The following is a 72,089-nucleotide window of genomic DNA, read 5'->3' as shown; positions in this document are numbered from 1 at the left end:
AGTAAGTACACACATGCAGCAGTAAAGACAACTTCATTTGCACTCCCACACCTCACACAGAAGCTGTAACCACCGAGAACCCCAATATCATCTTTTCACCCTAAAGGCTAAGCTGATGTAGTGACATAATGCAACAGTATCTATCTCCTTCAGGGTGATTATTAAGACAACTGCTGCTTTCTTTTCTGGTTCCTGATCTTTTCTGGTAATAGTAGAAACATCTTGACAAAATATCTGGGAAAATCCAACATCTGAAGTAACAGAATAAATGTGAGGTTCTTGATGGTGTAAGCATTATTCATCAGAAAACCATACAGATTCCTCATTAGCAGTTACAACTTTCAGTTTGAGACATCACAGAATAGAGGAAGCTGCCGGAGCAGCATAGAGAGACCTCCGCTGCTTTTACTTCAATCATGTATTTTTCAGTTTCCTCTAATTGCAACATTTTTTTTAATCTGATGCATCTCCACAGCCACTATTTGGTGGTGTCATCAGTTTCAGCTTCAAGAGTTCATAAATATTATCAGAGTTCACATCCCACATAGACATCACATTCTCAAAAGTGATTTGCTGTGATACAAAACTCACTTTAAAGTTCGGTCTCTTTTCTAAGAAACATTACAGATAGCTTTAAAAATTCTCTTACTGTGTTCTGAAATAAAAATATAATTTCATAGTCCCATTAAAAAAAAAAAACAAAAATTTTCAGATACTGTAACATTATAAAAAACAAATTCAAAAAAGTAAATGTTTATACTAAGCAGGTCTTTTTCAGACACAAAAGCTGTTGTGCTCATACCAGTGCTAGCAATTCAAGAACACTAAAGTGCATTCTCAAATCACCCTAAATAATGCCACAAGAACCAGCATAGTTTATGATTCCAGCAATTTAAGAAATCATGAAAGAAAAATAACTGACCAAAAAAAAAAAAAAAAATCTTTTTTCTTGCCTTAAACTCACCACCCCACTGAGAAGATCAGTATTTGACTTCTAACATGCAATTAAAACAATGTTAAAATTCTCTTCAGTGTTTCTGCAGCATTTGTTTCACTGATTGGTGTCAGTTGAGGTAAAATTTTAGTCTTTATTTTGTAGGATTTTGCAGTGACTAGCAGATGCTTGGCTATTGTCTCAAGCAAGTGGAAACTAAGGAGTGAAGACAACCATATCACAAACAAATGTTTGTTAGAATAGTCACGTAATGTGAGTATTCAGTACACTTCCTCATTCTGCATTTCTAAGATCTTGAAATAGGGCCCTAAAATTTATGAAGACTTCAATTTTATCAAGTATCTTAAGTTCCAAAGCTTAAGACAACAAGTATTGAAGTTGATGATCACACATTATGCACCCTAACAATTCACTGCCTGTAGCACATGCTTCCTAGCCATAAAGTCAAGTGAAAGTGTGAATTTCTCCTGTTAGAAAGCATTTTTGTTAGTGCAATTCAGTTTCTTACCACTATTTTGTGGTTACATAACAGAATAAAAGTCAAAACTTTGAAGAAGGCTACCGCAACTCTCAGCCTTGGCTGAGACCAAGAAATAGACCAACCTGCCAACTCCAGAGAGGCACCCAGGGCTCAGTGACACCTCCCTTGGTCCTGCCCCCCGGTATTCCCACTGGGCAGTTACTGGACCTCACCTGAGCAGAACCTGCCACTTATGGAAAACTGGGACAGACCCTGGCTTGGTTTTGTAACTTGGAAAAAAGTCTTCTTGGAACTGAGTCATCCAAGCTCATTTCACCTGTCCTGAACTGTTTCTGAAGCAAGGTCTCCAGAGGTGGGAGGTTGTGAATTAACATACGTATTCCAAAACTTGGTACATTCCTTGCTTTTTCTTCTGCTTCTGTCTTTCTAAGAACTGTTTATACTCATTTGTCTGAGGAATTTGGTTTTTAAAGTGTTTGGCAACCAAACAGGAAAATAAAATATATAAGGATTTGTCTATCAAAGTATTTATTATCTTAGAGTTTTAAAGGAAACAAAGCCTAATGATGGTACCTTGAATTTATTCTCTCCTTCATAGCATAGAACATATCAAGAAAGACAAGATAGCAGTAATTGTTTATCATACTGTCTTAATGCAGGTCTAAAGATACAAAGAAAACTCAAAGAAATAATTTCATGATAGCTGTTTAAAAAAGAACTATATGTAGGTTACTTCTTCGTTAGAGGAAACACTAATACCTCTCTTCCGGATTAACTTGAAAGCACATGAAAGGCCCTTGCTGAACTAGTTTCAAGAGTTTCACCAGACCTTGATTCAAATATTCCAAGATCAGTAGGAGTATCTGACTGACAGAATCTGGATTTTGATGAGATACCTGCCAAAGACACATGTACAATGTCCAGCGATCATGAACACATCCTGTTCCAGTTGGGCTTTTGTTATTTACACCCTGCTGGACATGTAGTCATCAGACTGCTAAATGTCACCATGATTCAGGTAGCCACACCACATGGTGATGAACTTTTGCAGGGCTCTTACATACATTGTAATGAAGTCCTTCTTCGACACACGTCAGGTGATAAGTTATTGTGGTTGAAGCGTCTCTCATCCAAAAGTTTGCTCCAGTCACTGAGTTACTCATGACAAAAACATTGTAAAATTACACACACCGTAGCTGCCACAGTGGTCTCAATGTTGCAATATGTATGTATATGTGTGTGTGCATATATATATATCCTTTGCATTATTCTGCAGTGTTACTCAAGGCTTCTAAGCAGGAGCTCCTGCTGAATTGTGTGGTGACAGGATTTGCTATCACAATCAATTATATATTCCACCAAAAAGGCAATCCAATTATCCCCCAGCTCCCAACTATGCCAAGTACAAGAGCTTATGAGGCCACACAGTCAGCTAGACAAGGGAACTGATCCAGCTTAAAACTGACTTACCAAAGAAAATATTTAGTCCTTAGTTGGGTGACCACATGGTCACATGTCAATTAGAACAGCAGGGAAGAGTCTTCCTTCAAGAACAAGGATTTATGTTGTCTTAACATCATCATTACAATTCACACCTATGGATTATTTTCAGTTTTCACTTCTCATAATACAGCCCATATTTTTATAGAGACTGCATAGCTCATTCCTAACTATCCAGCTTTAGAACTCTGCATTTGTCTGTACTGACTAAAATTCATACGTAGTTTTGTTCGCAGGGGATGAGGTCACAGAGTAACCCAAACCAGGTCTTGACCTGCCACCGTGACAATTTTTATCTCATCTTTAGATACGAGTGATGATTTTATATCTATCATTCACATGTGAAAATGCAGGGAGTCAGGCCTCCTACCACTCCCACACAAACATGGTAAAACCACTCCCATTTAAATGATGATGCCCCATTAACAACTACTTTTTGATATCTGTCAATTAACTAGCACTTAATCCATCTAAGATGGGCTTTGCTGATATTGTAGAGTGTTAATTTTTTATCAGAATGTCACACGGTAGTAAGTCAAATACTGTACAAAAGTCTAAGTCTATTATATCTACATCCACAATAAAGCCCACCATTTTATCACCACAGTTTTACAACCTGGGTTTCAAAAGCTGCTAAATTATTTTCTATTTTTTAACATTCCATGTTTAAGTTTTCAACCTTGAATAAGTAACTGAAAAAATGGAAATTAAATAATTTACCAGTTTCAGATTCTAACCAGTAAATTGCTGTGAATTTGTAACTGCACTATCATTTTCATTGTACTACATTGGCCATTTAGGTGAATGATAACCCAGGAGACAGCACCATGCAGGGCTAGCAAACAAGTAAATCATTTAGATTGCACACTGCTTTCAGCTGAAAAAGGGGCAGTAAATCTGTCCTGCCATTGCCTTCTCTTTTGTTGAATTTTCAGGATGGTGCAGTCTTTTCAATGAAACAAATAAAAAAATTCTACACATTTAATTTATTGTCTGGGTTTTGCGCATAATGAGTAAGGCTGACCAATACAAGTCAATGCGCTAGAAGAATAGGTTTAGTCACTTAAGATCGTGCCAGATATAACATGCAGCTGGTTTTAAGCGTATGAAAATTCTGGTTACGCCATGGCACCATCTAATGGCTTTGGGTTTAACTGCAAGAACTCCAAGTAAGCAGCTCTAAGCGGAGGCAGTACGAAGTGTCCTTACATCATTATTTTGGTCACCTACCTCTCTCTCTATCATAGACATAAAAAGGAAAAAAAAAAAAAAAGAGAGCATGTAAGTTTAAAATATAAAGTTGGACTAGCAACTTACTTACATGGTAGTAGCAACTGCAACCTATTTTCAAACCGTGGCTGAATATTTTAGTTCCAAGATAAGTATTTTAACACAAACAAAATCTAGGTATACAGCACTGCCTTGCTGTCTATACACATAAATAACATAATACTGTATTTTCAGAGCTTGTAACTTACTTTTGGATTATTTTTCCCAATAAAAAGTACCCCTTGATTTTCTGTTGTTTTGCACAGCATAATATTACATTTCTTTGAAATGTATGCTCAGAAAGACAGAACTTTGTACAATTAATTGGCAACTTCTGTTTTGATTTTCTTTGTCAGCAAGTTAGTGGTAGGTAAGAGACAACCAAAACTCTTGGATTGCATTCCCATCTGCTGGTGACTTACTGTATCGTACTCAGCAGTTTGCTAGTTTTCCTGCATGAAAATTGTTTCCAAGTATGGCAAGTCTAATATTAAAATTCCTTGTAAGGAGGCCAAAGATTTATTAATCTTCTGAGTATATTAAACCAAAAACATGCATTGCCATGAGAAGAATTAGTCCTGTAGAAATTCCCCAGTAAGAGATGCAATGGCCAACATTTATACGGAAATCTTCACTTGAATATTAAGTGTAGTTTAAGAACAAATGACTGCCACTGAGATGTTAACAAAAAGCAAGTTGTATATATGAGACTTATAAGTGAAAGGCTCCATAACTTTACCATCCCATCCATTTCATTCACCACAGTTAAAACACAGTTTAAGCCTAGGAAAAGGGTGGCTGAACAGGCTGCCCAGAGACACTGTGTAGTCTCCACTCTTGGAGATATTCCAAACCCAACCAGACAGCCCTGGGCATCCTGCTGCAGCTGCCCTGGCTCTGAGCAGGGTTGGCCAGGCTGTTGTCCAGAGGTTCCTTCCTACCTCAGCCATCCTGTGCTTCTCTAATTCCCTTAAATGTTTTGGTTTGGGTTTTTTTTTGCTGCTTTTGAAACAAAACCCAAAATCTCAACATAGAATTACATTGTGTTCATCTCCAAATCTTGTGCTTATCCTCCAGATCTCCTAAGATTTAGAAAAGTTCCCTCTCTTGTAAATATTTAGGATAATATCTGAGGCTAGCCAAGGAGTGAACAACTGGAAAGACTTAATAGTCAATCTGGAACTAACTCAATGGTTCCAGAGACAAACAGTAGAATTTGGTCACACCTGGCATTATCCACAGTACACAGATTTTTTCATCTATAAAAATAGCACTATGAATAAAAACAGCAAACATTTAAAGTCAGATCTACACAGTATTCAACTGTTCTCACATATTGAAAATAATTTTTATTTAAGTTCTACAAAATGGGAAAACAATTTTTGAAAAAAAAAAGTGAATAAAAATACAAAATCAAGGGACAAACAGACCTGATTAATACACACATTCTAGAGCTTCTCTTTTTATCCTTTAGAGAGATACATTGAAAAGATGCCCTTGCTACTTTTTTCTCCATACGGACTTTCTCGTGTTCGACTCATGAACAGATAATCAGTTATTTTTGTGATTACTGCTGGCTTGGAGACTATTCATGTCACTAATACAAAAGCATTTGCTGACTCAGCTATAATTTGGTTGTTCCCTTTTATGATCACAGCGTAAATCTGTTCAGAATTGCAGCTTGTTCTGAATTGTGTTCTAGGCAGCAGGATGGGTGTGAATACATATGCTTTGGCAAAGCCTAAAGCACCATGATAATGCATTTTTATTAGATCCCTCTCATAAAACTGGATCCCAAATACCGTTTTGAGGCCTATTCTTCAGGGATGCAAAAATGCATTTGTCCAGCTCCCAGAAAACTGAGGTATGGATAGGGAGCCACTGTTCCTCCTGTCCAACTCTTTGAACAGTTATGATCACAGTCACTTGGACAGTGTTATAGTGAATACCTCAATATGCACAGAAAAAATAATCTGTTAGGAGGTAGCCTGAAATATACTATTATTAATTGTAAGAGTAGATACATTATTCAAACATAAAACATTTTTAAGAAACAACCACAAAAAAGTTTTGTGTACTAGAATTACCTACCTGTGGAATAAAACAAACATAAAATAGTTAATACTCAATAACAGAATCATATGTTATAACTTTGCATTTATATAATATATTTAAGAGGTCTGTTCCAGCTACAGATTCTTACAATGGGAATACAAAACCCCATGGCAAAACCGAAATCTAAACCTAGTCATAGTTCTTGCTTACAAGGATAGTTGTAAAAACAAGAAACAGAAACAACAGCCTGAGGCACTGACAAGAAGTTCTTTCCAGCCAGAAACCCCGCACACATCAGGTAAGCTACTGCACAAGGTGAGCAGTGATACATTTACCATTGGTTATACAAACATGTAACCAAAGACTACCATAGGATATATGTATCAGGGAAACTAAGTGAAAAGAAAGTGGAAGAAACAGATTGACACTTCACACAGAAGAATATCAAAGAATCAAGGGCAGCAGTTTAAGAATCACACTGAAACAAAGGCACATAAGAGAGAGCACGCCACAGTAAGATTTTTTTGAGAAATGAGTTGTGTTATTTAACTGTGATAAGAAACAGTCTGGTTAAAGCATGGAAGAAAGCACAGAGCCTACTGAGAGAAGTTGCCTTTCATTAGTCTTTATGCTTACAGTTTAATACATTCCAAATCAATTATCTCACAATATATTTTAAAATGTTCATATCAATTTTTGCCCTTGATAATTTTATCATACCCTTTGTGTAAAAAACAAACAAACAAACAAAAACAAACAAACAACTACAGCTAAAATGGCACTGTGTTATATATTTTTCAAGCTGCAACCTCTGTATGTAGGGATTCCACTGCTTGACAACTATTCAAAAATCTCAGAGCTTCTATACTGCTTATTATAGTATCAAGTCCTACATAAGCAGAGATGTAGCAAAAGAAAGTACTGTTTTCCTGCATTTTAACTTCACTCCCCTAAGCCCTATGGCTTTGTTCAATAAAGCTAAATCACGGTGAGAAACTTACCGTTCCTCTTTAAACTAACCTCCCACAGATCAAGTTATTTTTTTTCCTCCGTGAAAACAGCAACACTGTGGCCACTGGCCATTCACTGTACACTGCTTTTTAGACTTGTGTCTCCACAGAGCATCCCAGTGCTGCAGGTCGTGGGATAGCGTGGGATATCCTGGTGGGATAGCGTGGGCAGCTCAACACTTCAGCACGATGGAGTTGCCACAGGTTGCAGCTTAAGTACACTAATAAAACAGCATGAGAAAAAGCATATCGTGTTTGTCATTGAGAGGCTGCCTTTTAGTCCCTCTGAGATGAGGAACACTAATACCTACAAGAAAAGATCTACTGTTAGAGGCTTAGCTCCCTCTTTTTAGCTGTCTTTTCTTAAAATGTTAAGTACTGTGTCTGGGTTCTTTTGAACTCAAGACTGCAAAGAGAAAAACTGTCCCAGCTTCTTCTGTCTACCTGATATTAGTATGTTTAACCTTTACATACCTTTCCCTTCCCAAATCACAGATACAGAACATGATAAAAAATGGTGCCATTTAACAACCTGATAGGAAACTAAGCAACTGAAGGGGTTATTACCACACAGTTGCATTGTAGTGATATCCTGAAGCTACAAAAATGTGTTATGGTAGAAATATTGAACGAAACCTGTGAGATTAGCAAGAGAGTCTCAGATTTGAAGGAATGCAAATAGAATTTCTTTCTCTGTACTACATACACCCCAAATAGTCTATTATTGTCAGTTCTTATTTCTCTGATCTTGTATATCTGAGATGGAATGCAGGTTACAAAAACAGAGCACAGTAGAGGAACAGTGTGAAAACAGCAGTGGGAGAAAAGCAACAGTCACAAAAGAATTTCAGCTATCTTTGGTCATCTTAGAGAAAGAGGATGGTAAATCACATACCAGTCCCTAACAAAAATGCTTAAGTAGTAATTATTTGTATTAGAAAAAAGGACACAATTCTACTGAAGTCATGCAAGAAAAACAAGGCTGATGATAAACTTGTTTTCAGAATGCTTAAAGTTAGTGCACACAGTAATGAGTAAGTGCATAAACAAACACATATTTTTTGTATGAGAGGAAATAAAAATGTTCAGCAATGGCTAGCGTATCTGGCTAGCATTGAAACAAGAGAAAAAGATTCACCATCTCATACACATAGGATGAAAACAGAATTCAGATCCAGACTCAGTTGCATTATAGACTCCTGTTCAGTGGAAATATTTGTAGAGATGTATCCGTTATGCTGACTTTGAAACATGCCTTTAATTAAATAGTTCCTTTGCCTTTCATTCATTCATCAGGCTTGATAGCAAAGAACAGACCTTTCAACAAAAAGCACACTTTCCTTTCCCTCTGGCTGTATTTTACAGCACAGTAACCCCACTGCTGATCCCATATGCTTTCTCTAGGGTACTGGCTGTGCTACCTTGGCTGACTGACTTGTTTTTCTATGTGCTCTCTCCCCACAAAGCTCTCCAGATCAACACCTTCTTCCTGGTCTCATGATAACAATGTTATATAAGTCATTCCGATCCTCTACAATCAATATATTCTCCAGCTGACATTTGGCTATGCTGTTTGTCTCTCTATCATGCAGGCTGAACATCTTCCATTATAAAAGGTAACTCAGTGGAAGTACTTTATACATGATTCTCTGTATTTTCTCTCCATAATGATTTACTCTGAGACTCTGCTAAGCTAAAGATCAGTTCAGACTACACATGCACTACCAGCTGAAAATAGTTGCTCTGATTTTTCTTTCTATGAAGGAAAGGATCAGATTAACATTAAGGTTCTGACACTATACTTCAACAAATGTGAGTGTATCAGCATCAAATGTAGATGAATGGTTTGAAATTGATGCTGAACTGGAACTATAATTTATTATATACCAGTTTTGAGTTATATGAACCAATTAAGCATTTTCAGTTATTAGTCTCTTTACGGCAGAATTGAGTTTTAGTTCAACTGCTTCAGATAGTCAGAGGCCCATACACATGCCAAACTCCTACTTTTCTATACCAGGTGGCTGCCCTGCAGGGCAGCAAGCAGAGACTGTCAGATGCCAGCACAGCCATGCTTTACCATAAGTCTTCACAGTTCAAGCACCATTTCTTCAGTGTATCTGTTTTGACCTGGACTAGGCTAATTTAAGTGGCTTTAACATAGGTTAATACTACAATAAATATAACAAACCCAAAAGACTTGTAGAAACTATCAAAACTCAGTTGCCTATGAATAAAATACAAAATAAGGCACCAAGTGTATTTGCTGCTTATCAACTTCAGGTTCTTATGACTCATCTCAAATGCCTAATTTTCAGACAGTTGATATAACATTCAAGAAAGTGATTACATGGAATTAAATCATTTTAGAGTAGTTTTGAATTGCACATCTACGAAGAGTATACAAAGTTTTGTCTTGAAGTCTCATAAAAGAAACAAAAATCTTGGGAGAAAGGCTGACATGTATTTGTAAATAAATAACCTGTGACTGTTAGCTAAAAAAAAAAATTTTATAAGAGAAAAAAATAGGGTACAAATGCTGGCAAGATCATAACTCTAGACTTATTTTCAGTAGTGTCTCATGGCACACAAGACACTTTTAACAAAACAGAGCTACTATATTTTAGTTTCATTTCTATAGTTCTTAGCAGAATTCTAAAGACAGTGCAACAATCAGCACAGAAGACTCTCATCCATTTTTGTTGAGCAGCCCAGAGCCCCCCTGAACAGACAGCTCTTTCACCCTGTGTTTTAATCCCTCAGGAATGTATGAAAAAAATATAATCTTCTATGTAATGTATATATAAAAGTAAGTTGGATATATTATAATGGTGTCCACTTAAGATGATTCTGCACTTCTTCACCTCTAAATTTTCCACTAAACCTACTCTGGCATTATAAGCAAAGCTGAAGGGGGCAGATAAAGCAGGGGAGAGAAGCATAAAGAAGGCCATACCATTAACTCAGATATAATGAAAAGTCACTTATGGCTCTTTAAACTGTTCTTAAAATTCATGGAAACTTTGCTTATGTGAAGTTTCACTCCTACACAGTCTTCTCTGAGTTATACTTCAGTGGAATTTCTTCTGTGATCAGCAGCTCTAATAATCAGGCACTTACAGAAAGGTTCCGCTCTACTTGTGCTGGGATGATTACGTAGATGCCCGACAGCCCATGTACGGATGACTGTATGCATGTAATACTGGAAAGGGGTGGGAGATTATTAATCTATTTTCTATAACCTTTTTGTCCTTTCGCTCCCAGTGGGACAATTTTGCAGGGGCATAATGCAAGGTTTGTAGACCCCATTATATGAGTCTGGAAGAAGCTAATGGGCTGTTGGGGCCCTAATCATCCTCTCCCAGGGGTGAACAACAGACTTCAAAGGAGGAACAAAAAAGGAAGAACCGTGCTTAATTAGTGCTTAGCAAAGAAGAGGAGCAGACTTGGGGAAAGACACAAAGATAACTGCTCCCTGTCAGAGTCCCTTGGTAGAGAGGTAGGCCTGGCAAAAGATGTTCGCTTCTTTGGCTGCCAACACTCAACTTAAGCTTGCCTGAGTCACAGCAGCATGGACATTTTTCAGACGTTAGTCATTCACAGAATGGAACAAAGAATCTGCTGTCAGCACAATCCAGAAGCAAAACCAAAGAGGAACTGTTCTGTATGTTTAGGTCTAATTTTACATACAGCAAAGGTAAGAGAGGTTGCATATATGTTAAGCAGAAGGCTACATCTTTTCACTCCTTCAGATGTCCATGGGCTGGTGGAGCAGCGGGAGGAGCAGGAGCCAGCACAGGTAGAGCTGCAGGTTCTGTACCTGGGGACGCTCTCCATAGTCCCGGGTGCACTCGTTGCCTGGCAAATGTCAGAGAGCAGTGACAACTCAGGAGGCATTTTCATTAATTAACTGCACGTTGTAAAGGGCTTTTAAACACTAACTTTATAGAACTTTTGTGCTTTTTACTATAAAAGGCATAAAAAAACTCGGGTTTGTCATGGCAGGTGTTTTTTAGGTTTTTTCCTTTCTTACTTTCACCTAAGAAATATCAGAAACTAAATCTGGTCTTCAGTGACTTGCCTGTGAGAGCTGGGCAGTAGCTGAGAAGAGGATGATGTTCTAAGACAAATATATGTTCATAATCAGCTCATAAATAAATAATAAGGGACAGACGAACAAAACCCGCATTTCTCTTACAAAATTAACACTTCACAAAATTGTAACCACACAGATACCTCATCTGACTCTTCACACGTTTTCATCATGTTGCTCAAAACAGTAAACTTTGAAAAATAATTTAGGAAAAAGGTAACCAAGTTTTAATAGATACAGGAAAAACTATCTGCATCTTAACTGTTCTTAGCAGAAAGAGATTATGAGAAAATATTGTTTCAGAAGAAACCTGTAATAAACAATTTCACTATCAAAACAGCTAGATATTTTCAGCTTAAATGTTTTATGTATCCATGTGTATAAATGCATATATGGAAATAAAAATATTGTCATCTTTTTGTTACTGTCAATTTTAATTACTCTCAATTTCATTTTTTCTCTGTCCAACTGCATATAAGATCAAGTTGAGATAACTAGCTACACTGATATTAACAGAATATACCATTTGTGTATAGAGACTCAACATGAACATTTTCTCTTAGAAAACTTTAAATTTTTTGCTCACATCTTGCTGTGTTGGAAACAAAGTAGACTGATTTCTCATAATACCCAGGAGAGTACAAGGCATCAACAGCTGAGAAAAGGGACAGAGAAGCTTTGGAGACATTAAAATAACAGAACTTAAGATGCTTAAGAACAGCATCTATACATACTGCTTCACATCCTGTATTACGAAACCTACTCACGTCTAGAGGATACCACTTTGTTTTCAAAGACCAAATGAAGTGCACAGTCAGATTTATTATACGCTTCAGAAAAAGAGATATGGTCTCTGAATAAGGAATCCATGCTCAAATGCACAGCAAAACGAATGTACAATTTTCTTACTTCACATTATTCATAAGGAGTATTATAGACGTACACAAACCTTTCTACGCAGGTTAATAGAAAATTAACTCTATTCCAACCAAAAGCAGGACAAAGATATGCATCTCCCATTTGGTTAAACAATTCAGATCAACGCAAAATATCTTTTAACAACTTTTTGGTTGCCTGTTATTTCGGATTATAAATGCTATAAGACTGTTGGAAATTTTTCTTTCATTAAAAATATATTTAAATGCATTTAGACGATCTATTCAAATGCTAGACATGCTAGATCTATAGTCTGCATAACGACTCCTAAAATGCAACAATAAACAAAAGTGTTGTAAAGAATCCTTATCGTGCAGTTCACTTGATGCCATAGCCCACTTATAAATAACAAAAGGTCCACTAACTCTAACAGAACCCACCAGAATACTGCTGTTTCACAGCTTTCAACCCTAAATCCTATCCAAAAATCTGGGATAACAATCATTGCAGGTTGCCCTTAAAAAGAACAAACCCAGTCTCCAGCTCTAGAGCTAAGGAATCTTCAGCCATATCACAGCTCAAGTGCCCCTCTCTCATACAAATTACTGCCGCCTGGAAAAATGAGATCTTTCAGGTATCAAGTTCAAAATACTCAGAATATTTAGTCCAATAGCTCTCTGTGTTACATTTCACTACAAGTTAGAGAGAACAAAGGGAATAAAAGGCACCAATGGCTCCTGTTGCTGTATGAGTATAATCTCACGTAACTAAATGCAACTGAGTAACAAATTGGCAGCCACACAACATTTTTTTTTCCAGAGGAAATTATTCAGCTGTCTTTTTTGGTTGCTTTCTCCACATAATGAGTATTTCTCAGGCTTCTCTGAGTTGAAGTTCAGTCCATTAGCAATCCTCCAAATCTCCCTATAATTCAGAGAACTGTTAATCTGTTAGTCTGGTTGGCTAACATAAAGGCATAAATATGAACAACACTTTACTGGGGATATTATAACGCTTACCCCTTGATTTCTCTCGTTACTAACCTATGCATACAGAAACCGGGCGGGGGGAGTGCTAGAGGTGGTTTTACATTATGCACACTGCAAGTTTTGAGAACACGTATGAAACTGTTCAGTAGAACTCTGTGTGATTTCTCAGAAGAAAATAAAAAAAAAAAATTAAAAAAGTAACTGCTCCAAAAGTTTTCCCTTCCCAAGGAACAGCAGTGAGCTGGGATGGGACAGCAGCAGGGCAGCACAAGGGGAACAGCAGATGCTCAATATCTACGGGAAAGAACCACTATGCTGTGGTTAGTACAGCACCCACATCACCCACAAACTGACTGGGATGAAAGAAATATGAAGACTGCAGGTATTGCCATCTACTCACAATGTCATAACATTACTCCTATGCATGACACTTCCCAGACACAATAATCCCACTAACCCGCCATTACCAACCAGCATGGAAAAGCCCTACACAGTTCTACAATCACCCATGCAAAGCAGCACATGCAAGTGTCTGTCACTGCTTCCCTCCACTGATGTTCACATCTTTCATTTTTGCTTTTACTCCATCACAAATCTTAATGAAATATCTTCAATGTAATCCTCAGATTCTAGCAACCACGCTCTATCTGCTTCACACTACTCAATAGTCTTTTGTGATCTTACTTCCCTATCACCATACAGTTACCGGAAAGTCGAGAAAGTGAGTTGAAATGCAACTTTCCAAGTGATAAAAATGAGAACAGCAATTAGGGAACTCCTTCTGTGCCACTGTAATTACTACTGAAGCTGGGTCAACACAAGTAAAATGAAAATGGGCTGTTGAGGGACATCATATATAACATAAATGGCTGTTCAAAGTGTGAAAGATGACAACAGTTTACTAGAATGCATGTGGTCTGAAGGCATGCACATTGGCTCTACCATTTGGGCAAAAATATTTGTGTGTGTGTCAGTTTCCACTGCTGCAAAAACAACAGCACTTACAAATTTATCTTGCAAAGGCTCCTGAGAATTTAGTGACAAGTGATATTATTAGACAACAGTAGTACAGACACCAGATGCATCATTTTGTGAAGGTTAACATTTACTTCAGAAGCACTGTATTGTACACACAGACCAATAAACAAAGATGCGAAATATTACTCTAACACTTCCTCATTGTGTGCCAGAAGCCACCTCCCCTCCACATTCAAAGTAACTGATATTTCCCAAGTATAACTGTAATTCTTAATTATTAAATGATGACTTAGCACACCTGCCTTTTAAGCACAGAACACTTTATTTACAAAGGTGGTTTCAAAGAAATGGTAAATGCAGAAGAGTGTGAAGAACAACACTAAGCAAACAGTCAAAAAGCTTTCTGATGATGAATAACCACCTTTGAAGTGGTCTACTTCAATATTTCTATTTCTGGAATTTCAAGAATGAACTCTACAAGCAGCCAGACTACACATTTCTATTCAGTGGCAATAAAAGTCAGCTAATTTGGTACCAAGTACAACGGGAGATTATTGTTTATTTATGGTCTTTATCTCACAGTTAAGGGAAAATCTGCCAAATTCTACAAGTTATTTCCTCATTGAAGGGATTTTTAGAAATAAAGAGTGACGGTGTCAGTATGCAGTCCTCTAATTTTCTTCCATTGAAATGAAAATGTCATCTTTGGAAAACACACTTCACTACTGAATGTATTCATTAGCCTTTTGCATTTGATCTTAATTTGATGACAGAGGCATTAAATGGATATCATGTTATACTGACTGCAGTTTTGATAATGGGTTCATTCGTTTCTTGTAGTAAGAAAAGGTCCTTGTATTAAAGAGCTTAAAACTCTCAAATATCATCTCAAAAGGTGATTAATTAAGCATTAGCTAAAAAAAATCCTGTCACATTCCTTTTAAGTTTTTTCCCTAAACAGTAATCAAAACACATTTGCGTGTTGCAACGCTGTTGGGTGTCGCCTGAAAAATCACAGTGCATAAGCTACAAAGCAAGCTTTTTCACAATAAACACAGAGCTGTGCACAAATTATAATGATGTCCTCCTAATCCCTGAAGCAGAGAGTAGAGCCAGATGTATCTTCAAAATGATCCAGAGCTGCTGCTACTTTTTTTTTTTTAAATACTGCAGTGCTATGGGCATAAACTTCTGTCATTGCATCACTCCAGGCAGTGGGTCTCTAAATGCACATGCTTTTATCCTGTGAATATAGGTGAGAGGATCCTTTCCCCCAAACCAATGCCTGTTTTCCAGTCTTCAAAATAATGGCTGGCACGGTTATTCAATGCATCTTTACTAAAGTAACAGCAAACCATAGGCATTGAACTGAATCTTAAAGTAATTTTAAATTAAATTAATATGGTCGACAGAATTTTGCTTAAGATATTGCTGATGTCTAAGGAAATTTTAAGGTAAAAAACTCGTTAGAAAGAAAACAGAAGTAAATTCTGTCTTGCAATGCATGATTCAGGACACATGACTGAAGTCACCAAGAGGTGACTGTAATACTTTACACACCATCATTGGTTTCTTTCATGTCAACAAGCAGAGGAAGTTGAATTTTTATCTAAATTCCTGTCTCTCAAATGTCCTTCCTCACTTTTAAGAAACTACAGCTCCAAGATGGTGTTGCCACTATCAGGTATCAGGCAATACCATCATGTAGAGCTACCTACCTCCGTAGATATTCCAGCACCTGATTAGCCTGGAAAAAGCCCCAACACACAAATAGCTTTAGCATGTGCTTGTAGGAACAGTAAGGTTTCATGGCAGAATAGGATTTGGAACCCATAGTTGAATAGAACTACAGAATCTGAAAGCCATCTGCACCCAGGCAATCAGACAGAGTTCAAACAGAACACCCGCACACTTAGCCTGTGAAGAATTGCGAAGCATCACACAGATTCAAGCTTCTCATTTCTGCTTTGGGATTAAAGCCAAACAGCAAATACAAATAACTTGAGTATAATTAAGTACAAGAGCTTTTTTAAAAACAGAAAATGAATCCTTTCCTGAATAATGGACTATAACTTCATATTTAAAAATCATATTTAATTTTCAAATGTTTCCTGAACTTCATATTGAGTCTGATACCAACAGACATTCAAAACAAGTTTAAAACTAACTAAAAAAAAAAATATATATATATATATATATGAAATGCATAACAACTCCAAAGGAGAATTCCACAATATAAGTGGAATACCCACAGAACTTTTTTCTTTTCCCCCACATAAACAGAGACCTATGATTAAAGTCTGAGCTACCATGGTTTTGATGCATACAAGTATGCATTACACACACAGTCTCAGCAGGCACTCATTATGCAGCCACAGCAAAGAAAAAGTAAATGCCTCCCTGAACAAGGAGAAAGGAGAATTTTCACTAGTTCTGTCAAAAGACAACTATAACTTCAATAGAAAGGGAATTATTGCATACTCCTTTTTTTTTATCTGTGATTTGGGATAAAATTATTTACGCATAATCAGTACTTATAACGGTACCTCAGATAAAATTGTTTCTGGAATCTGTAAGCCTCAAGAATTCTTTGCCATTCAAAGAGTAACTACACAAGTATATAAGATTAACTAGGTAATGTAAAACCTGAGTAAATGATTAATTTAGGTTAAGCCAGAAACAACCACCTGCCCGTTAATATTTTGGGGGTAAATGATATATGTTCAGTTACTCCAGACACACAGTCACTGAAAGCTAGAATTAATCCAGGAGACATGGTCTAGTTCTTTATAGTATTTTTGTTCTACAGAGGATGTAAATTAACCCATCAGTTTCAGATACCGTAAATAATGTAAATTATGTCAATATGTACACTTGAAAGAAAGTTACTTTTCCATTATGTCCTCCATTCCTTCTCCAAATCCCACTGCACACCTATCTTTAAGATGTTGTCCCAGTCACACAGAATACAGACTACTTGCTTCATGTATACTGCTGCATTCGAAATAGTGGTGTTTGCTTCATTCACCTTATATGAGATATGGAAAACTTAGCATGCCAACAGCTACCAAGATAACCAAGCTAAACATGGCTTTTGTGTGACCACAGCTATCCCAAAAACTTCTACTTGTGTTATCCCATTATGTGAATGTCGGTTTGGGAAGGAAATCTGAATGATCTGAATGAGAAACAGTTTTTCCTGTCTCATGGCAATCAAGATTTCACTTCCCACTTCACATTGCAACAATTCCCATCCCCCCTCCAAAAGCACAGATGAAGCTAACCTCCTTGTAGAATATCTAGCAACATATTAGATAGTTTAGCAATAGATCAGGACATTCAAGTGATGTGAGAAATAGATAAATAAATAAAGCCTCTAATTCAAAACTATATCAATCATTTTTTAAAAAACCCACATAATTTCCAGCAGTGAAAATTTGGGAATTTGCTGCGAGAGCAGAAAAATAGATGACTGCCACAGCACCCACTCAAGTCACATCACAGGAATGAACCCGGAGCTGCTACACTCCTTCTATGCAACTCACTCTGCTTGAGCATATTCCCCCATCTTGTAAATAAACAAATATTGACAAGTTACTACTGAAGGTTTTCAGAAAATATTACTCCCTTTTGTAATGTCATTCAGTTGAACACTTCAATTTAGTGATTTCCCACTCCATTTATATTTTGAAAGTGTATTTTCAAAGAGTTGAACCTCCCTCATTTAAACCAGACATCTCATTCTTGACAAAAACACCCCTTACCAGCCTACAAAGAGTTCTAGGTTTGAGAACAATTGTCCAACAATAGTTGGACAATTCCTGATCAACACAACCGGATTTATCTAGCACTTCAAGGTCTTGCATCATTTGAAAGCAGGACAATTAGTAAGAATATAAAAAGGGCTTATTCTTTCACAAGGAACTAAGAAGAAAACCAACATTTGACACCTTCAAGGAATTAGTTTTAAAAGCACACTATAGTGACTTACTATGGTAAAGACATCATACTTCAGTATCTACATGCAGTCCCTATTCATAGAAATGAATGTTGTTTATCTATACCTGAGAGAAGAATTTATTTTTAAGAAGATTACATATTTAAACTAATGAGGCATGTAATGTATGTCAAGGACAAATTGTACAGATTTTTTTTTACTAGTTCTTATGCTATTTGTAGCAGTTTTCACACATTCTTAAATTAGTCTGTGGGCATTTTAAAGGTTAAAGAACAATGAACTTTGAGAACATAATAATGAAGTTTAATGTGAAGAACAACATAAATCATATGCTGGACATGGTGACATTTCAATTTTGCCAGAGGCAAGGCAAAAAGCATTAAAAACAACTGCATTAAATGGAAACTTGTTATGCTAAAAGTAAAGGTAAGAAAAAAATAGCAAGACTAAAGCCAAGACTGAAAATTACACATTTATTAGAGGTGTTTTTTGCAATGTCTCTCCTGTTCAGTCTTTACAACCTAAGGAGTCAAAGACAAAGGGAGCAGTGACTGGAAAGACGCATTTAACAATGAAGCAAACAACTGCAAACTTCGGAGGGCTATTGTGAAAGTGCGCATGTGGAAGAGCAAATGCTGCCCAGCACACCAGCAATGTCCTCTACACTTATTATTATGCACTGACTGTTCCATAAATTCTTCACTTCCATCTTAACACTACTAGAGGCTCGTAGGTGGGACTAAGAAAAATACTCCCTTAGAAAAATAGCAGCTGAAATTGCACTACTGTGTCATTGAGGCAATTTTTGTTATGAAACTCCCACTCTTAAGTTTTAGACTGGTACATGGCCCATCCATGTGAAAGGGATCCTAAAAATTGTGGGTTTGGTACAGTCTGGTACCATAGGTGTCAAAACTTATGCAAAGTACATGCTCTAAACTTGGGCAGTGAGCCAAGCATTTAAATAACTTCACTCTTAGGATAAAATTTTTAACAGATGCAGCTGGTTAGAAAATATCTAGCGTATCTCTCTCCCTTCTAGCTGCCTTTGCAGTGGTTGAAAATTTACCACTTCGTTGCTAACAGTAGTTGCATAGCCACTGTTGGACATAACGTCTAAGGCAAAACCAAGCCATCAGAATTATAGGCTTTTTGTTGACTGTTGTTGATGGCTTTAATTTTCTGTTGAACAGCAAACCCAAGTCTTCCGCTTATTAAGAACATAAGTGCAGAATTATTTCCAGCTACTACTGATCCTTCTTGTTAAATATGCACTCCTTTCTGCACCTTTCCTAGTGCTGTAGTAACTGTGCTACTATTGTGGAAAACAGTGAGTTGGAAAGAACTTTGGAGGTCACTTAGTCTGAACACCCTGCTCCGAACAGGGCCAGCTCAGCACCCATCCAGCCAAGCTTTGAGTAACTCAGAACCCGCACTCCGGACAACCTATTCTAGTGCTGGAGTTGCCTGTTGTGAAGGTTTCAGGTTTTTCACCAGGTTTAATAAGAAACCTTCCTTGTTGCAACTTGTGATGTTTTGTTCTTTTGTGTTCTTATAACAAACAACCAGAAGCATTGTCTACCTTCTCAGATTCTTCCACATGTGAGAAATCAATGAAGAGTTCATGATTCACAGCCTCTAATGGATAAAATTTCATCCAACCTCCTGAAAACATATACTTGAGCAGATGCATTTATAGAAACATTACTGTTATAAACCACAGATGAATAGTCTATATGTTTAAGTTTTCATTAGATAAAAACTTCAGATCAACTGTTGAAATGTACTGAATGTTAAAACCGTAGTGTATTTTATCACATTCTTGCAGGAAGTTTGGCCACAACCTAGCAAAATACTATGGCATGCACACAGTCTTGAGCACTTGAGTAGTTCCACTGATCTTCAAAGGGATTATTCACATACTTAAGTACTTTATTAAATGTTGTGACAGATCAGTCACAGTCTAGGTCACAGTTTTAGTATAAACTTGGGCCTCATTTATACAGCAATATAACATCTGAAGATTTTTTTTCAGACTATACAGCACCTAGAGTCCAGTATAAAGGCAAGGAATATTCTTCCAAACGGTGATATGTTCTACTAGTTCTTCAGCATTATGGATATGAAACATATATGTATTTTTATCACATTGTAACTGTAGTAATTTGATTATATGAGAGCATATATATTTTATATATATAGATATATAGAGAGAGAGAGCGCGGGAGCTTGGTCATTCAGACTATTTGCAAGAATAAATCGAGAAAAACTTTGGCTCATTATTTGTAAACACATTCAGTACATACTGCAGACAGCGCCAAAATACTGAATATTCTAAAGTAAATCTATCCTAGCTCTGTAATAAAATTTTAAGTTTCTAAGCAGCTAAGGACTGTCAAATGGAAAGAGCACAATAAAATTATTAGTTTGTTGCAAGGTGATTAAATTTACATAAAGACTGTGGCTTTGATTAAATGCTGAGGGGGGAGGTTCTAATACTGTAAAACACAGAATCACCCAAGTCTCACATCTGACTGTCAGTTTTTTACTTCATGCTTACAGATTCAGCTACAGCAGTATAAAACCTGGGGACTTTCTGAAGACCGAAAATATGGAATAGCTGTAAACCTAAGTAGCTTTAGAAGTGTATTTTTTTGGTCCATTTTTTATGTGGCTTGCTCAAACAACATAATCAACATCAACATTATCTACAGGCAAAATTCCTAGAACTGAAAGATTTATTCCATGGTTCACATATTCTTCATTAAAATGATGGAGGCTTTCTCATAAATCATGTTTCTCAAAGAATTTCGGTTTACAAATTCCAGGAGAACTCTTTAAGTCAGTAAAAAGAAGTCAGCGGAACACAACATAAGAAAAATACACCAAAAATATGTGGAATATAGAATACTAAGAAATCAAGGTAACGGCAGTTTCTGTCTCACAGCACTCAACATATTTTCGCCCAAGCAACTTTGCAGTTTACCTGCAATAATGTTGTCCTATTTCCTGAAACTGTTTGCAAGTACTCACCTTGGAAATATAAGACAATGCAGCTACAAGTAAAAATATGCGGTTATTTTTAAATATCACAATAAAATAATTATTATCAAAATAAGGGCTCCGAAAATCCTGTTTTGATTAAACACAGCAAAAACCTCTAAATAATTTCACTCAAGTAGGAGAAAAATGTTTAAGAGTATTGAAATGCCTTAACAAATACTAGTAAAACTCATTCTTACCACTTTGAAGTGAAACTGGAAGAGAAGGGAATGGAGCATAAGCATCTTATCCACCAAGTCTAGGTTGCTTTATTCACTGCGAAAGTACTAATTGCACTGCCATGTCTGAAGAACAGTGCGTTTTTACAAATTTGTAGCCTATATACCATCAAGTACCTTACATAGATTCCCACCAAAACACAAGCCCTGTTAACGCTCTGTGGGTTTTGCAAGGTAACATCACATCCCTTCGTCTGTCCCAAAGCATCCAACCGGTCAGCTTCCGACACTCAAAATTTACTGCTCCTCATTTACAGAGATCAAAGGTAGCTACATCATGCCCCAAGCGCTGTATTTTCACATTAAGGAAAATCTCTTACCAGAAATTGTGTCTGGTACATAAATGATCTACTAAAAGTGCTTTATCAGTCAGTTATAAGCACTTGTCTACTTGTAATCCAGTAGCTACTTTGGTTGACTTATTAAGACAATATCACACAGGTTCTGTTTCTCTTTCCATTGAAACATCTAAACTTCTCATTTTGAATTCAAATGCTAAGACTTACCAACTTATGATCTGCAAATCACAGTGAAAGATATGCTTTAAAACTATTGTATCAAAGTACCTTTTACAAGATAGCCTGTTTCACTTTGTGAGGTAACTAACCTAAAAGCATTTTCTATGTTTCCAAAGCATGTCACAAACAAAGAATGTAAAGAAAAGGCCAGCAAGATAGTATAATTAAACAAGATGACTTGTAGAAAACTGGCAGTATTTCCTTGTTTTTGCAGTTAGAACTTCTAGCCAGGCCACAGTTCATCAGCTGAGCGCACCTCCAAAAGAAATCTCAGCCAACAAATCTCTTAAAACACTGTGCCTTGTTTTCGTACAATACAAGGATAATGACAGCAGTACCAGTCACTTTTTCCCCCGTACAGACATAGAGTTGGAAGCACCAGTCAGAGTTAGACCACATGTTAGTTCCACAACTGCCACCAGTAAAAACTTGCTTCTAAATCCCCTGATATTAAGTTGCTGATATGAGCAGCTCCAGGTTTTCAACTGGGAGCCATATGTGCAGGATGTGTTCACACTAAACAAAAAAAAAAAAAACATCTCTTGAACCAGCAAGTTTTGATTACTATTACAGCTGGATTTTTATGTGCTAATTAGTTTCACAAACTCAACATTTGCACATTTCAACAGATTCCTACATGGAACAAACAACAAAAGTCACAGACAGAAAAATCACTTCTGGTTTTCTTGGCTTTTTACTGCTGGACTCCTCACAATCTCTTTTTCTTGTTTTCAGAACAGTGTAAATATATATATATATATATATAAAATAGAAATAAAATATACTCAAGGCAATTCCTTAGAAACTCCGTCCACAATGAGCAGCCAGTCCCAGGAAGCAGCACCTGGTCCCAAACAGCCGATCCTGAAGAGAGAAAAAAGGCCAAAAGGCTCCAAGGCCTCTGCAAAACAGCAAAAGGCCAAACTAAACATCCTGAACCAAACTCCCCAGCTCAAGAGAGAAAGCACCCAAAAAGGAGAGAGAGATCTCCCCCCTCCTTAAATCTGGAGCATGATGCTAACGGCTGGAATACTCCTATTGATCAGTCTGGATGTCAGTCAGGCTCTGCCCCATCCGTGCCCCCTTCCTCAATGCCTCACACCTGTGGGCAGAGCACTCCTGGGCTCTCAGACCAGAGCAATTAAAAACATTAACTGTGTCCCAGGTGTTATCTCATGTTCTCAAATTAAGTCCAAATAATGACCATGCTAGCTATGAAAAAGAAAGGTTTCTAACTGCATGAAGAAAATTAACTCATTTTCAGTCAAAACAGCACAGCTTGCTTGAAGACACACCTAAATAGCAAATCCTGCTAAAATAATAAAAATTATGTGGCTAAGGCACTGCATTAGCAATGAGTACCATAACAACTTATTTTCCAGAGCCCCATGCATTCATACTTTCTTTGGGAGAAAAAGCACGTGCAGGTCGTCTTCATTTCTGGGATGAAGCCATTTGTCCTTCCAATCCCTCCCTTTCTATCTGTATATTAGGATAGGACATCTCAGACAAATATGAGTGTTCATTAATGCTTATGTGACAATTTTATAATTAGGTGTTGGAGGATATCTAAGAACTATGAAAGATATCATTATCATTTTTTACTATATCTACATTTTGTTATCTTCTGTCTTGTGGTTAGTCACCAGGTTCTAGCCCCAAACTGTTCTGCTGAGTACTGCTATCTACTACTTTTGCTCTATGTTTTAAATTAACCCACTTCATCTCAGGTCTAGACTGCCACCATCAGCATTGCTACATATCCCATTAGGCAGCTACAGCAATTATTTGTTATGTAATGACAGTAATGTGGCAGAAGTGCTGGCATTATGTTTCTTACTATCTATTAAGTGTTCAATAAAACAATCTACTGAAGGCCTTTTGGTTTCTCTGATGTACAAGGACATTTTCCACAGATAATACAGCAGATCACACAATAGTAAGCATGAATCTCAGTAGGAAACTTGTATGCTTTATTTCAAATCTGTCAACATTGTTCATGTATCTCCTAAGAAACTATTCGTTGCACTTTCCTCCCCACAAATCCTCCAAGTTAAATATGCTTAATACAGAAAATACATTCTAAAAGACTTAGAATGGAAAAAACTGCAAGTATTAGTAAAGTCAGAAAGACATGTTAAGTTTTTCATGTGTCTCACTACATCATCTATAACTTTGCATAAAATAGTGTGCTAACCTTAAAGTTATAATTCCAATAGAGGTATGCAAACATTTGCATATCAGTTTGCATTCTGCATGCAGTGCATATACCTGTAAATGGCCCTGAAAGCCTCTACCCTCAGTACATAGAATCATCATTTGCAGCAGCATTAAACATATTTGTCAGGTACTACAGACATCACACTCCAATCTAGAAGCCACAGAACTAGCCATGAGGAAATACACATTTCTGTCATCCAGGCAGTAACTATAAAAGATCAAATTATCATTCAGCAGTAGGGAAATTCATGATCACAGAACTTCGGACTTCACAGGACTAAGACGTACACTCTTGAACTCATTGCCAGAAGGATTAAGGGTGACTGTTAGCTTTACTACATACAGAATTAAATGCAAGAAATGCAAAGACAGACAGCGAAAATAAAAAACATAAGCTCCAGATTCTGCCCTTCTTAGGTCCAGCTATAATTTTCATGCATTCCAGTCAGCCATATGAAAAGAGCAAACAACATTCCCAGGAATTATAGTTTTTCTTTGAATATTCATCAGATGTTTGTCATCACAGCAAGCATCTGAGCTTTCTCTTTAAAGGAACACCTTGTCACTTACAGATGTCTTCAAAATGAAGGGAAGTTTCCAGATACAAGTGACTTGCAACACAGTGCTGCTGCTGTGCTTTGTGACTTGCAGAGTCACTGGTTTTCTGTACCTCGATTTTCCCATCTGTGAAATGAAACTAATAAAAGATATTCTGCTCACACAGCAGAAGTGTTGTTTTCCTCATAACCTGGAGTCTGGAACTCTCAAATTCAGAATTCTAAACACAGCTTGAGCTCTTGGGCAAGGACTGCAATCTAAATAAAAGCACACTAGAATATTCTATTTGTTAGAAATGACCAGTCAACTCACAAATATGATAGCTAGCAGGCAAGTTTTGAAGACTACCGACAGTTTATTGGGGAATCATGCCCAAAACAAATGTAGTTATACCAACTGCTTTAATTTACTAAACAAATCCTCAAGATTTGTAATGACTTAACCAAAATATTTATTTATTCCTCTGCTATTTTAACATAAGAATTTTTAACACATTTTTTGATTATCTTTTCTGGCTGCCCCACCCATTAGCTCGTGCATCTTTCAGGAGAGGTATGCACTGCTCTGTATTTATATTTTACAAATTAAAGTGTACTGTGACAGCTGAAACTTGGTGAGAACTGAGAGATTCTCCCTCTCACACCACCAAGTTGCCAAAAGCTAAGCCATTTTTCTTTACTTGATCATCACTTTAGCAGTAACAGCCAATTTGTCACTAAGCAAATAAACTGCCCACACACTGAGTTCTGCAGTGACTGAAGTGAAGTTCCTAATCCAGAAACAGGATGAGGAGATGCTGCTGAATTAAGGTATACTGTGATTAAGTTGCAAAGGACGTACCCGTCATTAATCAATAGACACGATGAATGCTTTCTAACTACCTGCAAAACGAAGGGATATTTTTCAAGTTTTAGATTCTCTTGCATGACAAGCTAGAGACAGAAGATTAAGTAATACACTGTTGAGAAGCAGAGAACCTAGCTTATGTTTAACTAGAAATTAATAGGTGCGTTGTAAGTAAGAAACTAATCAATTGCTTATGTAAGTGAGCACTAATTGCGCTTGTGCGAAGAGCTGCCAAGGTGGAGAGGGCAATCAGGGAACACATGAAAAGACCCCCAGAAACCCCCGCAAAGAGACTGTGGCACCGGTAAAAGGTCCCTTCCAATCCCTGCCCTTCTGTGAGTTTGTGACACTAGATGGCAGCAAAGGCCGTGAAATAACTAACTCCCGCTTGCTCTTACGTCATCATTTCCTAGTACAGGTGTATTGTACGTTAAAAATTCCCCAAAATTTTAATTAATATGCAATAATTGTGTGGATCCAAGCAATGCAAGAGCATCCAGTCACTAGAGCACTTATGGAGAATGATTCCCAGAGCTCCCCAGTGTTGTCGATAAAGAATGCTGCTTAACAGTATAATTGACTCTGCTGTGAAGTTTATTTCTCCGTTTCAAAGGAGTCCCCTGAACTGCAGTTTTTTTTCCAATGGAAACCCTATTTACATTTTTTTTTAAATTATTATTTTGCACTTTGCTTGACTTCAGTTATCTGAGGAATTGCTCAGTGCAGTAGCTGGTCCATGAGTTGTTTAGTGTAATACGTCAATTTGGGCTATTTCTATCACTTTTATGTATATATATATGAATATAATAAATGAGAAGAGAATGGTGATTGGATGGGACATAATATTTGGAAAGGGCTTATTCCCTCCCCCCCCCCCCCCCCCCGCTTAATTTGCACTTTCAGAGAGAGTATGGCATACCAGTATCTTTAAAAGATACATCCATCACTGTACACACAGTTTAGCAGATTCGGGATGTAAAATGTGACTAAACAGTTCACAGTAAAGCTGACTCAGTTTTACAGACTGTGATACAAACACATGCAGATACACAGGAGAGCGGATGTTGTTGCTAGCAAAAGCTGGAAGAAACATCTACTACCATCGCCTTCAGGATGTCTGCTCTTGAAGTCCTGCTCTTCGTTCCTGTGTCTGCTGTTGTGGAGTGTTTCATAGTTCTTGAGCTCTGTACTGCCAGGAGTATGGTGGGATTTCACACAGGCGTAGGTGTGCAAGACAAATATGCATTTGCTTTCAGCTGTTATTCTGTACCTCTATACATTAAAAAGATTACAACACAACTGAAATACTGCGTGTTCTGGTGGTTTTGAATCATTTTGAGTCAATCTGTCAATGTCAAAAGGATGTGTTTAGATGAGTAAGGTGGTTCAGTTCTTCTTCAGTAGGAAGAAATACTCGGTATATGGGTTAAAAAATTATGCATTCTTTTTACTTCAAGTGTTCTTAGAATTTTTTTTTTTTTCAGATGAACAGGGAGAAAATCATCAGTTAATTAAGATCATGGCAACCAGAATGCATTGAGGAAAAAAGGTTATTTCAAATGAGAAGATAAGTTATATGGAATTATCTCTGATTCTCTTAGACTATACAGTAATTGGTCAGGATTTTTTTTTTTTTTGAGGGGGGGGGGAGATTTCCTACAGATTTTATTTATTTATTTTCTTATTACCACTGTTCTTTACCTGGTAGCTACCAGTTACTAGTAATGAGATATCACAAATCTGATAGTGATGTATACCAGCTGCAGTTATGATTTTTTTAATAGAGTTTTGGTTTGTGATTTGAGGAATATTTTCATGCTACTTAGACTTTAAATTGCTGAAAAAGTTACTGCTTTAAGGGTATCTTTCCATTTATATAGACTACAGTCTATATAATGAATTTTATTTGTTACCAATCATATAGGTAGCTAAAAAACATTAGTGCTGCTTATCTTCTAGATAACACGGTGTCAAATACTATGAGTGATTTATAATTGTTCTTCATAACATATGATTTATATTTAGGTTGTCTTGGAAAATGCTTCATTGTTGATGCCCTTTTGAGAGAAAAGAGTGCAATATATGTAAGCAAATTTGTACAAATGCAAGTCTTGATCATTGTGTAATCTTTTAGATTTACCTCTGATTAACATTAAATGTTGGATCAGATTGTCATGGGTAGTGGGGATGAAGGAGGCTTCCATCTTTTGTTGAGATAAAGGCTGCTCATAGCATCGTTTCTCTAGCTAATAATGCAGTAGTCACGAGTTTGCGAATCCACCTGTTCACAAGGTAAAACACATCTTAAAAGAGCAAAACAATAACAGCACCGCTGCTCTGACACTGTTTTCTTCCTCTCAGCTGCCGGGTGGGCTCAGAGGATCTAAATGCGAAAAGTTACGCAAAATTCTACTCAGCTGTGTTGGCTGATTTGTTTTTTTCTGAGTACCATAGCAGTGCTTGACCTGGTAATGCACAGTCTGGGTCTTAATTTTCTCTCTCCACGTCTCCAGTGGTGTCTTGCCATTGCTCGTCTGCTTGTACACCATAGATCAAGATTTCAGGTTCCTCTCTGTAAATCACAGACTTCAGCGGCTTTGCACCAGAATCTGGGTCAGCTTGTGGCTCGCTGTGAGGATGATGAGTACAGCATTCAGTCAGAGCCCCATACGGGAGAGAAACAGCAAAGAATGACAGGTTTGAGTGCCAACCATGGTGCCTTTTGCTGTCTAATTTGCTGCTGATGAGGAGGGTTTTTTTAGACAGCTGTATGCCTGCGAAGTACTGTAAGCGCTCAACTTCTGCAGCGTAATTTACAGCTCAGTTCACACAGTAAAAGGGATGGAGGAGAGCTGACATGAACGCAAAACAAATCCTTTTGTAGACCAAAGTAAGGAATAATCCCAATGCTAAACTCACAAAAAGGTTTTCTTAGAGGGTTTGAATCTCAAATGGGTTTCATGATTTTTAGCCTTTGCCAGCAACGCAGAGATGACACCTAGTGGAATTCAGATACAACCACACTTAAATGATGTGATAGAAATCCCAATAATATAAGCCGTACTATTTTATTGGCTAATTGGAAGATGGGCACAAAATCTCAGTAATTTGACCAGTTAAACCTTCATTTCTCAAATAATTTCAGAATTTTGAAGATACAAGATCTAGCCATCTACAAAGTACATCATATGAAACTTGAATTTCTGATGTAATTAGAAATACAGCCCACTAACAGTATGATAGTGTATAATCGCATTAAATAAATATTTGATTGTATCACCTTGTGAGATTCTCTCTTGCTCTTTCCTCAAGTATTTGGGTTTGTGATCACCTTTTTGATATTTTTTTCCTCTCATTCCTTAGATGTGTTGGTCAGTTTGAAAATACTTTCTCATTATGATATCTGGGTTTTTCTTTTTTGCTAGAGCTGGAAGAACCTATTAGAATGTTCTTAATACTGTATTTACTTCGGTGTATGGCACGTTATGGACAGCTTCACCCCTTAAAAAAGAAAGGGAGTGGGGTCAAATTAGGACAGGTCTCCAAGTTCTGCGCTGAGGTCAAAGTCCAGGAATAAGAATCTTTTAGGAATTCCAGGAGAAAGCCCATATAACTCTGTATTTAACCACAAATTTTAATTATGAAGTGCAAAATGAGATGTACTCGCATAATTTCGGTATCTGGACAGAGGTGCTTGGTGCTATTTTTGACGCTCTATGGACAGCGGCCACCCCTACGGCGACACCCGGTGCCCCCCCCGACGGGGACAGCCCCCGTTCCTTGTCTCTTTCCCGTCAGAACCCGTGGGGGCACCTGCCGGCCCTGCCCGAACCAGCCAAACTGTGACCGGGGCGGGGGCGGCAGCGGGGGGGGGGGGGGGGTCGGCTCTGCCCCTCCCGCGCACACGCGCGCTCGGCGGCGCGCGGGCAGCGGCCTCGGCGCGGCGGGTGCGCCTGCTCGGCGCGCGCTGACGTGCGGCGGCCGCCGCGAGGCCGGCGGGCGGCGGGGGGAGGGGAGCAGGCCGCGCGCGCTCGCGCCCCGCCGCCCGGCCCAGGCTGTGATTGGTGCAGGCCCGGGCCCGGCGGCCCCGAATGCCAGGCCGCGGCGGAGCGGTCCTGCGGGCCGAGCCGCCCCCCGCACCCGGGCCCCGGCGCGGCCGCCCGGCGCGGGGACCCGCACAGGTGAGCCGAGGCGTCGGAGCCGGGCCGGTGGTGGGATGGGGACAATGGAGGCGGCTAGGCCTCACCGCAGGCCGCGCCCGAGGCCTGCCAGCGGCGCCGCGGCCACCGGCGGGCCCGGCCGGGGCTGCCGCTCAGCGGGGCGGCGGGACTCGGCCGCCAACGGCTGCTGCCGCGCCGGGCGGGCGCGGGCGGGCGGCGCCGGCGGGCCCTGCGGCTGAGGGGCCTTTTTGGGCGGCCAGAAAATGGCGGACAACAAGATGTCGGCCGGCGGGGCGGGGAAGGCTGCGGCTCCGCGGGCCGTCGCGCCGCCGGGACAGGGGTTATCCCCGCCTCCCCGGCCGCCGCGGGACACTCGGGCCGCGGGGCAGGAGCCTGGCGTCGGCCTGAGACGCGCAGGCGGGGCCGCTGCCCCGAGGGGAGGCCGCGGGGTGCGGCGGTCCGGTGCCTGCGCCCCCGCTGCGGGCGGCATCTCCTGCCCGCTCTGCGGGTCCTTTGTCTCCGCGCCCCCGCCCCTCCTCCGCCTGGCCGCGGCGGGCGTCGCCCAGCGCCGGGGATGGGGCGGCCGGGGCCGCTGCCGGCCGCTTTCCGGCTGAGTCAGGCGGGCGGGGGAGGCTCCGCGCGGGGCTGCCCGGCCGGCTTTGCGGGCCCGCCCGCCCCGCCACGCTCCCGCCGCCCGGCGGCGCGCCCGCTCCGCGAGCACGCGCGGGGGCCGGTGGCGCCGCGCAGCCCCGAGCCCGGGGCCGTTCCGCGGGGGTCGCCCCTTCCCCGGCCGCGGTTTTTCTGACGGGACGTTTTGTTATCGCCGGGGCTGTCACATCTAGATGTGAATTTGCCCATTTTATTAATTTATTTAAAAGCTTTAAGCGCGTTCCGGGCTGTAAGACAAAGCGTCTTCCATTGGTTTTGTCTCTGTTATTTTAAACGGATTTAGCGTGCGGATGGTTTTATAGGTGACCACAGCAGAACACTTTAAGGTGGATATTTGACGTTTTAGTACCCAGTCTTCTTCTGCAAAGGGCTCGTGTCGTTCTGCACATCAGTTTATGAAGTGGCCTCTTCTGCTTAACATCTCTGCCCAAGTAGGGTTTTCTCATTGAATTTCTATTGGTTCCTGCATTAAAAATCACGAGGGAAAAAAAAAAATAACCTAAAGTATCTTGAGTGGAGGATAATTCTCTTGTGTTTTTATTGAACTTGAATGTTAAGAGATAAGATAATTAGAAAACATCTGGTTTGGATTTTTCGATTACATATAAGCTGATTTATTGTGTCACATTACTCTATATCTGAGTTTGGTCCTTTTGGTTTAACTGAAGTGTCATATGCAGCTTACCAATATTTGAAAAACCTGACAAAGCGTGATGTTGTGTTTTGTTTTACTTTATGTAAACAAGACTTAAATGTTATTTAAAAGAAATTCACTATTTTAAAAGGGTGCTTAAGGATGTGTAAACTCAGGGGATGCTTTGCATTTGAAAACCACACTGATTAAGATATAACAAAGTGTATTAAAGACATGGTCTTTATGTAGATTTAGTAGGTTGTAATTGGCATTTTGTATAAATATTTTTTTTCTGTGTTATCAAAGTTTTAAATATAACAACAATGGCCAGAAGCCAGCATGTTGAATGAGAGCTTCGTTGTACCTCTGGGTACAAAAATGAAACCCTTTTTTTCCTGGAAAGGGTAGAAGTGCTGAGACATTCATATTTTGCCCCCCTCTTCAAAATACTTCGCTGAAGATCTCTCAAGTTAGGATGTCTTCTGAAAGCTTTCTCAAATAAAATTAAAATATTAATGCTTTTTTATGATGCCATTTTTATGTGAAGGCTAAGCTAAGAATAGACCAACTTATATACACAGAAGAATGTTTCTAAGGGCCTGGGCCTTAACCAGTTTTTTATTTGAGCATTGTTATTAAAAATAAGTCATCTTAGTTGTTGGCAGTTTGGGACTACCTATCTTTGATTTTTAAAAATACCATTTACAGTACTGTTCCTGCCTGGAGACAGACATGTATGCCTTTTTTTTACTCTAAATTTCACTGCTTGGTCTCAGCTGAGCCCTGTCTAAGGAAGAGCTTTGGCATAAAGAACTGAAATAGGTTAAAATCAACATTGTCCTGAAGCTGCTTAGAGTGAGAACTGCATTTTTCAAAAAACCAAAACAATAGCAGATAGACACATATTTTAAAACTGCTCTGGCATTTTCAGTTTAGGTTTCATGCAGTTGTTCATTTTGAGATTTATCATAATGTATTCCTTTCTGGTGCAGGATAGTATGCTGTAAGTTAAATCAATGAAAATATTAATAGAATATTCACTGATATTATTTTATTGGCTAATGGAGTATTTTCACAGTATTTTCTTCTGAATATACAGAGAAGGAGGGGAATTGGGAGCTAAAGCTTGCACAGTGCATGCAAATCTAACTGAGGGCTGATTAAATTTTCCATGAGGCCTTTTGTCAGACTTTTTTAATAATACAGAGGAGTTCATCCACAGCCACTGGAAAAGAAAATCAGCTTTGGCACTTCTCTTAAATTCAGTGCACTATGCAGCTGTTTCAAAACTTACCTATAATTAAACATAATGTTCAATTGCATTTGCACATTGAAATTTATTTTGAAATGTCTGATAGCTAGAAAATTGTGAAAGATCAAAAAAATTGATACTCCCAGTCATGTCCAACATGTATTTCTTGCTTCTACAAGCAGCTACAGGTTGTTTAAGGCAAAGTTTCTGCTTCGAGATAGTTACCTGTAAGTAGAGTGAGGAAGTTGAAGATTTAGGCATTTCTTGTGCTTATTGCTCCTAGAAATCAAGTAATGCCGAAGTCTGTTCCTCTGTTCTAGGCAAGGCAGTAACCAAAGATTTCCATTAAAAAAACATGACCAAGATCTGTTTCGTTGTTTGGTTTCACTCAGGTAATTCTTTTGACTACTGTAGTTCTGCTCATGGATGGGAACATTGTTAGGAGTTGGCTTCACAAAAGCATAAAATAATGAAGTGAATAATATGATGTACTGCTTGCTTTTTTCTTGAAGTTTCAGATAAATCTCTGTTTATCAGTGTGATGTATTCATCTGGTACAGTAAATCAACACTATAACACTATTCAATATAAATTCTGATTTTGCTTTTATTGCAGTTACTTGTGAATGAACTTAGCTGAATATGGATCCAGGTGGTGGAAGTCTTGGATTGCAAACACAAGAATCCAAAATGCCTCACACTATGATTATGCAGGATTTTGGTAAACATTTTCATTATTAAACATTAATAAATACAAACAATTTTAAGGTGGTGTATAATATGTCTTTGTATACTTTGGTTGCTGATCTTGAAATAGTCGCTTATTCCAAAATACTGAAATCATTCTAAAAAAAAAAAGTAGTTAAGTCTGTGGCCCAAAGTGCTCTAGATGAGACAGAAAATGTTGTCTGGAGTTGAGTGGTTTTGTGGTGCATTTGCTTCTGCTTGAAGTCACGTGGACTAGTTGTTCCATCTCCAACATACAGGAGATGGAAATACCATCCAGGACAGGATGTAAACAGCACCCCAGCTTCTGTGTGATTGCCTGGGGTCACTGTCTCCAGTTTTCCTGTAGGGTATTTCAGTACATGTGGGAACAACAGATGACTCATTACATAGACAACAGTTTACAGATTTAGCTAAATCTGTGTGTTCACATGTGCTTAGAAGTCTCTCAAGAACATCAGTCTGTACTGATGTAAGAATATGTTCTAAATTGATTTTTTTTTAAATTAATACTGTTCCTTTTGGTGACAATAATAAATAATCTCAGCAATTTTGAAGGTTTAGAGAAAGGACAGCAAGAAATCTTGACTTTTTTCTTTTTGTGTCTCCATTTCTGCATTATGTCAGGAGATGACCTTCTCAGGTATTGAGAAAGGCCATGTCTTTGTTCTAGCATGAATTAATATCCCTCGGAGTGTGCCCAAATAATTGCATTTGCAGTACAGTGCTGAGTAACTTTAACTTTTTTTTTGTTCTGATGAGAACCCTGAGTCTTCTGTTCATTGAGATTAAAACTGCTATTTATGTGTGTGTTAAAATAATTCACTGTGCGTTCTTTTTAATGTTTAGAAAAATAGTCTGCAAATGTGACTGGCCAGTCAAGTCTGTTAATGAAAAACAGGTTTCTGCTTCTAGCAATTCCTTGCAATGTGGCAAGTTGTTGGAAATTGTACTATAAATATTGCATACAACTGTTTTTACATTTTAATCAAGGCCCATGCAGTCTAAAGGATGAGAGTTCTTTTATTGTAACAGTGATTAATGTATTGTTACCACACAGTATCATGCAGGAATTCTGTGAAGGTGCAAATTGCTGCTGTAATTGAACGTTTTCTAGCTGGAACTAAAAGATGAAATTGCAAACTGGCCTTGAGTTTTTAACATACCAGCATTGTAAAACCTAAATTTGGGGCAAACTCCAGATTATGACTTAACGAAGTGGCATGTTTTATTTTTCTCAGTTTAAGGAATGCAGGCTGCTTTGAGTAGTCTTTATTGGGTGAAATGCAAAATGTGGATTGTTGAGAAGTAACAGATTTGTACATGCTTATCTATACAATTATTCCATTCCTTAGATAAACTAATTGCCAGTGCAATAATTTTAACCTTTTTCTCCTCATTCATAATTGTTTCACAGTGGCTGGAATGGCTGGTACTGCTCATATTGATGGAGACCACATTGTTGTCTCAGTCCCTGAAGCTGTCCTAGTGTCTGATGTTGTTACTGATGACGGAATAACTCTTGATCACGGCTTGGCAGCTGAAGTTGTCCAAGGACCAGACATCATCACTGAAACTGATGTTGTAACAGAAGGTGTAATTGTTCCTGACTCCGTTTTGGAAGCTGATGTTGCTATTGAAGAAGCTTTAGATACCAGTGATCATGTTTTGACTTCTGATCTAATAACAGAAACGGTTCAGGTTCCTGATCAGGTGTTTGTGGCTGACCTAGTTACGGGTCCTGATGGACATTTGGAGCACGTGGTGCAAGACTCTGTGTCAGGAGCCAACTCGCCTACAATGGTTTCAGAAGAAGTTCTTGTGACGAACTCTGATTCTGAAGCAGTCATCCAAGCAGCTGGTACTGTTCCCGGCTCCACGGTGACTATAAAAACAGAAGACGATGATGATGGCAAAAGCACATCTGAAGACTACTTAATGATATCTTGTAAGTGAAACAAAGGTAGATATGAACAGGAGATTACCTGAAGTAGAAGTGGTCTAGTGGGCAGAAGTTACTCTAGCTGGACTCCTGCTGCTTTCTGCCCTGGAACTCTCAGTAGTGTCTGTTGCCCTGTTAATTCTTGGTGTTGGGATTTGGGTTTTCTTGATGAGAAGTCTGTTATCGCTAATACAGCAAGAAAGAGAACGACATTCATGCTGTTCAGTGAATGATTATGTATTTTTGTGTTTCTGAAATTAGATATTCCTGAAAATTAAGAAATACACGTTGGAAAGTTAAACATTCCACATATTTTGAGTATAGTACTTTTTTAAAAATATGCAGGTATGTTACCATGCTATGTAGATTTGTGTGAAAACAACAGGTCTACTCAAAAGAATCCAACAAAGAAATAGGCTTTTAAGTATCTGACTCCTGAAGTTTTCTCTTCTGTATCCACAAAATATTGTTTGTTTAGTTCTGCTAAAAATTATAATAGGCATTTTTTTGTATGTTGTGCTGTTCTGGACTGAACTTGACATTAAGGGCTTGGTTGTCCCTCTTAACACTGGCAGTGGCTGCCCATTTCAGTTTCCACACATTCAGCTCTGTGGAAACTATATGGTCCTATACTGCTCGTTGAGTGAGAGCTACTGACAGGGCTTTAGGCAGACTGTGTTTCTTTGGCGGTTAAATTATACTCAAGATACCAGTTGTTACTGTTACGCAAATTGGATAAAATGTATGAGAGTTCATTTGAGATTTTTGACTTCTCCAAATTAATTATTGAAATGTGAGTAGGTCAAAGCAGATTTTACTTAGTCAGAAGCAGTATGTTTAAAAAATTGGCAATACCAAGTGTGTCAAAGTATCAATCTGTTCACAGCAAGCTGCATTTATTAAAAGTTTCAAAGCAGAGGACATGTCTGATTAGAGATTATAATGATTTCAATATTTTGTAGCATTTATGTCCCTTATGCAAAATATCTTTTTGGTATTAAATATCCAGTAATGGGTTTTTTCATCATTCTATCATTACTGCAATGCTATATGTTACTAATAGAAGTCAAAGGTTTTTTTTGAAAGAGAACCAAAAAAACCTCAGTCTAAAACCAAATTAGACCTACAACATAGAAATTCCTGTGTGTTTGTAAATGAAGGAACACTGTTCTTACAGTCAGTTGTTTCACTGAAAAAATTCCTCCTTTCTGACAGAGTACTTACGATGAGTTGTATTCTGTAACTGCGGTATTTCCAACTGCACCTTTGTAATTGTAAGTAAAGTCATCTTTGGAATTCCTTCTCCGGTAGATAAGTGTGGTTGCTAACGATGAGTGCGGCTCTTAGGCCAGACAGCTGTGGCTGATCCGTTTATAGTTTGGGTAGGTGCTTTCAAGCCTACCAATGGCTTTTGCAGTGTTTCAAAGCCAGTTTGAGACCTGGTTCTCAGCAAATTAGATTTTTATATCTGTATAATCATGATGTGCAGAGTAACCACAGTTGGAAGCTGCACTGTTAATCTAGAGTTTTAGGTAATCATTTTAGACAAACTAAGTCTCTTGCCTCCTCTAAGTTTTGAGGCTGTTATGCCAGCTTGAACCAACAAAGTATCTGCTATTCATTTTTATCAGAAAAAATTATTCAGTCTTATGAATTTTGTTTCTTTGTGGGGTTTGTTTAGTGGTTTTAAATTAGCCTTAAATTTGTATGTTTATGAAGATAATCTGTTGCGTAGAATAGATAAATGCCTCAGTTTATCAAGGAGTTTAAAACCCATTATATTTACATATATTTTTTAATTAAATGTTCAGTAAATATTTTTAATTTTATGGTATTTATTTTGGGGTTCATGTATAGGACTGTTTAATTTTTTTATAATGTAATGATAGTTTTGAAGAATCTCAACATATTTAGCATCTAAAAAGAGGGGAGATAAAGTGACAGATAATGCCTGTTGGGAAAACATGTGGAACACATTTTGGGAACTTCTAAAATACTACATTTTTAGGGTGTGAAGTTGAGCTGAGTGTGGAATTTTTACTTATCTGACTCTTTTGTTGGGAGTTATGGTTTAAATATACTGAAAGGTGATTTTTCACCACTTTGAGCTGAAATTCTCGTGTAGATATTTTATATGCTTTTGGTAATTATATTTTTGTGTAAACACTATTTGGAAAATAATATTTGTCTTGATAGTTGTATAAACTAGCTGTGTATGATTTTGTAATTGGAGATTTTCACTAGAAGATTGTTGCCACTCCACTATCTCAGTGCAGACGAGTTCAGCTTTTTAAAATCAGCCTTACAAGTATAAGACTTAGAAGTCTTTTTTTGGTACGTTTACAACACCCGCCAGAAGGCCTGATTAAAAGGGACCTGTTAAAAAGGAAATTAATATAAAACAAATGTATATGGTGTGACACTGAACCCAAGCCATCTCCTAGCGAGGTGGGCAGATGATGAGCAGTACATCCCGTGTTGCCAGGGAGGAGTTGGCACCCGTGTTACTGAACGCCTGCCCTTTTTTGTTTTTCAGGTTTGCGATATTCAGAGCCCCGGCGGATTGCCAGCCCCCGATCCCTGCGCTGGCCCTGCATGCACTATGCTGGTGACCCCACACCCACAGCGAACAGCTGGAGCTGGCCTAGGGTAAGGTACCGTGCCCCCGCCGCCGCCTTTGTAGTGTCTTACAGTAGTCTTTGCTCAACGTTTGAATAGTAATACTCCTATACTGTAACCTACGGGATATAAAATAAGTATATCGGACATTAGAAAAAGATGAGAAACTGTAAAACCACGGGACTTCTCTTGCCCTGGTGTTATCCCTGTGGGCTCCTCTGGTGGGTGTGATATCACCAGCATAGCGCGGGCTGAGGCATCACATGAATTGGGAGCTGGCAATCCACGGTGAATCTGGACATCACACACCTGAAAACAGCCAAGCGAGGTAAGTTTCAAGTTGGAAGTGTGCTGAGTTTTCCTTTAAACCTTGTTTATTCAGGAGGATTCAGCATGTATTTATGAAAGTTCTCTGTTGTGTTTTTTCAGTTAATTGTAAGTGATGAGATAATAATATGTGGTATTTCTGGTAGGTGAGTCAGATCTGGAAGACACTTTCATATTCGGTAGACATAAAGTAAGCATTCTTGTTCCTGGGAACTATTATCGGGCAAATTCATCAGATAATTTAGCACTGGTGTGTTAGCGGTCTGTGATTGAAGTCATCATACTTAGAGAACAGAGTATTTTCACGATCTATTTTTTAAAAAAAGGCTGAATACTTTGAAACTCCACAAAGATTACATGTCCTGCTGTGTTGATTGTTTTCCCCTTACCTAAACATATTTAAAAAATTGATTTGCACCATGAAATTTACTTCATATAAGACAGCAATTTAAGCAATAGCAGTTGCTGATTCAGTGTCTTGTGTTGCTGAGGTATTTGAAACAAAAGGCAACATCTTACAAATGGCAATCTGTATCACTGTCATTTTCCCAATCCGGTTTATATGTTTCAAATTTTGTTACACTTTGCTTTTCGTTTTTTAGAAAAGTGATTCCAAAGGCTCTGGATACACAGGTTTCCTGATACATTTCCATTACTTTTGCTTAAATTGTACAGACTGAAGATCTTTGAAAAAACACAGGATGGTTAATGGTGTGGGAGTAACCACTAGTTTTAAAAATAATGAGTTTGCCCCTCTGAGCCAGGGCTCCCTTTTTTTTTTTAAAGGATATTAAAGATGTGGGGGCTTTACTTGAAATGGTAAAATGCAGCATGTGAGCATACATGCTGTATTCATGTATTTTACTTAATAAGTTTGGCTGAAAATATTCTTATAAAAAGTGAAAAATGTATCTTTCTTTTAGTTCATGTAATCTTTGTTATATTGCAATTGATGTCCTGGTAAGGCAATTAATCTAAAATTGTGTGTTTATTCTTATTTCACTAGATATGTAGTTGTTTACAGTCATTGTTACCCAATACTAGTTAAATGATTGGAAATTTGTGCCATAAAAAAAACTTACCACATGTATGTGATTACTCCACTGTTTAGTAGGAAGTTGCTATTGTTAAATAACCTTCTAGTATGGAAATAATCACTATGTTAATTTGATACTGGACTATGTTTATAAAATTTATGAGTTTAGAAACAGTTGATGATACTTGAGTTGCAGATTTGAAAATAACTTTACTACCACTTCTAAAATTACAGTAACAGCTTACAGTTAGTGATTTCTTCCACCCAGCCTTTAAATATTATTTCTGGGTTTTGGCAGCATGTCTAATCATAAAACTGTACATGTAATCACTCCTGCCTTGTACTATTAGTTACTTCCTTCAGAGACTCACACATGCAGTTGAAATGTTCATTGTGCAAAAATTAAATGTATGCGTATCGTTTTGAAAAGTATGGATAAGAAACTTTTATAAATGTTAAAAGCCACGCAGAAAACAAAATGGTCTTCAAAAAATGAAGACATACTAAATGTATGGGAATACTTTTACCAAGATAGGTATCTTGTAGTGTCTTCCCTTCTCCTGTTAATGCATAATCCTCTCTTCTAATAACCTGTTTCTGGTAGCATGAAAAATTTGAGTTAGCAGATGCAACAACACTCCCATACTGGATATAAGGATGTACTCATAACCTGATGCTGAAAACGGGAGTGTCCAAGGAATAGGGCAGCTCCTCTGCCAGGGCTTCCTCGTCTGTGCTGCTGTAGTTTTGTCCTCAATTACTTCTGTACTTTTCTGATGCAGTCTAAGATTTGTGAAACAGATGTCAGGTTCCTCAGGGTGGGGATGGAAAGTGGCGTTACTTGGACAGGCATTTCCGTGGAATCCTGTCCTAGTATGCACATATTTCATTAGGTATGCAGTAAATTGCACCTTCCGTGGATTGTATTAAATGCAGATTTTGCTATGCTTTGTGGAATTGCTCTATTCAGAGGACGGTGGTGGGTGTTCAGCACTGCCCAGCTCTGTGGTGGCTGTTGCACAGGAGCTCATTTTATCCACTGAGAAGTGTCTGGCAGTGCGTATGTCACGGAAGTCCAGTGGCCTCCCTATTGGCAATTTGGGTGTATATATAGACATCTATGTGAATACCCTTTTTACCACAATAGTGTTACTTCTACACTTTTTTAATAGTTTGAATGTAATTTTTGTGGTATAAATAAAAGGAGCATTTTGAATATATAGACCAGATGATCAGAGTGACTGGGTTGTATACATGAAGAATGAGAAGTCGTTTTCACATAGTAGTAGTTGGACTTTTCACTGTATCGTTTGATGAGCTGTATATTCCACAGTAATCTTCATTGATTCATATGTTTTCAAGTGATAAAGTGGATAAAATAATAATTTCTTCTAGGGGGAAGATGTAGTAAAATTTTTGATGCAAACTTCTTTCACTGGGAATGTTCTCTGAGTCATCACTCTTCAGAAGAGTTTCAGCTACTACATTTTAGTCAACAGTATCTTAGAGTAGTGAAACTTTTTGGGACTATTAGACTTTAACAGGCAATTCTGGGTTAATTTTTAACATTTTTTGGTTGAAAGTTTCATTTCACTTATTGATACAGTTTTGCTTTCTAAGTGTAATAGTTTCAGACGTAACCAATTGCTGCATTCTCTTTGATAAGCTCCCTCTTGTGTTCTCCATTCTCTAATTCTTGCTGCGTTTCCTGAGTTGCAGTAAAGCGACTGCTGAACTTCTGGAATCTCTGTTAAGTATCTTGAGATGAACTGTGTTGTAAAGGCTATTTATGAATATAAACCTTTACTGTGCATGGGGATAATGGTGCAGAAAATCATGCTACTGATTACTTCGACTATTAAAAAAGTTGTTTGAACCTCATCTTTATTCTCCTATCTTTACAGTGGATGATGTTGGAGAAAAATTGGACCATATAGGAAGCACTCCCTTGAAAATTAGTACTGAGGTGACAAACGATGATGTTGCTAAAGATGACGGGTTTGGTTCGGAAGTTATCAAAGTGTACATATTTAAAGCTGAGGCTGAAGATGATGTCGAAATAGGTACTTTTAAAATTCTGTGAATTCTTTCAATAGTCTGAAGTATTTCAGGGTCTTTCTGTTTGTTCTTAATTTCATGTAATCCACTGACTGCAACATTTTGTAGAATGTGACAGTTATGGAGGCTGCGCATATGTGGTAAATACTGGCTGTCTATTAGTCTCAAGTTCTCTTTTGAATAGCAGTATTTATTTTCAGGCAACCAAAGCCCAAATGTAGAAGTGCTGGGGTGTCTGCAGCTGTTTTTCAGCTGTTCCTTTCTCTGACATCTTTTGCAGTGTGATACAGTGTAGATTTTGGAGCCTGTTACTCAAGTCCTTCACTCGATTGCCAAAATATCAAACTTGCATAATTTTATGACAGTCATGGATGTCAAAACATTTAGTTGGAGTTTTATGAAATAGCTTTGTTGTAAATAAGAAAAAAATACTTAAATCTGCAATTAATCTTACCAGTGGCTTTTTTTACGCTTACTTAATGTGTTCAACTTCTTTTCATTAAAGGTGGGACAGAAATTGTCACAGAGAGTGATTTTCACAACGGGCATCCTGTAGCTGGAGTCATTGAACAAGGAGGTGTTGGTAGAATGCAGCGAGAAAAAATGGTTTACATGGCTGTTAAGGACTCTTCTCAGGAAGATGAAGATATTAGTAAGCATAATAAGAAACATTTTTGGTTCTCACGCAGTTTTGTACAACAATATAAACATCATATTCAAGGACTTCTTTAATTTTTCTGAAGGATTCTTCAGCCTGAAGTAGTAGAAAACTAAGCTCATCTTCCCTAAAAATAAAGAGCAGGCTATAATTATTTTAAAGTGATGTGGATAAATGCACTTTGTGCATACCATATGCAATAATTTCATTATTTATATTAAACTTAACATGTCCATGGATGAAGTTAATGAGGTTAGTCAAGTTTCTCATTTTTCTGTTTTCCTACTGTGAAGTGCCTTGTTTAATCAGCTTTCTGGCAAAGTGGCAAATAATGTTGTCAGTTGTTAATTTATAAGTTTGTATATTTGAATTTATGTTGTTTATTTATTTATATTTATCGATATGTGTTTTCTCTGTTTAAGGGACTTCTGAATAAGCAATGATCCCCTAAGGGAAGGGGTGGTTCTAAATGCCAAAGGAAAAAAAGTAATTTGTAATGGGTATCAGTCAGTGTGAGAGCAGATTAAATGAAGGAAAAATTAGGATGAGCAGATTAAAATTAAAGATGTATTATTCTCCTTTAATCCAGGCTGTGCTGAAATAGCAGATGAAGTTTATATGGAAGTTATTGTAGGTGAAGAAGAAGCTACATCACTTCCAGACACGCAGCTTGAAGACTCTGGCGTGAACAAAACTTTTGTCCCTGTTGCTTGGGCTGCTACCTACGGTAGGAATCTGTATCCCTGTTTTCTGAAAATCCCTTCCATTATTTTCTCCCTAATCTGTCTTCCAGAATCTCTGTGCAAATATTATAATCTCTCACCTTTCCCTGGGGGTCTGGAAGCAGCTCCTGTGATCTCTTAGCAGTGTCAGTTAGTGGAGTTGATTAAGCGATGTGAAAAGTGATTTTGACATAATTCATGACCTTTTACATATAAGGTCCATAGGTTTTTTGGAGTTCAAGATGAAGAAAACCATTCCATGTTTACATTGGTGGTTTTTTTCCAATACTGGCCTGTCAAACAGAGATTAGTAGTTGATTGTCTTGCATGTAATGAACAGATTGCTCTGTGTTGGGTTTGAAGTAGAAAGGAAAGCTGTTAAAAGAATTCTTACTCTGCTCTTGATTCTGGCTCAGATTTACAGAATGTGTGGGGTTTAATAGTTGTTTAAGTTGGCTGTTGAAGATTTTACAAAAAACAAGCATGGCCTTAAGTATTTTACATTAGCTAGGAGGAAGGGGAAGAAACTTTACACATTTATTCCTACTATTCCCTTTTTAAACACGTTCCTAATAATTTCAGTTTATATACCTTTTTTAAACCTGCTAGTCCTTCAGATTAGAAACAAAAAAAAAAAGGCAATCTGTTCTCTGCAGCCACGCTTCAAATAGAAGTGTCTTATCAGGATACATTGCAAATTCTGAATATTCTTTTATTTCGTATTTATTATTTTCTCAGATTTTGACATGTTAATTGTATATTAAGAGGGTATCAGGTCATCCATAGTTTACATTAGTCAGTTAAAATTCATTGGTGTAATATTTCTGAGCACAGGAGTTGGGCTGATAATTGGGTTTAGAACCACAGTCTTCTCCGTCTGCCAGAACTGTGTAGTGCATAGCAGCTGGTAAGGTGTAAGTCATCTTACCTGCCCAGTTCTCCAGAAAGATAAAGGACTTAAATCCCAAGAACAAATGGTGGATTTCAGATAACCTTGTTTCTCCATTGGTATTCAAGGTTATTGATGAGGTTAAAAGTTTGCAGGGACAGGGGTATTAATTCTGAGGAGCAGGGGAGTCAGCATAGTAAGCATGCAGACACAGCTTTAGTGGATATTAACTGCCACAAAGATGTGGTTTTATTTCCTGAGGCTCATAATTGCAAAATACTGAAGTGATTGTGAGCTACACGCCTCAGTTTGAATAGAGTTAAGCTGTTAGTTATTAGCTAAGTTAGCTTTCTCTCATTATCAGACTTTAAAAGCCATCACCATAAAAAGAATTTCAATTTATAATGATTAAAATACCATTTTCTGCAGGAGATGAAAGAAGGCTACCCAGAAGATACGAAGATGGTCAAGCGGCAGGTAAGAACATGTGACTGCCCTTGGTACAGCATTAAAACTGACTTTCTGTCTTCAAAAGTATATACATTTATTTGTTAGTTATCCTGATCAGTGAATGCAAAAAATTACCCATAATTGGGTAATTGAAGGACTCCACAGTCTTTCTCTTTTGAAATGAAGAGAATTCCAGATGTGCTGTAGGCATGCAGAGGGGGTGGGAAAGTTGGGAGGATCTGCCAGTTTTTTAATATAGTTTTGGAGTCAGAAAAGAGATAATGCGGTTGTTAAGAACTGAAACCAAGTTAAATCAAAGGAAACAACCAGCATAGCTGATAAGAAAATAATGTCTTGAGAAGTATGAGAAATCAAGGAATATATTTGAAAATTAATTAATGTTTAGGCAATTATATTCTAGACTTCTGCCAAAAAAAGAGATAGATAGTGCTTTATATTGGCACTCTTTTTTTAATACGTATATTCCTTGTAGAGGAATGGTCAATATTGTGTTTTTTTGAAGTAGATAGGCTGCTGTGCAATTCCACTCATCAGTCCCAAAGAAAAGCGTTGTTTAAGGTTTTTTATGGTGTCTAATTTTTGTTTCTAGGAAATAACTTGGATACACGATTAGAAAACAAAAACGGTAATGCAACACAATACCTGCAGATTTGTGATAGCATTAGCACTAATAGAGTGCTAAAACAAAAAACCAGGAAAAGGAGGAGAGGAGAGGCCAGGCAATGGCAAACAGGTAAACACTGTGCGGTGATGCTTATTGTCATGGAGTGGCACTTACTCCTGTACTATTCCTTTTTTTTTTTTAAAGCTGGTGCAGAATTGAAAAATCTAAATGGTGATTTGCGTATTTCCTGTGTCCTTCCCCCCTCCAATTCTGTGTATAGAAAATGTCATAATTTTTGCTATTCAAAGTCAGTTTGCTTAGGCCTGATGCAGTTCATTTGGATTTTGCAAGCTATTAAAAAGTAAGCATGGATATATTCACTGCACAGATGATACTACTGATCTGTTTGAGTAGTTTCTAAAACAAAGCTATGTAAACTATAGGTGCTGTGGATTGGTTGTTTTTAAACTACTGAACCATTCTGTGTTTGCTGCCAGTGTAAGTGCATGAATCTGAACAGCAGTTGGCTGATTTAAAACTTCTTAATGGGTAAATTTGTTTCCTTCATAACTTGTTTTTGTTTGTTTAAAAACAGCTGTTATAATAGGTCCTGACGGACAGCCCTTAACAGTTTACCCTTGTCATATTTGTGGGAAAAAATTTAAATCCAGAGGATTCTTGAAAAGGCACATGAAGAATCATCCAGATCATATGATTAAGAAGAAATACCAGTGCACAGACTGCGACTTTACAACTAACAAAAAAGTAAGTTTCCACAATCACCTGGAAAGCCATAAACTTATAAACAAAGTTGATAAAACCCATGAGTTTACAGAATATACAAGAAGATACAGAGAAGCGAGCCCCCTGAGTTCTAATAAACTAATTCTGAGGGACAAGGAGCCCAAGCTGCACAAGTGCAAATATTGTGACTATGAAACTGCAGAGCAGGGGCTGCTCAACAGACACCTGCTCGCGGTTCACAGCAAGAACTTCCCTCACGTGTGCGTGGAGTGCGGGAAGGGATTCCGGCACCCGTCGGAGCTGAAGAAGCACATGAGGACGCACACGGGGGAGAAGCCGTACCAGTGCCAGCACTGCGCCTTCAGGTGTGCCGATCAGTCCAACCTGAAAACTCACATCAAAACCAAACACGGGACTGATCTGCCCTTTAAATGTGAGCACTGTCCCCAGGCGTTTACAGACGAAAAAGAACTGCAGCAGCACATGGAGTTATTTCAAGGGCATAAGACTCACCAGTGTCCACACTGTGACCATAAGAGCACTAACTCAAGTGACCTGAAGCGACACATTATTTCGGTTCACACAAAGGATTTCCCTCACAAATGCGAGGTATGTGAAAAAGGCTTCCATCGTCCGTCGGAGCTCAAAAAGCATAGTGAGACCCATAAAGGTAAAAAGATACATCAGTGTAGACACTGTGACTTTAAAACATCAGATCCCTTTGTACTTAGTGGGCATATCCTCTCAGTTCACACCAAGGACCTGCCTTTTAAGTGCAAAAGATGTAAAAGAGGATTTAGGCAGCAGAATGAACTTAAGAAGCACATGAAGACCCACAGTGGAAGAAAAGTCTATCAGTGCCAGTATTGTGAATATAGCACGACGGATGCGTCAGGCTTTAAACGACACGTAATATCAATACACACAAAAGACTATCCACATAGGTGTGAGTATTGCAAAAAGGGATTCCGTAGACCTTCTGAAAAAAATCAGCATATAATGAGGCACCACAAAGAGGCCATAATGTAATAAATGATCTCCAGAAGGAAGCAATTTAGAAACTGTGATATGCTAATTGGGGACAAAAAAAAAATATCTCATGAACTGTTTCTCCTGGTTTCAAAGCTTGATATTAAATCATAACTTTACATTCTTTGTATTAAAAGTCTTAAAAGTATTAGGGTTGACAGGGATCTCATAGCCCTATGATTGTTGCTTATCAGAACCTAAAGAGCACTAGAGAATGCGGAAGGATGGATGAATGTCTTAAATTTGCAGAACGATGGATGAATGTCTTCAGATCAATAGTATTACACTTTGTTAAGCTGTAGAAGACAAAAGGAAGCGGATTGTGTTACCCATTGTGTCCGTAACAGCACTTGTCTCCAGTATAAAAACAGGTCAGGTATATGGTGGGATTGTTTGCAAAGGCAACCGAGTCCAGCTGCGTGTGCAGTTTGAGAGTCTTAGTCAGTCACTTGATCATAACGTTTTTAAACTGTGCCTGGAAGTTAAATTCCAGAACTGGTCAGATTTGGGGGGATTGTCTGGGGTTTTGTTGGTTTGGTTTTGCTTTTTTTTTTTTTTTTTTAACATTTCATTAGGAAACTGTTTTGTTTCCTTTATTAATTTAGGTCCAACAAGAATTTTTTTTTGTGGTTTTCAAAGCTGCTAACCTATTTTATTGCAGGATCTGATGTTTAAAACACAGCATTACGTTATGATCTCAAAGGTGGTGTTCTGGTGCTAGGATTTAAGATGTGTATGTATATAATTTCCCTTTTTTATCTGAACCTACAGTTGAATGTTGTTCAGTATGGCACATATAACAAAGTGAACTTTGAATTTGACTTTTTTGTTTTTAAGGATAAAATGAATGCAGCTCATAGTGTTGTGACTCAACACTAATTCTTTTTCTCGCTACTTTAAAATCTTCTCTAAAGAGAATATTTAAAACAAAGTTGAAAAAAGTAGGGTTTTTTTAATTAAAATTCAGAGTACTTAGAAGTTCCTTAGGGCAGTGTTCTTAACAGGTATGACTATTATCGTCCTACCACCTAATATGAAATTTTCAATATAGACATACAATTGCACCTTTTAATCAATTCTTTAAAAAAAAAAATCTATACCATACTATAAACGTGCATTTTCAATCTGTAAGAAAGTATATATGCAGTATTTAACCAGACAAACATGCTGCCACTAGAGTTTGGAGGTGGATCTTGAGTTTACAGTGTATACATTTAAAATATGCATCCCTTTAAACCAAGCTTTGTGTTAGCATGCTGCAAATCAAATGGCGCTTAATATAACAAGCTGGTCTAGGGCTATTTAATGAAAAACCTGTTCATAAATGTTATGCATATAATGTGTATTTTTTACTTTTTTAGTTGCTTCATGTTTGCACACAGCTGTTCACATGATAAATTGTAACTTCATGCTATATTGTGGCTTTGTGTTTCAGATAATGTTCATGTTTTGTTTTTGCACCAGATGAGAATCAGTTCTTTGAGAATAAATTTTTTTTTTATATTTCTAAACTTCAGAAAGTTAAATTTGGGAAATCTCTTAGAAAAATACGTGTTTTATGTGGCTGTAAAAATGATGTACACGCTGTAAAATAAGATTGTCACTGTTATGTGGGATTATTATTTCGAAATGTGTTACTCATCGTAACGGGCATACAATAAAACGCATCTCTTGCACTCCAAATTTTTTGGAGTTTGCTTTTCATTTATGGTGTTTAGGAAGGTCTCATTCTGCATGAATTTGCCTAAGATTTTTCATTGCATTATTCACTAATTAATATGTAATAATATTTCAGGTAAACAGGTTACTTGAGGTGTCTTTATCGGACTGTTGGGGTGAGAGTATTGGGTTTTTATTTGCCTAACCCTTAAAAGTTACAGGTAATGTGTTTGTGTGTATTTCTAAAATAATTATCAAATATGATACTAACATGCTTTGAAATTTTTTCCTTTAAGTAAAGAGAACATAAAACTTCTCACATATTTTGGGAAGAGCCAGGTAGGTTTTGTCTTTTTAGCTGTGTAATAAGAACAGCCTGCAAAATCAAATACTAAAAATATTGCTGTCTTAATTTCCCTCTCTCTTTGAACACTTGAATTATGATATCAGTAGTAACTACAAACTTGGAGTGCGTTATTAAATGACCCTTTGTCAAGGATCTCCCCTGGGCTTTTAGCCAGTGAACTTGAAGGTTTTGTATTAAAAACCAGAAACGATGCAGACATCAATCTATTAGTGGTTTTTTGGTGTATACTATTATTTTTGTATGCTCAGCAATTAGAGGAGGCGGCTGTAGAATTAAAAAAAATCTTAATAGATTAAAGTTGTGTTTTGTTGACTGTTTCAATGCTTTATTCCTGAACATTATATTGAATACATAGACTGAAGGAGTTTCCTCGTAGCAGACTGAAGACGCTCGTTTCTGACTCTCTGACATCTGTGCAGGCTCAGTTTCCCACTTCACAGATGGAATAGTCAGGTATGTGAGTATTTCACACATTTTATTACAGCAAAATTTGTGGAAAGATTCAGTCCCCCGTTGCCGTGGAGCACAGCACAGGATGTGGGGGCTAGAAATGGCAGCAATTAAACTTCTGGGCAGCTGGTGTTTGAGCCAGCGGTGTGAGAGTTGGAGCTGCTGCTCTGGAGCGTTGCCCTCAGCCCAGGGCCGTGCGGGACGCCGCTCGCTGCCCAGGGCTCAGCGCCGCTCTGCACCCTTGGGTTCCTGCTCTGCCCGCTCGTGCCGGGCCGGCCGTCACCTACAAACACTCGTGGGTGCTTGAGCAAGCACTGAGTTTCACAGACATGGATTTGTTTACTGCATTGTTGAAAGACAGACTAAGAGCTCCCTAAAAGCCAGGAGCAGTTAAAAATGATTCATGTCTTGATCACCATCTGTAGTTTTTTTTTTTTCTTCAGGTTTCAAATGCCAACAATTGAAGGTAATGAAATCGAGAGAGAAAATGCGGAAGAGCCACGGTGGAGCACTCGCGAGGCACAGGTGAGCTGCCTTGATGTCGCGTTCAAAGGCTCTGGCGGCTCTTCCAAAGGAATGCTGCTGTTGGTAATTTATGAACCAGGGCTGTATTGGGCTTTTATTTTACAGCTGAGGCAGAGAAACTGTTCTGTATTGCATACTGAGTTGTCTGGAAGAGTCAGGAGTAGAAACCAGAGGACAATTTTCTCCTCTCTTCAGTGTAAGAACAAGAACCTCCACACGCTGTCAGATCTGCTCAGGCAGCGAGGGTTTTGTTAACAGAACTATTGGTAAAGACAGTAGGGCAGCAAGTAGATTGTTCTAAATATGTGAAGTAAATGCTGTCTTTGATTTTTTTAATTTGTTCCTGAAAAAAAATGTAGAAGTTGCAATGGACCTACCTGAAACTGAGGTGAACATTCTCTAAAGTATGCTGTTTGTAATTGGGGTGGTAATGAGGATGTAGAGAGATGAGTAAATGAGAAACTATAACCAACTCCAGCAATTACGTTAGCTGAATCAGTTTCAGTTCAACAGAGGCAATAGATGAGACCACAGCAAATAAGATGTGCTTTTATAATTAAAAAAAATACTAAATCTGCTTTTAAAATAAATCTGGTTTGAAATCAAACACAGCCCCAAATGGCCATTATGCTTCATCGCTAATTCAGGTTTTTGGCAAGTACCTATTGCTCTATGTTATCTGTGGGTAAAATGTGTTTTACAGCAGCTCTGTAGCACTGACAGCATCAGTCAGTCTGAAAATACAGGAACGAGCCTCAGCAAAGCTGATCCGTGCTGCACAGCACAGTACTGACACCTGCCTTCTGGAATCAGCAAACTGGGATTTTCTTTTTGTAAAGTATTTGTGTTCCCCATCTCTTCAAGTAACTCGTGTTCCCGCTGCTCGCAGCCTGTCGGAGCGGTTTGTGATCGTCCACTAGTCCAGCCCACTGAGATCGTGGCCAAGCCCAGGGTAAGTCAGCCAGGTATTTTGTGTCGCCTTCAAACAGGGTAACAGTTCTGCACAGGGGACAGTGCAATGGCTTTAAATGAATGTTTTCTTTCTCTTTTTATCATTTAGGTCACTAAAGGTGAAAAGTCATTAGATGACAGCATGATTGAAATTATGTATTGGGACAGAATACACTTTGCTATTCTGTGACATTAGTATGTTAACTCTGTGTGCATACGTACCTTATTTCTAACTGCTACACAGAGACGAGGAGATTATGTTAGAATCTAATAATTACTGATTTCAGAGGGGAAAGGCACTCCTCATTCAAACGAGAATATTTAATTTTTAACCAATTAAAACCTCTTTGTGTAGCGCAAGGCTGAAGTGATTGTGGTTTGATGGTGCAAACTCTGACTCAGGCTCTGAACCCGCAGGCTGGACCCGCCGCAGCAGCGTGGGGAGCAGATTTCACCCCGGCTCTTCAGGTACGAACACAAGGAGGTCACCTTTGCCGTCCCAGCGTTAACTGAGCACAGGACTGGCGTCAGGAGCAACAGAATGGACCCGACACCACTCATTTACTGGTAAATGTTCATTTAGACTAACAAGTTGTTTAAAAAAGGCAATATTGTATCACCTAAAACAAGCCCCTAGCCTATTGCATAGACATGGGATGTTTCCAGTACAGACAGACATGACTCAGAAGTTTATCTTGGGTTTATTTCATAGTTACACATAGCCTACAGCTTCCTTTCACCATTAAATGTTGTCATGAGATATATATATATATATAATTTGTGAATAGAAATACATGTCTAAAGAAATAAAGCAAAGCAAGAAGCCCATGCTGAAGAGCTAGCACCTTTTGATTGCATAGTTCAAAATTTCCTGTGATTCTCTGCACTGTGTTGCTGAGACAACTGCTTAATTATTCATACCAAATCATTCTGAGAGAATTGCTGTGGTCCTGCAAGGAGCAAAAATTGTAAATGGAAGGTTGGTCTGAGAATGAAGTTTGGCCTATGAGCTATTCCCATAGGAAGGTTTTCTATATAAAAATATACCAAGTTCTTGAACTTTTTAAGCAAGGCAAAGGAAATACTTACGGCTGGTTTGGGGCATTAAAGATTCAGCTGAAAATACCTCAGCTCTGAGGTCAGTGGCATTTTTAGAATCAGCATTTGCCCTGTTGTTGCACTGAAATACGTAACTCTGGTATTTGCCAACTCAGTAGCTAAGTTTGAGTTGTTGTGTAGCTGGGGTGGGTTAAGACATTTTCCTTTGTGTTTTAGGTTCCCCTGCGCAGGCAGATGCAAGGTCAGCGTTTTTCAGTGAGGTATTTTTAAAGTTCCCCATGAAGGTTGCTTCTGGGGTTTGCTTCATCTTCAACAGGCAGCAGTAGAGAAATTGTCAATGTGAGAGTCCGTCTGTGCTGGAACCAGCCACTCGTTGTGTATGGGACTTCAACTGGTATCCCGCTCACTTCTCAGCGGGAGGAGACAGGACAGGAGAGGAGGCTGATAGGAAAAAAAGGAAAAGGTTTCACGCTTATTCCTTTTGTCTCTCAGATCGCATCGGGACTGGCTGGAGAACAGAAGTCAGTCATGTCAAGAAACCCAAGTCCACACAAAAGCAAGGCACAGCGCTCTCCTGAGGGCAACGTAAGGGTGCAAAAGTACAGGGGAGATTTGTACACAGCTGTTACGGACACAGGTAACCGAGTTCTTTATGGTGGCGATGAGACCGTGTTTTCCATGTCTTCATGCTTCCATGTCCTTCTGCATTCCCCAGCCTTTCTCACTGTCAGACTGAACCTTTTTCGGATGCAAAATAGCAGAAAGTAAAGCACTTGAATTCACCTTTGAGCAGCTCTGGCTTAGGGGCTTCTTTCATTCCTGAAAGAAACAAGCAACTTGTTAGAAGAAAATGCACAAACCTATTTCTGTTTATAAAGCAAACTTGTGCTCTATAAAGCATGCCTTATTTAATTATGTACTTCTTCTCTGACAGCCTGACTTCAAGGGGCCCATGAGCTTTTCCTCCCTCACGAACGCAAAACTGAGGACAAGAGCTTGTTCTGTACTTGGGAAAACAGCCGAGAATGGGAAGTTATCAGCTACCTACATAGCACGTACTACAGAATTTTTGCCCTAAAAGTTTTCTCTAATGTAATTTGGATTGACATTACAAGCCACATTAAAGTACTTTCATTTGAGTATCTTTAAAGGCCTGAGCATAACAAATAATCAGTGCTTGAAAGCCTGTGTAATGTACCACCTACTTCCCAGTATAAACCTGGCACTACTCAGCTGCTCATCAGTGTTACTGTTCAGTACTGAGTGCAGACAGATCTGGCTGCAGGACACGAGCACAGACCAAGTGCTTGTTAAGCCTGGAGTAAAGGTGAACTTGGCACTGCTCACATGGGATTTATCAAGATCATCATCTTGCAGCAAAGTAATTTTGTTTCAGCTGAAAATTGCAGGAGTGATTGATAGAGTGCTTGGGAAACTAAAATACAAACAGTTCTCATTGGTGTAACGATACTGATCTCTTCCAAGGCAGAGTACACTCATCTTTCCCATTTTTTATATGACTAACTTTTCAAGCAAGCTAGGAGAGAGGGGAGGTTGGGCTTTGTTTTTGTAATTTTTTTCATTACTCTTTAACTCCTGGACATTTCACTAGGTTGATGTGCAACTGGAAGAGTTTTAGAGATCAGTAACAAAACTCTGCTGTTTGCCAGTGCCCTCTACCTTTTATTTCCTTAATCCTACTCCAGGTAACGTATCCTTCTAGAACATGCCAGATGTTTTACCCTTTTTTTACTCAGGCCGCTCACATCGTTGTCTTTTTCTTGGCCGTGTCCTCCCACAAAGCTGCTTTCCTACACTTGTTTATGGTGCTGCTCAGCCGTGCTGTCTGCAGCCAGCGCCCCACAGGCCCTTGTTCAGAACACAAGAACTGGCCACACTGACCTTTCTCAAGCCTTTACCTGGTCATTCAGACTTGGCAACATGACCTTGTGCCCTGTAACATAAATAGCTCCTGTGTCTTACTTGCTATTCCACTTGGGATCACTCCTTAAAAAGTCACCACGCTGCTGCGTTTCCTGGATTAGTCCCGGCCCTGGCTCACTGTGGGCTTCAGGGACAAGGTGCTTATGATGTTTAATAATAGTTTGGAGTTACCTTCTGTTAATTTTGTTGAAGGTTATTATGTGTCAGAGAAAACAAGGAAAGGCTGTTTTATCTATACTCCACCCCACAATTACTGCCCTCTTGCACTAGAGAGTGCAGTTCCGTGACTTTAATCAGTCACTTTGCTTTTTGCAGCCAAGTTCAATTAACACTATGGCTTTCTCTCAGCTGTCAGTCTTGGCTAGTACTTTCTTTGAAGCTAAATTGAATACTTAGGAATTTCAGAGACTGAATAGTCAATCTCTAGGTAGAACTTACCTGTTTCCATATCTCTCCAGTCCTCTCAATTACAATAGTCTGTGATTTATTGACAGGTGATGTCGCCTTGTAGTCGTCAGACAGGAGACCCAGAATAGGATACTGATTCCTGTACCTGTATTGAAGAGTTGCAAACCTGTAACCTGAAATCTGCCCACCCATATCCAGATCACTGACTCTGATCTTGCCACATCATCCTTCCACTCATCAATCCCCAAAGCTTTTCACTAGTAACTAAAAGGCTGATCCAGTCACTGAGATGTCACGTTACCGTGCTGGCCACCCTTCCAGCTGCTTTTACAATAAGTGCTTGGTATTGAACCCTCCCCGGACAGGAAACCCTAGTTCGGCTATTTCCCTGTCAGTTAACAGACAGCATTCAGCCAATTTCAGGAGGCAAGAACGTGGTTAACAGAGGCTTTACACTGGAAAATCAAAAGGATGTATTGTTAAGAAAGGTGAATAACCACATTACTTCTTAGTGATGATAGTTGTCACACCAGGGGACGGATTGCCTGATAATTTCTCATGCTTCAATCTGAAGAGTTCCTGAGAAAAAGTAAACAGTTGGATGAAACAATGTTTTCTGAAGCATTAGTTCACTAAAATCACAACAAGATATTTGCAGAAATGCCTCTCACAAAGCAGTCCGAACAAGCCTGCCCCTCCCGAAGCCTGGCAGAGGAACAGCGTTCAGCTAAAAACAATCCTGACCCCGACTGCCGAACCAGCAGAGTACAAGTCACTTCTAAGTAAACTTCCACCGACACCACAAGTGGAGGCTTAAAGATAAAAATTCTTAGCAGAGAAATAAGTTGTATTATTTTACCTCTTGCTGCTGTTTGATAACAGCATCTTTCTCCTCCAGCGTTGATGTCAGTTCATGCAACCTTATTTGCAAGTCACTGTTACTTCCTTCTCTCCTTGATATATCTTGATGGAATTGGGATAACTGAGACTATAAAACATATTTAAGGAACAATCAGGTGTTTTGTGCTCCTTGCAGGTTCCCTTTTCAGTATGTTTCTAGGACTCTAGACGTATTTTCTTTTATTAAAATCTTTACCAGTGAGACCCAGTGATTTTCAAATAAGAATGTTGAGCTGCACAGTAAATTCAGAAAGTGCTAATTGTATCACCTAGTATCAATGTAATAGTTTTATAATGCTGAACAAAGCTAATACAACACTGACCAAGTTGAATTGGCTTCCAGGGTGGGACAATATTACTATCATGATTTAAATGAGAGATGTTTCCTACATAGAGTTTTCACTGGGATTTATTTTTGTTTTCTGTTGGGTGTCTTTTGGCTAGTTTCTTACTTTATTAGGACACACAACACCTCCCTTTAGGAAAGGCTGCTAATCTCATTAATCACAAATTTCTGTATCAAAGGAATTGTTGTTTCTTTGGTTGTGGGGTGGTTTAGTTTTGTTTTTTTCAGTCACAGTTTTCTGTTCTACTCTAAGGGTTTCTGAGCCCTCATAAGTGGCTATGTATAAGGTAATTGCAGAACCAAGAGATATCTATAAAGTACACATGGTAGATCTTTCCTGTTCCTTAATTAAAAAAGAAACTGCTCACCTGCAGTCACACACAGTGAGAAACACACACACCAGGTGAACCAGCTTACCCTGAGACTGCGGATCTCACGATCTTTGTCCTCTCTCAAGTTATTGATCATCTCTACGTAACGGCTGGAGAGCTCATCTGTGGTGGTCTGGAGCGTTGGACTAGAGCAGGCCTACAGAAAATTCAGTAGTTTTTTATTTTTAAAAGAGCATTTTTGTCATTATTTTTCATGCATTACACATCTGTATCTGTGAAGAAGAGCCGCTGAACAGAACAGGCGACCCGTTACCTGCAGCCGGAGGCTCTGGATCTCCTGCTCCAGGGCGCGCTTGCTGTACTCCAGCTCCTTGAGCTGACACTCCTTCTCGCCCTCGCTGAGCCGCAGGCAGAGCAGCTGCTCCTCCAGCGAGCGGCACCGCGCCGTGCTGTCCCGCAGCGCCTGCTGGGGAGGACACAGAGCAGAGATGCGTGGTGAGCTCACGGGATCACGCGTGTGCGCCGGGCAGTTACACGTAACACAAGTCAGCGGGCTGGCTGGTTTGGAGCTGACTGTGATTACACTGAAAGTACGGGTTTAGATTTACCTGCTGCTGGCGATTATTCTCTCTCAGAGAAGCCAGCATGGTTTCATATTCTTTTACTTGAGAATCTTTAAAAGCCAAATCCTTCTTCAGTAAGACGTTGTCAGTTTCTAACTTCTGCAAGACAAAAGTGTTTATGGTCAATAGCAGCAACTTTTCAGTAAACTTTTCCCACAATCGAAGTGCAACACACTGAGTAATTAGTAAGTGATGTTTTAGAACTGAGAAAACACTCCCTTTTCCTGAAACGGTGTTTTTTAAACTACGCAGCACACAGGTGCCCATCACAGTGGTATTTGTGGCTTTGTGCTGCGTGGTGAGGCTGGGATCCTGACACTGCTCTCAGTTCCACACATGGACACCAATTCAGCTTTAAGTCTAATTCCACTCAGCAGAGTCTTTTCTCCCTTTGAAAGCATTTGGGTTTTTAGGCTTCAACAAACTGAACACAGGAAAACCAGTGCTAGAAGGAAACGTAACCTCATCCGCTGTGTGAGTGCTGCACGTCGTTCACAAACCAGCCATTTCCAGCTCACAATTTCCATTTCCTCGTAAGGATGATGCCACAAGAATGAACAGCCAGACTTACCCCCAGGTCATCCTGCAAGTGGCTGAGCTCTTCACGTAGATTTTTGAAAGTGGAAAGCACAAGTCTCAAAGATTTATCCGATGTCACTCTCATCTAGGAGGAGAAAAGAAGGATTAATTAGCGTGCTTTGTTTACAACGTGCTTGACAATGGGTCGGCAGAAAACTCCTCTACAGTCGAGAGTAACTTCACTCTGAGAACCACTGCGTGTCTGGCTTTGAATTGCCCACAGTTTCTACAAAGAAACATTTTCGTGCACTTTGTTCTGCAGATGGCATAGTTTGTGTATTACTGCTTTGGAACACAGGATCATAATTTTAAATTGAAGGAACAAGAGAGTAAAGAACTGCATTTGTACACCAATAAAGGGAAAAATAAATGTGTGAATGTTGCACAGTCATTTTTTGAGTGTTCAGAGTTCTGTGACTTAGGCAGATTTGAAAAAATTAACTCCCCTACCCGAGAAGCCAGAGAGGAATGAATCATCATCTCTGGGATCTGGCAAAGGGTGCTTTCTGCCCACGGGCAAGACAATTTAATTAAAATTTAAAAAATAAATTAAAAAAAAAGGCCATGCAACTAACTCCTCCCTTTAAAAGCTCCCAAAGATTAAAGGATTCAGCTGTATGAAAAGGAGAGGCAGTAACGCACAACAGCCTAATGCTCATCTGTTTGTTCTTTAAATGCATGTTAACAGCTCTGTATTGATTCATATTAAAGCACAACTGTTGCATTTTATGATACATTTCTAATACTTGAAAGAAGAAAAACAGATTTTGAAAGAACGATTCCTCAAGTTTTGACTCAACTGGAAGGGCTGAATATTCTATGCAAAAGATGTATTTTTTACTATCTGGACAAAATTTAAATCCTCCTGTTTCTCTTCCCCTGAAACTTGCCCTTAGAAGTTATTTGTGAAAATAGAAATTTCTTGATCAAACTGACGAAAGCCATCAAGATCTCCATCTGTATGGTGACTCGCCCTTGTTGTATCTTTTATCCCCATTGGTGCTACTATGTGACTGAGACTTCAGAAACAACATTTCTAGTGTAACTCGCTCATTTGTTTCTTAATTAAAGTAGAATTTCAGTTTTGACTTATAGTTTTGTTTTATTGTAAAACATAAGAGTAGATTAAAAGAAAGGATTAAGTAAAAATGGTTGAATTTAGACTATAAAAATATAAATAAATCTCCACTCAGCAAGTACTTAGTGCTAGAGGTTGCGAAATTCCATAGGTGCCACATAGTGAAATTGTGGGTGCTCTCAGACCTGCACCCCTGGGCACACCCAGCACAGTCCGTGCTCAGAATCCTCCCCCATGTAAAAAACAACCCCGCGTAACTCCGTCCCAGCGGCTGGACAGGTCTGCAGTCCCAGAGCACGCTCGGTACGGATGCTGACTAAATCCCGTTCCCCAAAAGACAGGTGCCTTTTTTTAAGCACAGGTGCAAGAATGTAAAACCAGGGGGACTTTCAGAAACCAGGGAATCTGTGTTTCAGCTCTTTCACCCAGAGCGAGCTGCACCAGCTGCCTGGGACACTGGTCTAACATGGGGTCACGAAATATTTTGGTGTCAGTGTCCCTCTCCCATGTAAAAAAATAATTCCAGTTGGAAGGGACTTGCAAAGTCACCCCTGTTCAACTGTCCTAAGTTACAAGCATTAGTAGCTGGCAACTGACATCCAATTCAACATGCAGTAAAGCACCTACTATTTGCCTTTAGCTTTTAAAAAAGTATTAATATACAACACAAATAAAAAGATGAAAGATCTGTGTTCTCCTATAATTGGTCTAAAGACAAGGTGGTTTCCAGTGAAACTGCAAGAAAGCACCAGTAAATCTCAGTTTAAAATACACAGGGTGTGTGTGGAACTGACGGCCACGACACGCAAGGTGGAGGCACCTGTACGATTCCTCACCCTTCACTAGAAAAAATGGAATAAGCAGAATACAGAGTGAAGTATGTTATGTACTGAATGCCTGGTATGTGTAAGGCTGTTTCAAGTTACTGTAGGCTTACACACACCCCCTGTACTCCATTCACGTACCTGGAGGAGATAACGAATCTGCTGCTTTGTTGCCTCAGACAGTCCTTTAGGAATTAAATCTTCAATATCTTCATTCTAAGCAAAGAAGGGAAGAAAGGGGAGACATCTTGATTAAGAATTTTGCCTGGCAGATCATAATGTGGTTTCTTCCATTAATTACACAGGTCTACTATGAAAAGCATGCCCAGTACAAGGCAAATAAGAATGAAAGAGATCAAAGTATATCCAGAAAATTTCCAAAGTCTCATGTATGTTTGGCGTATAAAAACTGAGATGAAGTAATACATGAAGCATATATTCAAATCATCGAGTTTAACATTTGTTTTTTAAAAGCAGTATTCAAAACAATCCCCTCTCAAGAAAACCGCTGATGCTAAAACAGAACTCCCAAGCAGTTTATGATATGAGTAAATCCCATGTTTCTAAACAAAGAACAGACTGTCAATGAAGACACCAATATGTCACAGGAGATACTGCCAGTGGCATTGATTCTCTAATCCTAGACAAATATTTCTGCTATATACACAATGCCTTTAGAAATAACAGAGGTGCTGATGACTCTGTCCTGGCCCAGTTCACAAACACGAGCTTTCTGCAGAGGCGGGAACTCAGTTCTGCCGACCTGCGTTCCTCAGCTCTGTGGAGGCGGCGTTCGGCACTTCTGCTGTGGGGCAGCACCTGCTGCCAAACAGCAGCGTCATTGGCACGAGAGTCAAAGACCCTTCGCAGAACGTGTACAGTGAAAGCCCACGTAGCTCTGTAAGTTTGTGTGACAATGGAACCACTGCCGGCACAACAGGAAGGCTTTCAAAATTTGACTCTCACTCTGGAATAATGCAACTCTGAAAGGTTCATTTCAGTATTAGTGCATTTGCAAATACATGTCTAGCAGTAGGTTTTAGGCTCTGAATATTATTAACTAGCAGGAATCATTAAGTAACAAAGACCAGCATCCTTCATTAAAACTGCCTTGCCTTAATTTGCTGGCAGATCCACACCGCTGTTACTAGCGCTACACGTCAGGAGCTGCTTACCCAGAGCGTGCCTGATGCTTACCTGAGATGTAAATTCAATGTCGTGGTTCCTGTAAAACAGACAAAATCCAAGGGACCCATTAACAGAAAGTGTATTGAGAACTGTTCATGCCCACAGTCCGAACTATATAAAGATTAACTTTAAAATATGGAGCAAGGAAGGTTCTTTATTGGATCCAGAGCTGTTGCCTTTTAAGGTGCTGGGCAACAGGAGTTGTTAAATATGGCTCCGTGCAGAAGTATCTGAGGAGGCTGGAAGCCCAACAGCAGTCCGGTGAACACAGGCTGACTATCTCTGTTTCTCTGGGCAGTTATCCCAATTATGTTTGGTTAACCCAATTACATTGTTAATTGCCTTGGTAATGGTTGACCCAGAACTGATGCAACATATTGACATGCCTGAAGTGTTTATTTAGCAATGTCAGGTTGTGATGCTTAAATTCCACTTTTCCCCTGCAACGGGACCATTTTCTGATTTCAGTGAGCCTGGAAAGCACCAGACTAGACTGTGGGGAAGAGGGAAGGTGACGGTGAGGGAAGCGGAGAACATGGTGAGGACTCAAGGTTACCAGCTGCTGTGATCTGCATTTCTTTTCAAAGACAGTCCATAGGGCTCTGCAGATACATGCCCAGCGTTAATTTGCATGTAGATACTGAGCTTTATGCCAGCTGTCTATTAAGCTGTGATATAACACCATGACAGAACAAAGGAAATGGCAATTTAGACATTTGGGTTGTTTCTTCGAGATGTAATAATGGATTTGTATCATTAAATATGTGTCAGAGCACACTGTAAATATACTCAGTTGCTCTATATGCAAACAGGCATGGAATAAGTAATTCCTATTGCATATTCATCTAAATTCGAAAAAGCATCAAATTCAATACATTTACTTGGCTTACAGCATTTTTATGTCCTCAGTCATTCTGTGAATTAGATTAATGTGTAAAACACCCAGTCAATTCTAGTTGTCAGGGAAAAAAAAACCAAACCAACTTGCAACCAATCCTGTCCCCCAGCTGTGCAGCGCTGAGATTTCTGCAACACCGAAATGGCAGAACAGAGATGATGCCAGTACCTTCCTCCTATCTTTTCCACGTGCTGTAGTAAACAACTGTACAGGTCGCTGGTCTTGCGGTTCAGCTCAGCGAGGAGCTCACCGAAGTAGCGGCAGTCCAGCTGCTCGTGGTTGTCCTGGGAGCAATTCACCTGGCAGAAAATACGCAACAAGATCATCATTGAGTTCTCTTCGGAATGAAAGCTGAACATGAAAATGCTACAAGGATGACTGATTTGATTCTGTTCACTCTTACTAATTTGCAATTTGTTAACACTTGTTTTCCTTGGTATTAAATCTTCCCTGTCTTCTGGTTTGCAGTGAATGATATAGAAATAAATGACTTCCTTTACAACAGCAATGTCATCAGCATTACGCTAATACGGGAAGTACTGAGAATTAGGAAATCTCATTAATGTACACGCTTGCCTGGGGGCAGCACCCAGATCAAACCAGGCAGGTGCAAGATTCCCCACTGCAAAAATGGTGCTTGTGTTGCCACAGTTCAAATGTTTGTGTGTGAACAATAAAAAGAATCTAAACAGCAACCCCAGCTGAGTGCACATAACTTGGTTTATGGGAGCATCTGGCTATAAAAGATTCTGCGTAGGTCTAACACTGAGGCCATCAAGTCCATTTGTCTCACCACCTATAGATCAAATAGATGCATAGGAAGGACCGCTACACTCCCTTCCCCAACTGAAATAATAGTGTACACGTATAGCAAACCTCCTACAGCCTCAGAAACTCCGGAATTTACAACCTGGTGTAAAATGAAGGGTGAAGGAAGCCAATTTTGTGCTTCCAGTGAATCTATGTCAAATACTTATACATCAAATTGAAATATATTTGAAATCCTCCTTGATCAGTTTAGATAGAAAGCAATCCTGAATTGACGTCAGTTTATAAAGCAATGTATCTTTTCTCCAAAACTAGAGGCATAGGCCTCACATTACTCAATCTTTGTCGTAAAAAGACTGACAGATGAAACCTGATTCAGTGGGTAATGCTCCCAGATAAAGAAGAAAGAAAAAAGCCAAACCAGCAAGACTTGACACATTTAAATGACAACAGAATGATGATCAGTCAGGTCTATGCGAACAACAAACAGGATACAACACCTAAAACAGCCTTTTGCTTTTTTTTCTTAATAGCATGTGACTGAGTCCTGGACAGTTGTAGACAGCGTCTGCAATCACAGCACACAAAGAAGTTACCTGCAACAGACCCACAAACTCTGCCCTTCGCTCACAATGCAGAATCATTTTGGTTGGAAATGACCTTTAAGATCATCAAGTCCAACCATTAATGCAGCACTGCCAAGTCCACCACTAAACCTCATCCCTAAGAACCTCATCTCCGCGTCTTTTAAACCCCTCCAGGGATGGCGACTCATGTACAACAGGTGTATAGTGCTTAGTGACCCTACTACAAGTTGGAGCAAAAACTTCTGAGATTGGGGACTGGTAGTTTTATGTGTCTGTGAAGTTTTGTACTCTGCATACCACACAAAAATACCTTGTGAACAGTAAAACAAGCAGCAAATGGTTCTTACCGGTTCGCAGGTCTGAACCGTGACCCTCCTCACTGTGTTTCCTCCGCAGTCATCGCTCACAGAGACTGGAAATACTTCCGAGGGGCTGCTGGTCTGCGTGTGCTGGCACTGGTGCGTGACTGGGGGCGGCTGGCAGGGCTGGGCAGGGCGGCACTGCTCCGGGGGAGCCTGGCACTGCTGGGAGAACTGGTACTGCTTCTCCTGGAAACAACAAGGAACCTTCTTCAGCTGCTGCACTAATGAGATGGAAGCTCAAGATGAACATATAAATGGATGAAATGCGGTTTTGCATGGGAAGACTGATGACAAGATTCAAATATTTTAATAATCCTAATAAAAATTGCTTTTTTTCCAAACCGAACATGAGTTTGCCTTTCACACATCAAGGTTGGAATTCACCAACTCCTCAAAATTTAGTAGCTGCAAATGAAAAGAACAGACAATTCAACTTTCCTGAGTTGCACATTTAATTATGTTGTTACTCTTAACATACCTGGGCAAGCAGGACCTGTGTGATCTAACTTTAAAAACATGCACATCCTGTTTCATTTAAGTATTTTCAAGATAAAAAAGAGCTCCAGTTGAACTGAGTTTTTGTTACTTCTGTCAGAAAAAATCAGTACAGGAAATGGCTTGAGATATTTCCCCTATAAACATTTTCAGCAATTCCAGGTTCAAAGTGTACAATATATAAGGGACAGGTACCTTGTTTTCATAATCGAGAACAGTGAGTGCTGTTTACAAAGCCATCCACCAAAACGATAAACTACAAGCTAGCTTATGTCCCAGTCAAAACAACGCAGGAGCACGACGTTTCTGCTACCATCTCCATTTCTTTTGCAATATATAATATAAACAACAAACTTACTTGCTGTGGATTTAAAAGCTCATACTTTCTTATTGTCTTTTCATAGATTACATTATTTCCAGGAAAGAAATTCCCCCCTCTAAGAAATGGGGATAACGGCTCCTGCAAAACATTTTAATAAAAACATTCATAAATGTTGTCAAGCAGCAAACTCGGAATTAGTGTAATTTTGACTAAAAAATGATAAGGGAGTTTGTAATTTGAAGACACATATACTTTGAGATAGTTCTTTAAGGTATGTCCATTTGGAAACAAAGCAACTGTGCTTCCATCTAGACAATATTTGAAATCAACACAGCAGAAACAGAAGTTGATATCCACTAGCAATGCTATTGAAGCACATGAACAGACTTCCCTGCTCAGAGGTGGGAAGCCTGACCGGCCATCCTGTAGAATTTTCAATCCCTAATAATTCCATCTCTCCCCATCACAAGTATGGGCTGTGGGACTTCAGACCATTCAGCATCCCCGATGAGGCAGCTGAGCACTTCACCGAATCACGAGAATTAAGGGAGGAAAAGTTACACAAGCAGAACTTCAACACTTAACAGTTTTCCTACCTGATCAGGATTCTCGATAATAATCCTTCGAATAGTGCCCTGCAGGGAAGAAAATAAGTTTCAGTGATTATTGCACTTTAAAAGACTTTACGCTGAGAGCTCAAGCTTATGTAGATTCCCAAATCTAAATGTGGCCATCAGGTATAACCACACTGAGATCGCTGGCTGCAATCACCCAGCAGCGATTTTAAGACGGGGTCTTTCCACCCCCAAGGAAATAAATAGCCCCCACACAGCGTGACAGGACACGATCTGTTAGTACCAGTATTAAAAGTTTGTTTTCTCTCAGTCACCTTGTTGCAGGTCTGTGGGAATTAGTCTTTATTTTCTGTAAGTGCCTAGAGAACAGGATGCAAATCAAAGCTGCCATCCTGGAGTACACCCTCAAAGACCTCATGGCCCTGTTCCACAGACACCGTCTTTTACTTCTGGTCTTAAGTATTCAGGTCAGCTGGTGTAAATGGGTGCACATCTAAAACACTTTCTTGTTTCACCACGAGAAGAAAATTTGTGTTTTGCTTAAACACGGAAATGAAAGGGGCAGAGGAACTGCCAACAAACCCGGCAGGTCACTACCCAGCACAGCAAGCAGTGGTAGTTGTTTTAAAACAACGTCGCAAAACTCCCTAATTGACACCTATGAAACAAGATGGCCACACGGAACATTTGCTCATTCTTGAATGAAAAATGAAATACGCCTTTTTAAATTACAGAAATCTATAAGTGGCAGTTTTGTTCACTTTCAAATAGATTCTTACACTTTTTTCCCCCAGCACTGTCTAGAAGCAACTGGGGACACCATCTTCCAGCCTGTGGACCAACATCAATTAAAACAAATTGCACTCTTTGCCTCGAGTCTCCATGTCAAGTTCTTCACCCAAGTAAGCAAAATTCCCACTACACCTAATCTAAGGATCGGGTAATTTGTTAGTTTACAGCATACTATTTATCCTTCCTCGCCGTACAAACTTCCAATTTTCATAGCGAGTCATTTCTTCCCTTAACCCGTGGGCAGTGCTTGGGAAGTTGTATTGCTGCAGTTCAGCCTTGGAGACATTCTGAGCCGGGTACCAGCAGCACTGAAGTAGGTCAGCTGTTTGTTGTGCAAGTTTAGGAAGCCTGAAGCAGTTTTCCAAATCTCCTGAGAGTGAATCATGACAGCACCAGGAGAGCGAAATCAAAGTAGAAAAGAAAGCTGTTTTAGCAGCAATCATGGTAATTGAAAAAATCTCAAAATCATAACTGCTGCGGGAAACTTTGAAAGCTGCTCACTCCTCCTCCCACAGCCGTGTACTTGAGAAGGTCATAGAGGAAAGGAACCCCCCAATGCCAACACAACTCCCTGTGCTGGGACATAACACTGAAGAGAAACAACGTGGAGGTCTAGAACATACAGCCCAACCCTGACATCTCTCTGAAACCTACAGAATTTGAATGGAAATACTTAGGAAGTGAAGGCTGCACACCAGCAGCTCTGTCCGCACTGGAGCGCTCAGTGCTACAACAACGCGGCTGCCACGGGAGAGCAGAAATGGTTTTTATTCAGAGCTGATGCCACTGTACAGCACATGAAAACAAGGCGAGCATTGTGCATGAAAATAAAAGACACCTTTTCAGTTTACTGCTAAGTTGGACAAACCTGCCTGAAGTAAATCGTGCTGCCACAGGGCTGTGGAATATGCAACTTTCCCTGTCTAGTTTAGAGAGGATAACGTGTAAAATTATTTTATCTAGTTACCAATGTGTTCTCAGAGAAATACATTCAGAACTAAGAAGACTGGAGTATTTTGAGCTGAAATACACTCTTACAATATTCAAAAGGACAGTCTTATTATGTGTGGAATATTGCACACAACCTAAGACTGGTTTGCTTGGATTAAATTGTGCTTTTTTTTAAGACACCAGACATCTTTCATTTCTAAAGAAGATGCAGAAGAAGAAGATGCAGATACATCTCCTTCGCTCCATCACGAACGGGGATTCGCCTGCCCTTCCTCCAGCACCAGCCGAGCAGGCTGGACCCGCATCCCCCGGGAGGGAGCCGAGGAGCCCTGAGCACCAGTGCCAGCCCCCAGTGCCCCCGCACCGTCCCCGCCCGGCCCAGAGCTGCTCCCAAGGGACACTCACCGCTGGCTCTTCCGTTTTGCGTCGCTCTGAAGGAGCAGAGCTGGGGCCACTCTCCATCATCTCCTGTAAGGCTTCGGAGATGCAGCGTTTAACGCGGGGAGCCCAGCGCTGCTGTGGATTTCAGTGGCACGACCGGGTTTGGGATTTAACGACCTGACTAGTTGTTCTGGGTCTACGTTTCTAAGGGTAATTTCAAAAGGTACACGCCAACACTTCCATGATGATTCTTGCTAGTCTTTAAGATTTTAAAGTAGGATTTTTAAATTTTAAAATAAGCATTTCATAGATGTATCCAGTTATCGCATGCAAATTTTATGCAAAAACAATCAGTACACTCTTATTTCAACAATTTCCCCTAGCTAGAGAAAAAAACAGCAACTAAGGCAAGAATTTAATCTATGTCAAACTCCTTTACCCATAACCTATTGTCTTGTTAATTACAAGCAACCCAGTCGTCTAATCAGAAGGGATGAGTTATACACTTGGCAGCTGAAATACGGAAACAGCAGCGCTGTTTGAGTCTGTTTCAAACCATACAGACAAACCTTACAAGCTGGTTAATATTATACCGTTTTCATGATGGGAGGAGAGAGCCCTCAGCACTTCACAGGACCCAGCCCAGCCATGAAAAGATCTCAGACGATCGACAACTCCTACGGAGGCTTCCAGGGTTTTGCCCTCTGCACCGACAGCAGACGTCTGCTGTCTGCCATCTCCTAGAATATTTGTTCATGACCACGGCGAAAGAGTTCACACAGGTAGGCCATACTGGAAGAGAATTTATTCTAAAGAAAAATCTTCATTTAGATTAAGCAAATGAGAGCAAATTTGCCTTGATTTGCTCCAGATGAAGCTTGCCATGGCTGGGAGTAGCATTTGGCTTCTACATCAGCAAAGTTAGATTGAAAAAGTAAAGAGAATTGAATCTTGAATGACAAAAAGTACAATTATTTGTGCTATATGCACACACCAGTTTCAGACTTTCCCTCCAACTTATTAAAATCGTACACAAACACAACAGAACACAGCAACCAAACAATAAAACAGCGTATCGACAGTGCCACAGGCAGTTTTTTATAATTAATCTACAAAAGCAAATTAAATATTGCTCAAAGATGGCCCTTTTTCTTATCAACAGTAAGAAGCTTGAACTGCAGCTCCAGGCTGCCATTAACTGAAAATTCCAGTGTGAAGTTGGAAGATCTGTGCCAGCCGTGTACCACTGCATCCCTTGGCTTATGCAGCTGGACCTGATCTGCTCAAAGGACAACTTACTCAATTTTCTGGAAGGTTCCTACGCCCTCCCCAGCACCTTTGCCTGGCAACCCCAGCCAGCACCAAGGCTGCACCTCCTGTGCACTCCCTGCTGACTTCCCTGTTACTGTTTTCTTCTTTAATAACTTCCTAATAGTCTTTGTGAAGCACCTTCCCTCTCCTCCCTTAAAACTGCAACCCAAACAAACCCAGGTTTGAACTACGCCCTTTTTTGTCTTTCAAGTCTAATCCTGCAAAACACTTCAGCAAGACATTATTTTTCATCGGCGCGACTTAATGGATTCAGTGACTAAAACACACATTGAAAATTAAACATACTTCGTAGAGTAGAGACAGTATTTGAGGCTCTAATCAAATTGTTCACATACTTATCAGAGTAGAGGAAGCCTGGGACTGCAGTACTTATTCTAATGAATATTTAATTAATTGAACGCAATTCAGACTATCATCCAGCCTCAGCGAGCAGATCGCTTATCTGGGAGGTGAGAGACCAGTGTTTACACTCCTGCCCCACATCTTGCAACAGAGGGACCAACCGCTTTGACACAGTGGGAACATGTCTGTCACATCCACCCCACACAGAACCAGCAGAGAAGCGGCTCAGTGTCCAGAATTTACAGCAGTCGCCCAGCAGAGGAAGGCAGCCCTTCAACTCTGCAAACATGGTGCCGAAAGATGAGGTTTCATATTGGTCTTAACTCCTAGTCTCTTCCATAGTTAATGATTTTAATACCACAGGAAAGAAATTTAAACAAAAGCTCAACTTGAAACAAATAAGCATTCCCATATTGAGTCCTACAGACATTCCCATATTGAGTCCTTCAGACAACAGTCTGAAGAAGAAAAAAAGTTTTGAGAATCCACTCTGTTGTCCTTTTCTGTTTTATAGTCATAGCTGTTCTTAAGTCATTGGTTTCAAGATTTAAGGTTTAGCTAAGATATCAATTGCCTATGTTAAAATTATATAAATTCCATAAATTCCTTCAAGCCACTTCCTTAACTCGCACACAGCAGCAAACCTGCTAAACTACATTGTGACGACTTTGAAAGCAAAGCTAAATCGACTCTATTACTTCCCTGCCTGCCTAGTCACACACATTATTAGCACCACCGATTTAAACAGAACTATTAAGCACACACACCTTTATATTATATTTACATGATTAGCAGCAAATAAGCAGAAAAGAGTTTTTGTGCACATCCCATCAGTGGGAAAGGCAGCACCGAGCTCCTGCTCCGGCTGCATTTTTACAGTTCCACTGATAAAATGGGTGAAAATACTTCAACATAATAAGGTGTTTGGAAGTTCAAGTTTAAAAAACACGCAAATCAGAGTTGTGAAACAGGAAACGAAACTAAAAGAGGGTAAATTCTGACAAGACATGAGGAAGAAATTCTCCACCATGAGGGTGGTGAGAGCCTGGCCCAGGTTGGCCAGAGAGGTGGTGGATGAACCATCCCTGGAGGCATCCCAGGCCAGGCTGGACGGGGCTCTGAGCAACCTGAGCTGGTGAAGATGTCCCTGCTCATGGCAGGGGGGGCACTGGGGGAGCTGGGCAAGTCCCTTCAACCCAAACTGTTCTATGGTCCTATGAACAAATATGGGATCTATTATCTATTCAAAATGAAAAGGAGAAATTTAAAGCGAGAGGTATTTAATAGTTCTAGATTGAAACAGGTTACTGAGGTACGAAGCTTTCGCTACTGCATCAAGCCATGAGTGCTTTCATCAGCTGCCCATCTCAAAGATAAGATCCTCCCGGTCGGTGTGGCTCCGGACCCATCCACCACTGCACGATTAAATTAATTAGGGGGTTGGGGATCACACTTGGCCAAAGGAACGGCCCCGCTGTGCTTTAAAGGCGACCCGCAACCGCGGGGCCCGCAGGGAGCGCCCGCGCCGGGCCCCTCGGGGCAGCGCAGGCCCAGGCCGGCCCTCCGGCCACAGCCCCGCTCCGGGGCCTCCTCCACGGAAACGTGACAGGAGCGGCCGCGGGTTTGCCCAGACGGGTGCTCTGTGGAAGGACCGAGTGTTTCTAACGGCCGTCAGGCGCAGGGACGGGTCCCTCAGCTCGGTCCGAGGGGAAAGGACTTTTCCAAAGGAAAAGCCCCGCACAGGCGGGGCGGGTTGAGAAGGGCTCGGCCGGGCTCACCCCCGCAACAGGCGGCGGCCCGGGGCCCCCGCACCGCCCGCGGCTCCACCGCACCGGGAATCCCGTCCCGAGCATCCGCTCGGCTGGGCAGGACCTACGGGACCCCGCGGCCACCCCGCCGTGCCCGGCGGCACAAGGCTCGCGGCCCGGCGCTGCCTCTGCACCTGGGGCGGCCTTTGGCTTCGACTCCGCCTCAGCCGGGAGGGACCGGGGCACCGCGGCGGGCAGGGGAGCGGCGCCCCGGGAGGGAGGGGTGAGGGCGCAGGAGCCCCGGCGGCGCTCCCGTACCTGTTGCAGCGGGTCGCAGCCGGAGAGGATCTGCTGGTAGCCGTGCGAGCACTCCATCGGCGAGCCCGCCCGGGAGGAGCAGGACGTGCTCACCCGCCGGCAGCCGGGGCCGTAGGTCCGCACCCGGTCGTACGCCACGCCGCTGTCCTGCGGCTGCGGCTGCTGCTGCTGCTGGGGCGCGGGCTCGAAGCAGGGCAGGGGCCGCGGCGGCTCGGGGCAGGGCGGCGGCTCCCGGCACGGCGGCGGCTGCGGCGGCGGCGGGGGCTCTGGGCAGGGCGGCGGCTCCCGGCAGGGCAGGGGCCGGGGCAGCGGCTCCGGGCAGGACGCGGGCCGGCGGGCGGGGAGCGTGCTGTAGTGCTGCTGGCGCCGGTAGTAGTGGTGCTGCTGCTGGTGCTGCTGCGAGAGGTGCGGGGGCAGCGCGGGGGGCTGCAGCTGCTGCTGGCCCCCGTACATCCCGGCCGCGCTCGGGCACCGCCGGCTCCGGGGGAGCGGGGCGGCGAATGCAGAAGGCGGTCGGGGCAGGGCGGCGATTAGTACCTGCGAGAGGGCCGCGCCTTGGGCAGGACACACCTGCGGCTGGCAGAGCCCCGCGGCCGCCGCCCCCTCGGCGGGCAGCCGGCCAGGGAGACCCGGGGTACGCGGGGAACCCGGGGCCGCCTCCGCCCCGCCGACGGGACCGCGGACCCCGGGGTCGTGCCCGGTGCCCCGGGCGTGTTTTGCAGCGGATTCACCTTCCTCTGGCCCTCCTCCCGCCCGGCGAGGGGATTTTCCACATAGCAGATACCGCCCTCGGATCCAGGCTTGTGATACGGCACCGTAATGAAACCTCGTAATGGAAAAAGCAGAGGAAAAACAAAGCATAATGCCGTTTAATAAGGCCCTTTGTTATTAATCAATTTACAGTGTGTAGGGGGAGCGTACACACACAGGTATCAGCCACTCAATCAAATGACTCAAATACTTTATCAGGAAGTTCTGAAGGGAGCCGTTGCCGGAGCCATCGCCTTCCCGCCACGCAGCAAACGGCGCTGGAGCAGCAGGTGGTGGGAAAAGCGCGTGTTTGCTAAACGCGTGTGTTCCTGCAGCTGCATCGCAGCTACAGCACCACGCTTCTCCAGAAAGGAGGGAATTAGTTACTTATCCAAAGTCTCACTCCATAGAGAAGAATGAGAATTCAGTTATTTCTCAATCCAGCGTATTTTGGTTTGGGTTCCTTTGCCTACATCAGGCAAGCCCTAACTGAGAACTTTGTTCTGCAAGGTAATGTAGCAATAACATAATTGCAGAATCTTGTGTAATAAATATTATCCTTTATAATATAATCCTTAATAATAAACCGTAGATTCTTAATTTTGTCGGTTTGTTTCCCCTATAAGGAAACAAATTCAGGTCACACAAGTTCAGGTCACACAAAAAAATAGTTTCTATAGTACCATGTTATGGCAAAACACCTTTGACGTAATGGAGCGATACCGGCTGTGTACATGGCGTTACATTGGCCATTCACTGAAAGCTCTGTCTCACAAATTTAAAAGTGCTCACAAAATCTGCTCAACAGGCGGCTGGGAAGTGGGGAGTTTCGGGAGGAGATCCTACAACAATTCAGTATTTTAAGGTACTGTGACACCTGGAGATACATCCATCCAATATGAAAAGTTTCACTTCTCCTTCAGGCATTAAACCCAAACAGACTTACAATTTATGTCTGAGTGTATATAAAAAGCCATTTGAGGTAAGTTTTATCCCACTGGTTTGAAAGGAACTATATGCAATGAAAACCTGTGTTCTCCTAAAACCTCACTCTTGGTTCACTGGCTTGAAAAATCTACTGATGGCTTCTCACAAAACAACTTCAAATACCATTTATTGGAAAGCAACAGAATACGGTTACAACAACCCAGTCTCTATTTTACACAAAAATTGTTTTATGGGTCAGTAGGAAACTACAGAAACTACAGCAATACTCCTTAGGGGGGAAAAAGTGCTGTAATGTAAAATGTGGAGAACACTCTTGGTGAGCCAGCTCAGGAATCTCAGCAGAGTGGGTGTCCTGCCCTGTTTAATAAAGAGTGTCCTGGAAATTTCTTACAAGGGTCAGCAGAAAGCAAACCCTAAGTCATCCTATTATAATGGAAATACAAAATAACTTCCGGAAACCTTTGTAGATGTGGCGAGGATTATTAGAGTCATAAATAATAACAGTAAGTAATATATGCATGGTGATCTGTACGAGTTAATGAAAAGAGCCTCAAACAAAGCAATTGAATTTTAATGTGACCAAAGTTTTCTATACATCTAAACCCAAGAGTGATACTGCATTCTGTATCTTACAGGGTGTTACCTGTTCAGTATGATTTCTTGCTGTGACAGCTGCGGCTAGGAGGAATAAAACTGTATTTTGATATAAAATAGGAGACAAAAATACTCATTTGGAAAACAACTGAAAAAAAATTTCTGTTCTGGTGTCTACACTTAAAGTATTGAAAGTATTTGTCATATGGGGTTGAGAAACTGTCTGAAAGGGTGGAGGAAGAGAGGGTTAAGAAGCTGGCAAGCTGGCAGGCAGCTACACCCCATAAGCAGCTTGATGAGGCAGAGATAAAAATCTGCTTTCAACTGAAAGGAAGCTTGCGAGCTGGAAGGGGAAGTCAGAACCAGCTGGGAAGCTGAGGCTTCGGTTGTCTGATCTTCCCTTTGAAGGAAAAGCCATAATGCACTCGAGGTTTGGTGGAAGGTGCCTGTCTGCAGAGCCTGAGCCAGGCAGCCCAGGGCAGCCACCTTGTTCCTAATTAACCTCTTCACCCTGGGCTCACTGGTTGGGGCTGTGCAGATGGTGGGACAACCCCTGGCAGAGGGAGG

General features: G+C 40.2%; 2 protein-coding genes and 1 long non-coding RNA gene across 5 annotated transcripts; 2 read left to right on the top strand and 1 right to left on the bottom strand.

Annotated features, from left to right (window-relative positions):
- The first annotated feature begins 29,578 nt into the window (after nt 1-29,578).
- On the top strand, nt 29,579-47,809 carry ZNF711 (zinc finger protein 711). 2 transcript variants are annotated; one of them, XM_082061789.1, is made up of 9 exons: nt 29,579-29,768; nt 32,918-33,022; nt 34,445-34,975; nt 40,856-41,014; nt 41,515-41,661; nt 42,257-42,394; nt 43,708-43,755; nt 44,339-44,374; nt 44,949-47,809. In XM_082061789.1, the coding sequence occupies exons 2-9, from the start codon at nt 32,944-32,946 to the stop codon at nt 46,124-46,126; spliced, it is 2,316 nt and encodes a 771-aa protein (XP_081917915.1). In that variant the 5' UTR covers nt 29,579-29,768; nt 32,918-32,943; the 3' UTR covers nt 46,127-47,809. The 2 variants fall into 2 exon arrangements, with proteins under 2 accessions (XP_081917915.1, XP_081917914.1); XM_082061788.1 differs by having other exon boundaries at nt 44,339-44,482.
- Nucleotides 47,810-49,154: 1,345 nt separating this feature from the next.
- On the top strand, nt 49,155-53,478 carry LOC309444176. The gene is made up of 4 exons (XR_014184964.1): nt 49,155-50,079; nt 50,496-50,645; nt 51,630-51,774; nt 52,072-53,478. It is a non-coding gene; the product is annotated as an uncharacterized lncRNA (long non-coding RNA).
- On the bottom strand, nt 51,771-69,683 carry POF1B (POF1B actin binding protein; the record flags this gene model as incomplete). 2 transcript variants are annotated; one of them, XM_082061800.1, is made up of 15 exons in its annotated part: nt 51,771-51,956; nt 53,520-53,634; nt 53,995-54,068; nt 54,349-54,477; nt 55,153-55,263; nt 55,381-55,533; nt 55,676-55,789; nt 56,262-56,354; nt 58,313-58,387; nt 59,369-59,396; nt 60,426-60,556; nt 61,960-62,160; nt 62,828-62,929; nt 63,388-63,426; nt 69,231-69,683. In XM_082061800.1, the coding sequence occupies 15 exons, from the start codon at nt 69,681-69,683 to the stop codon at nt 51,951-51,953; spliced, it is 1,824 nt and encodes a 607-aa protein (XP_081917926.1). In that variant the 3' UTR covers nt 51,771-51,950. The 2 variants fall into 2 exon arrangements, with proteins under 2 accessions (XP_081917926.1, XP_081917925.1); XM_082061799.1 differs by lacking the exon at nt 51,771-51,956 and having other exon boundaries at nt 53,481-53,634.
- Nucleotides 69,684-72,089: the final 2,406 nt, after the last annotated feature.

The sequence above is a fragment of the Streptopelia decaocto genome, assembly GCF_964273445.1.
Source record: "Streptopelia decaocto genome assembly, chromosome: 10".
Taxonomy (NCBI): Eukaryota; Metazoa; Chordata; class Aves; order Columbiformes; family Columbidae; genus Streptopelia; species Streptopelia decaocto.
This window is presented reverse-complemented; position numbering and strand designations above follow the sequence as displayed.

Excerpts from the sequence above, each read along its gene's own strand:
- ZNF711 (XM_082061788.1), top strand. The coding sequence starts at position 32,944 with ATGGATCCAGGTGGTGGAAGTCTTGGATTGCAAACACAAGAATCCAAA. Across the intron at positions 42,395-43,707 it reads TGCTTGGGCTGCTACCTACG|GAGATGAAAGAAGGCTACCC; the intron begins GTAGGAATCTGT and ends CATTTTCTGCAG. Across the intron at positions 44,483-44,948 it reads GGCCAGGCAATGGCAAACAG|CTGTTATAATAGGTCCTGAC; the intron begins GTAAACACTGTG and ends GTTTAAAAACAG.